The sequence below is a fragment of the Canis aureus genome, chromosome 8, assembly GCF_053574225.1.
Source record: "Canis aureus isolate CA01 chromosome 8, VMU_Caureus_v.1.0, whole genome shotgun sequence".
In the NCBI taxonomy this organism is placed as follows: Eukaryota; Metazoa; Chordata; class Mammalia; order Carnivora; family Canidae; genus Canis; species Canis aureus.
This window is the reverse complement of record NC_135618.1, coordinates 10,899,703-10,971,791: the sequence shown is the minus strand read 5'-3', so window position 1 is coordinate 10,971,791 and position 72,089 is coordinate 10,899,703. Positions and strand designations below refer to the sequence as shown.

The 72,089-nt window shown below is 35.5% G+C and overlaps 1 long non-coding RNA gene across 1 annotated transcript; it reads right to left on the bottom strand.

Moving 5' to 3' along the window:
- Positions 1 to 41,322: 41,322 nt before the first annotated feature.
- Positions 41,323 to 68,577, bottom strand: LOC144318014 (uncharacterized). The gene is made up of 4 exons (XR_013383877.1): positions 68,413 to 68,577; positions 64,663 to 64,763; positions 45,633 to 45,691; positions 41,323 to 41,994 (listed from the first exon to the last, which is right to left on the bottom strand). It is a non-coding gene; the product is annotated as an uncharacterized LOC144318014 (long non-coding RNA).
- Positions 68,578 to 72,089: the final 3,512 nt, after the last annotated feature.

The window sequence follows — 72,089 nt, the reverse complement described above, 5'->3', positions numbered from 1 at the left end:
TTTTTTTTTTTCCTGTTAGTTTTCATTCCCAAGCTATGCTCTTGACTTCTGTGGTAACTCTAATTTAAATAAAAGCTTCTAACCTAGGATTGAATTTAAAGTGGTAAAAGCAGTGTTTCAGTTAAGCCAAATAGGAACTTAGAAGTAAATGCCAACAAAATAGTATTGTATACCCTCTGGTAGGTATCTCTTAGAATTTTTAAAATGGTAAATGGCAGGATAGAGTCCACAGACTCCTGTATGCTGACTTCAAGTGTTATGATAGTACTGACAATATCATTATTCCTAAAGTAAATGAGAGAACTGAGCCCCCCGAAATTATCATCACCCATATACTGTAATTTGGGGCTTCAACAATAATCTTCTTTTTATTTTCATGATAGCAACATTGAATATTTATTACTTGATATTTTTCCTAATAAATGCCCCACCTCTGAGTGGGAAAAATGTCATCTTTCCTTTCCTTCTCTGTCTTTGAAAGCAAGAAATCAATTAAAATTTGTCATAAGACAATTGAAAGAAAGTTAGAAGTTTCTATTAAAATTTCGTGTTTCAAAGTAAGACTCTAACCTTCTTTACTCAGGCCTTTTAATTTTATGTCAGCTACTGCCTCTAATTGAACAGGAAAGAACAAAAAGATGAGCATATATTTATATACAGTTTATAGATGTGTATGATGAAGAGAGTAGACATAGGGTTAAAATTATTTTAAAATTACTCCAGGCACTCTTCAGGTAAGAATGGGGATGTCAGAAGTTACTGATATCAAATAAAGATATTATGAAAGATATAAAACAAAGATATTCTATTTTAAATACAAATATCCAAGGAAAATTAGAAAATCTGTATCTATATCTCTATATCTCTATATCTATCTATCTATCTATCTATCTATCTATCTATCTATCTATCCATCCATTCATCCATCCATCCAGGCAAGAGTAGATGAAAAAAAGCATAAAAGATAAAGAGGGGAAAGTTTTGATAGTAGAGGAATCCTTGGTGTAGACTTTAAAGCCATGACTTGTAATGCAATGGACAAGTCTTAATAGGAATGATCTAGTTATACCAAAAGCCAACAAAGACCTAAAGGATATCACTTACTGTTACTCAGTTATACTAAGTGGATTGGAACAATCACCTTGGTAAGGGGACATTTTACTCATTCAAAAATTGAAGGTTAGAAAGAATAACTCTCTTATTCATTCATTAGACAGTATTTGAGTGTTCCTCTGTGCCAGCATTGTTCTAGGTGCTAGAGATACAGCAGTAAACAAAACAGATGAAAATCTTGGCCCTTAAGGAAGAAGACCTGTATTAAATATGAGGCACATGGAAGGGTAGTATTGCTATGAAAGCACAGTGGTTGGATTATTTCTTGCTTCTTAATAAAAGGTGTCCTTAGTTATTAAATCTATTTTTCTAAAATCATTTATTATCATCTTTTGTCAACAAGTCAAGTTTGTTATTGTTTTTAGGGATTTCCTAAGCAATTGCAGGTGTATTTTTGGTCTACTTGTACTATCTAATATAATCAGTTCACATCCATAGTACATGACCTGAACCTTACAGATCAGAACAAATGACCATTCTGGAAGGAAAATAAAACCACTAAATAGTAAAGTTGCAATTATTCATAAACCAACAATCCTTATAATTTTCTCACATTTTAAGACAATGATTTTTGAAAAAGAATAATAAGCATCATCTGCAGATTTTTTTTTTTAAGGCATTGAGTCTTTTGTGAAATGTGATGTTTTGTGAACCTGCTTTGGATGTAGCTTTTGAAAAGGCCAAAGAGAAATTCTAAACTCCTTTTTGTGATATATTCTTGTTCCCATCAGTGACCTCTTCATTGAGGAGAGAGAGAGGAAGGAAGAAAGAAAATGAGGTTTTCTCTGATGACAAGTCAATTTAAGAGAACCCTCTGATCAATGACTGTGCTTGGCTAAGGCAAGAGGTTTCTGGTTTCTTTTAAAGGAAAAAAATGCCAACACATCATTGATAGCTTGTAGTCTTTGAAAGTGGGAATACATGTTCTCAATAAGGCACATGAAAGTTAAGCTTGATTTTGCATAAGGACTTCATTTGTAGAGTATAAAAATATCCTCAGTTAAGTTAATGGCCAGTAGAGAGGAAGTAAAGCTCAAAAGTTATATTTGAAAAAAATTCATTAGAAAAGACATAATAATGAACTTTGTCTTCCCAAATCAATGCTGACTTCAATTAATGGCTAAGGATTTTTAAAAATATGCATGAAGCTGTTTATTTCTTCAATGAACCAATAGGAGTATTGATGTTGAAATTATGCTAAATATTGAGACTTATAAACCTGTTGCCTCTCCCAAGTTTAGAAGTCACAACATGAAGGATTTGAATATCAATTGATTATAAGACAAAAAAGTATTATTTCATTCAGGAAACCAAATTGCCTGTTAGATTCAACATACGGGTGTGCAGGCACAAGTAGGGACTGTCATGTCTCTATCAGTGACAAATGCCTGTAGAACTGAAATTGTTTACCTTGAGAAATTTAACTAGTGATTTCCTATATCCCTTCTCTAGCTTATAATGAGCTCATACTTTTCTTTTTTCACAATGTTTTACAATCAGCTAAGTGAATAACAGTAATAATTTGCTTTAATATAGTACTTCTCATCAAAGTATTTTAAAGTGCTTTTGCAAAGAATTAAACTGCACAGGATCCAGTAATGCATATGCTGTGTTGTTACTCACATTGTAAAGTGAAGATATAAAGAGCTTAAGTGGCTCTTCCCAGATCTATGGAAAAAATCAGTCAAAGATTCATGAATTAATTGTAGGAATCCTGGCTCCGACTTCATTGATCCAAAGCTGGACCTCATATTTATTAGATAGACATATTTGTCTTTAAAGGCTAACCAGAAGCATGCATTTCTCACAGCTCTAATTTTCTCAGCTTAGTAATGAATAATAAAAAAGAATTGCCAGGGTAGGATGAGGTTGAAATGCTAGATTTGTAGGCAGTTTGACTGTTACTTTTAAATACAATATACTTGAAGAAAACAAGATCTTTGTGTCTGTATCCCCTTTCTCAATGTATTTGTTTGTTTATGATCTTTGTTCATAAAATAGTTTGCCTGTGAGTGAACAAAGGAGAGGTAATTCTTTTGCTTATCTAAAAACTTAAATTTAGATGTAAAAGTAATAATGAATTTCTTTGCTACAAAACAGGATTTTTAAGTCTTTTAATTTTAATTTCTTTTTGCCACTATTCTACTTAAGAATAAAAGTATGATGGGTATTAAAGAGGGCACTTGTGGGATGAGCACTGGGTGTTATATTTATATTATAAATATATTTATATTTAGTGAGGAATCACTAAATTCTACTCCTGAAACCGATACTACAGTATAGTGTAGATAAATAAATATATATATATGTTAACTAACTTGAATTTTATTAAATTAATTTTTAAAAACAATAAAACTAAGGATTTGTCTATGAACACTTCTCTTAGGAGCAAATAGTCGTTAAGGACTTCATATAAATATATATGGATCTCTTTTTAGAATTTATATATACATATATTCTTTTTAGAATTTATATATAAATAATTTATATAAAATCTTATATAAATAAATATATAAATATATAATTTATTTATAAATACATATTATATTATATTTAAATAATATATAAATATATATAAATACAAACCATTTTTCATTGGTTGTCTTATATCAAAATGGCTTCTTGGAATATTATTAACTCAGATAGTTTAGTTCCATATTAATCTTTACTTACAAGATGAACAGACCATCTTGTATAATATATTTTATTAAAGCTAAGAAACATTAAAAAAAAATACAAGACTGCATTTTCTGAGAGTAATCTGAATATCAGGCCTGAGTAATATCTCATGCTATGCTAAACATCTGTTCAGAACAGACCCTTATTGGTATAAATGTTGAAAACTCAGAAGCCATGATTCAGGAATCAGACTCCATGGTATTTACCCATAGGAGTTGAAAACGTATGTCCACATAGAAACCTACACACACGTGCATGATAACATTATCCATAATAGTCCCAAAGGGAAGCAATCCAGATGCCCTTCAGTAGGCGAATGAATAGGTAAACTATGGTACATCCAGAAAATGGCATATTATTCAATATTAAGAAGAAATCATCTACCAAGCTATAAAAAGACATGCAAGGAACTTAAATGCATATTACTAAGGGTAAGAAGTCAATCTCCAAAGACTAGATCCTATAGGATTCTAACTATATGATGCTATGGAAAAGACAAACTATGGAGAGCATATAACGATCAGTAGTTGCCAGCAGTGGGGTGGAGGAAGATGAATAGGAAGGGTACAGAGGATTTGCAGAGTAGCGAAAACACTCCACAGTATTTTACTGATGGCTATATGTCATTATGCATTTGTCCAAACTAATAGCATGTACAAGAGCAAATCCTTATATAAATTCTGGACTCTGGGTTTGATATGTGATATGTCAATGTAGCTCATTCTGGGTAACAAATACAGCATTCTGGTAAGTGAAGTTGACAATATCTGAGGCTGTGAATGTATTGGGGTAGGGAGTATATGTGAAATCTCTACCCTCCTTTCAATTTTGTTGTAAACCTAAAACTGCTCTAAAAGTCTTTTGAAAAACCACACACCTCCCTAAGGTGAGTCTAAGTATATTTCTTTGGGAATATTTTTCCTCCAATGATAAACCTTCTTCAGGACATTCATATTTCTAAAATAGGCCTGACAGGAGAAAAGTCTTCCTTCTAAACAAATTGTGTCAACAGCTCAATCATTTGGTAAATTGCTTTTATGTATTTCCAAGGAAGAGGGAATTTGGCAGAAATACCTGGATTCTACATATTTTTGAGGCCATTAGACTATGATAAACTTTCCTTCTACACCATTTCCTGATTTAAATGTTTCTTGGAGCACCTGGATGGCTTGGTTGGTTAAGCATCTGCCCCCAGGTCATGATTCCAGGTTCCTTGGGATGAGTCCTGTGTTGGACACCCTGCTCAGCAGGGAGCCTGCTTCTCCCTTTGCCTCTGCCCTTTCCCCTGCTTGTGTTCTCTCTCTTTCTCTCTCTCTCAAATAAAATCTTTAAGTGTTTCTTGTTTGCCTTATGTGAGCTTTGACAGGGGAGGGGGTGGAGTATAAAGATAAATAGGACCTAGTTCCTGCTCTCCAAAAATCTAAAGCTGGAGCATAAAGTTTACCTAAGATTCAAGGTGAAAATCCACATGCAATGAAATCGAGTGTCCATCATATGAAGAGTCAAGGATAAAATCATAAAGTGATGTCATCTAGAAAGACCCTATGGTTATATAATACAGTTTAAAAAATAAATGTGTAAATAAGGCACACCAGCAAAGACATGCAAGTAAAACTTACTAATTAAGATCTGTTTAAAAGTATTCATTCAGAAATACATTTCAGGTGACTATAATGTGTCAGACACTATTCTAAGACACTAGATGCAACAAGAGGCCTGCTCCTTAGGATGCATGTGGTTTGGAGGAGGTGGGGAGATGGATGTTATAAAAGTTCCTCTTCAATTTCAGTAAATAGGGAAACGAATGTCATGTATAGAGTATTGAGATGGTATATAACAACGATATCCAAGTTCGTGTGGAAAAATATGGAAAGATTCACAGAATGCCACATTTAGGCTGAGAAATATGAATAGGAGTTTAAAGGTCTTGAAAGGAGCCCTGTGTTTTGTAGGAGTTAAAGGAAGGCCAAAACCCAAGGGTGTCATCAAGCTAGAGGAAATAAAGAGGTGATGAGACCAAGGAGGGGAAATAAGGAGCCAGACCATGCATGTCTTACTAAACTGGCACACAGGTCTTTCTGCAAAGAATAGAAATAAGTGACAAGTTGTAAGCAGAAGAACAAGATGATTAAATTCCAGTTTTTAAAAAGATTGCTCTGGTTGCTCTTTGAGAATGGATTAGAAATGACTAAAGAAGGGATGTGGAAGGACAGTTAAGAGACTCTATCAGCAGTTCAGAAGAGAGGACAGTGGCTTGCATTAGATTCCCAGTGACACGGTCTCTGGGCCATCATTGATCTCTTCTGTTTTCAGTATTAGCTTCTGAAGCAAAGTAAAATACACTGTTTAATAGCAAATGCAGTTTCCTGAAGAGATCTAAATAGGAAGCTTCTGTATTATACAAATGTGTACTCAGTATGTATTGATTGTGGGTGGGTAGAGAGTCCTGCCTGTCTGGGGTTTTCATAATGGTCCAGGTAGTGCCTAAAGATCTCATGAATTGACTCCTAAGGAGTCAGCTAATGATCCTTTGCCCTAAAAAGGAAGATGATATTAACCCATCACCATGACCTGTGAACATTTTCAGTAAGATGAATCTTTTCAAAGCTTTTTAAATGAAGTAATGTGTTTATTTTGTATTTCTAATGTTGAGAATAAAGCTTTGACTTTACACCTAGAATGCGCTTATGTAGCTTAACTGAAAAAAAAAAAAAAAAACACATCTTTTTTTGTTTGTTTGTTTTTACACCTCGGAGCATGCAAATATCTATGTAATATGCTTCCAATTATTTTTTAATTATGGAAGATCACGATATCACTTCTAGAAAATTATTTAACAAAGGAAGAGACTATCTTTCAAAGAAAAATGCTATTTCTATGAGAAATTCTTGCATTTAAAACAAGTTTAATATTGTTACGAATATCTCACTCTTAGTTTATCAAGCAACATTACGATTGATTAGAGAATAGTTTAACTATGGCAACAATATGAATCAGCTTAACACTTCTCCTCCCCTTCATTCATCTTGGAATGAGATAATGAGGCAAGACTACTCTAGTAGAGATATCACTTTTAGCCAAATAATTCATCTGTGAATAGCCCCAGATTGCAAAAATTACAGCATCATTTAAGCATTATTTATGGTTAGTATGAGGTTAAAACTTTGGCAATATTTCACAGTGCATGGAGGAAAACTATTCATGGCAGCATATTTACGCATTTTATAGAAATGGTTCAGGATGATTCATCTTTATAAAGTTAATGGAACCTATTGAATAATATTACTAAATTAGTTTTTAGGTCAATGAATATTTTTTTTAAATTAGGCAAACACTATTAAGTGAAATAATTTCTAAAGCTATCTACTCCATCCCCCAGCTGCTAACAGTTTGTTCCTATGTAGCCCTAGTACCTATATTCCACTTTAAAATATAAACATATATAAATAAAGTTTCCAGTGCAATTTTTCCCGTTCCAGTTGTCATCCTATCTATGGAACATCTTCATGCAGATAATCTGCTATGCTTGATAGTAAGTAATTCATATAATCTAGCAAAAACAATGGAGATTTAAAAACAAAATGCTTAGTGAAATACAAAAGACACAGAATTTAGACACGTGAAACATTCATGTGAATTAAAAACAAATGCACAGACTCCTGTAAGGTTGAATTAAATTGCAGCACATACCAAAAACTTCTGAAAATGTCTTCTTTCATTCAGCTGTCTCCCTAGAGTCCTATTCATCACAGTATTGGTAACTGCCCTTGGTCATTCTTCCTCTCTCCACTGATTAAAACAAAAACAAAAACAGAACATGCTGACAAAACAACTATGATGATGTATCATCCACTGAAGAAATTAGACAAACAAGCCATAAACAAACAACAGGTAAATGCTTACTGCCACCTAAGATTTAGAATAACAACATCTTGAGAATCATTTGTTTGTAAGAAAAACTAATCAAATTAAAAAGAAAAATATTTGGGATCCCTGGGTGGCGCAGCGGTTTGGCGCCTGCCTTTGGCCCAGGGCGCGATCCTGGAGATCTGGGATCGAATCCCACGTCAGGCTCCCGGTGCATGGAGCCTGCTTCTCCCTCTGCCTGTGTCTCTGCCTCTCTCTCTCACTGTGTGCCTATCATGAATAAATAAAAATTTAAAAAAAAAAAAAAAGAAAAATATTTATTCCTACCTATTGGCAGCCTTGACATTCCGTATTAAGAGTTTAGTCTTTTTCTGAAGGCTATAGGTGGGGAATTGTGTAGAAGATCGTTGTTTCAGTTTCAATGTTTAAAACGTAGTGCTAATTTGTTTTGTAATCAAACAAATAAGGAATATCCACTGTAGATAAATTTGAAAATACAATTCAGAAAAAAATTGAAAAGAAAAATATAAAAAGAAAAACATAACTCTACGGTTAGCCATTGTCTGCCTTATTGCTCTGGGACCCTTGCGTAGGTTCAGTGCAGCACTGGAAAAATAGAACATGTACTGTGTATTGTCATACAGCAAGAATTTCCTCAGATGTCCCTTTCTGGATGCCTGAGTGCTGACACTGTCCCTAATCCTCAAGCCTGGCTAGCTGCTCCGACCATCACTTCAGTACAGGACAAAGGGAAGCTCAAGGGCCACGTCCATGCTCTGATGCTCTTGGTCTTGGAGATAACCTTTGAGCCACTTTTCTGCTAGTTTGGAAATGATGCACAGTGACAGCAACTTGAGGAGTCATCATCCCTGTGAGTTTTGATGATGGTCAAGTGAGCTCAAGCACTCAAAGTCCAACTCATAGCTTAGGCAAATTTGAAGAATTGTGCTCTGGATCCTAGTCATATTGGAGTTCTCCAGAGAAACTGAACTAATAATCTATGTGTGTATATACATATGTATGAAATATTTATATACTTACAAACATATGGACATAAATATGAGGAAATTTATTATAAGGGATGGGCTCATAGGATTATGGAGGTTGACAAGTCCCAAGATCTGCTGCTGGAGATGCAGGACCTGATAGTATACTTTCTGTCCCAATTTGAAGGCTGAGAACTGGAAGAACTAATGGTCCATTTCTGATTGTAAAGTCTACATTTGCAAAATTTCTCTGTGCAATTTCTCTGTACACTGTGTTTCAGTGTATTGATCTGTATATTCAAAATAATAATAACTAACTGACAAGAGTTTTGCAATGATTCAGTAGGTTGATGTGTGCAAATATTTAAAATTATGCCCGTTACAAAGTCTGTACAAAATAGCAGTAAATGTGTGTCTGTTTTTATTCACTTCTGGGAACCTAAATTTTAGTTGATTGTTTGTTCTGCCTTCCTAATTCTTCAGTGGATCTTTCCACTGAAGTAACATCTATTTTATGGACTGATGGGAATTCAGTCATTTAATATATATAAAGCACTTAGAACAGTGTCACTATGGAGGAAACACTGAGATAGAATTATTTTATCATTATGTTTTGAATTATATATACTTATATTTTTCATTAATAAAGGAGCTTGTTGTTATTCTATTTCCCCACTGGATTATAACCTCATTGATACCAAGGTATATCAATGACACAGCTATATATATATACTTGATATAAATAATCTTAGTAATCTTTCTGATGGATAATCTGCCAGTAAGATCTTACATCTGTATCTTTTATTTTTGTAAATAAATGTGTGATCTCTTATTATGGATGTATCTAAAAATAGAGTTATACTTTAAAAGATAACTAATGCGTCTGAGTACAAGAAGTGCACGAATTAGAATTCTTTTTAAATTTGTATATAGCAAGCATTTATGATATAAATTATAAATGTATGAAGATAGGTTATAAAATTAGGGCAAAAATTTGATGAGTGTGTTTGTCAGAAATGAAAAAATAAACAACCCAAGATTATGAAATCAGTGTGCCCTAAATGCTTTCGAGCGCTTATGCTGACTACTTTAATGAATGTGAACCCTAAGTAGCAATTACTGTGGGCATGCAAACCAGATTCTTTCTCATGTCATTTCTAATTTTTCTTTGCTGCCATAGAGATTAATTCTAGCTTGTTTTAAAGCTATGGCCTAAGTTCAACAGTAATTAATGTCCAAAGAGATATTAGAAATTTTGCAATTAGAGGAGTGTTTCTGTTTCTACTTCTCAAATACAAGACTGTTTTGTTTTAACTCAGAGGCATTAATGCCTCTGAGTTAAAAAAAATTGCTTTAGTGTACTCGCAAGTCAATATTTATGTAAATAACAAAAAAGGATATATTAGGATTTTCTTAAAAATGATTTTCTACAGCGTGAGTATGGCATAGTTTTAACTATGTTATACACACAATATGTGTCATAACATTTTAGTAGACTTTTTGTGATTAATAACAGGAAATATAGGAGTAAAGAAAATTCACCTCATTTCTCTTAAGGGTATATAGAAATACACATAGTTCTTAAAATAAAATATTACATATGTAAAATATAAAAATAAATTGGGCCATCTGGGTGGTTCAGTCAGTTGAGCATCTGGCTCTTGTTTTCAGGTCAGGTCATGATCTCAGAGTCCTGAGATTCAGCCCCATGTCAGGCTCTGCACTCAGTGCAGAGTCTGCTTGAGTTTCTCTCTCCCTCTGCCTCTGCCTTTCTCTACCCAATAAAAAAAAAAAAATCTTTAAAAAATATTTATTCATCAGCTACTCTGTGCAAGACACTTAATTCAGATCTTGTGTGTTCTAACATCGCTTTTAAGATGACGAACAGGTATTTTCAGAATATCAAATATATTTCTGTCACTGCTCTAGGTACTGGGATTATTGAAGATATAATCTCTATTCTCAAGTTGCTTTTTCTCAATTTACTAGGAGTGGGACAGGTTGACAATAAGTCCATATATACAGACAGCAGAATCAAATAAATGATTCAGGTACAATAAACAATATGAATAAGGTGAAATAGTTTTATGCACTTCAGAGGGACTGTGTGTCTGCAGAAGAATTCTTTATATTAGGTAGTCAAGGGGGCCCCATTGCCTCGGAGCTTTTTGAACATCTCCATGAGGAGTATTCTAAAAAAGCACAGGCACAAATGCTCTGGGACTGGAATGCCACAGGGTGTATTCCAGATACGAAAAGGGCAATGTGCCTGGGCTAGGAAGGAAGAAGAGTAGGGGGAAATGACATTGGGTAAAGACCAGATCATGTAGGGTCTTGAGTGCCTTGGCAAAGAGCCAGATTTTATTTTCTTGCAGTAGGAACCTACTGGTAGTAATTCGATTGCATTTAAAAAAGACTAGAAATACTATTTGGGTTGCTAGATGGGTGATAGGAGAGCAAGAATGGGAAGCAAGGGGATGGCATGTTATTTGGCAGCTGATGTAAATTGAGTAGAGATGATAATGAACTAGGCTAAGGTTGCAGTTACTAAGAGGTGGTTGGATTGAGAATATGTATTGACGGACCTTCCCAATGGATGAGATAGGAGAGAGTAAAGGGGATAACTCAAGTATGACTAATCGGTTTGTTGGTTTTCCCTGGAGAAACTGAGCTTATGTTGCTGCCATTTGTGAATATGGGGAAATAGAAAATGTAAATATCTAGGCAGGATGTAATGCATTGTTCTGTTCAGGGTGAGATGCCTATAGATACCACAGTAAAGATACCAAAAAGGAAATTAAATACGTGCATTAGGAGGTAAAGGAAAACGGCAAAACTGGAGAGATGAATTTATGAGTTCTTAACACATCAAAAAGAAAAATAGTCATGAGAGGAGTATATGAGAAAACCTAGCGAGAAAGTACAGCTAGACAGAGAAGAAAGCTAAAAATAAGACCTGAGGCATCCCCAATTTGGTAGACTGGAAGAGAAACCAGTGAAAAGTACCCTGAAGAAGAGGCTAGAGGAAATAAGAGGTAAGCCAGGAGGTTGAGTGATTAGACAAATCTAGAAACACTACTATGGGAGGTTGAGTGATTAGACAAATCTAGAAACACTACTTTGGGACAAATCTAGAAACACTACTTAGAAGCCAGGAGGTTGAGTGATTAGACAAATCTAGAAACACTAATGGGTGGTAAATCTTGACAAGTGGTATAAGAGGTTGACTGAGACTGGGTCTGGGATGACACAGTCTTTGCTGGCCCCAATTAGAACTTTGGGGAGGAAAAATCTTACTAGAAATGGTTAAGGAGGTATTGAAGGTTAGGATATGGAAACAGGCAGATCTGAGAAGTTTGGGTCTGAAAGAGAGAAGAGAAACAAGGAGACATCATTCATCTCATTCAAAAAGTAAAACATGAAAGTCCTTTGGCTGCAGCAGCTGTCAGAATATTTATCTTCAGGATCAGTTCAGGTAATCTAGATGAATAGGTAAATACCATTTTGTGCATGCACTATTCTTTTCTAGAATCCTTGAAACTACAAGCTTGGTGAAGGATGGTGGCCTTCCCAGATGAGTAAATCCTTTTTTTTCTGCCAGAGGAATTCAAATAGCTGCCTTTTTTTTTCCTTAGGACTTGTAGTCAAGCACAGAGTTCATACTATATAACAATAACTACACTATGTTTTGGAGATTCTAAAGTAAAAAAGAGACAGCCTCCGTCATTAACAAGCTGGTAGCCTAGTTACTCCTCATTAAATTCCGAGTTTGCCTTATTTTTTGGGGGGGTGGTTGTGAAGTTTAGTGTCATATCAGTTGTGTTGCTACCTTTTGGGGAAAAAAATATGTCATTTGTTCCAGATAGATAAAAATGAATTTACTGTCATAGTTACTTTGGAATTAAAAGTCCATCAAAAATAACTTTCACATTCAACTTTTCTGGAGGAAAGTATAAAGAACAAAAGCATCTGCACTGTGTATAAATTGGCAAGTATCCTTGTCTGGCACTTTCCAAATTGTTTTAGCAACGTTTGGCAAGAATCTATCACAAATTATGGATGATTATAATTTTGCAGTATGTGAAAGCAGATGGAGAAGACGAATTGACAGAGAGAATGTTTCTTCCTAGGAAACTGATTGGTAATAATAATTATCTTTGAAGAAGAGAAAAAGTAAGAATTACCCACTGACTTTTATATATATATACATATATATATATGTATGTATGTATGTATATATATATATATATTTGAGAACCTATCCTATTCAAAAAAGCCCTTAACTTATGCAAAATTTGAAACCGAGAGAAAGATCTACCAAAAATTACTCTATGCACACAGTGTCCAAATTGGAAAATATTCTATTATAATTAAATTAGAAATTAATTGAAGAAAGAGCTCATTATTGATAGTGGCTTATTTTTCTTAGAGGTAACATTTTTATGCTTCTAACAAATGAGATTATTATTTCAATCTTTCTTTTTTAGCTCATGAGTAATCCTATGGATAATCATGAGAACTTTATAAAATGGCCACGTTTTAGAGGAAGGAAACTGAAGATAAGCAAGTTGTTACTGAATAATTTGTAATGGTAATTTGTGGTTTATAAGAATCTATTTCTGAGGCGGGCTGAGCTTTCGAGTCAGAATATCTGGGTTCAAATCCTGGACCATTTAATTCTTGTGAATGGCTTAACCCTTTCACTACCTCACCGCCTCCACCATCAGGATCCAACCATTTCTCACTGCCACCTCCTCTACAGTCCTGGCCCATGATGTCATTGTGCTCACAGAAATTATTCAAATAACCACCTAATTAGTTTCCCTGGTTTGAATCTTGTTTTTTTTCTGACAGTTCTGAAAATGAAGGTCAGCGAGAATGTGTTAGATGTCAGAGCAGGATGCTCTTCTAATTCAGACTCTCCATGGCTTTAGGACCCATTGGCATTCTCTTCCCATCTCTTTCTTACCCCTCTCATCACAGCTTTTCCCCTTGCCTCCTATTTCTCCTCCACACATCTTGGTCTCTTTGCTATAAGCTCCTGTCTCTAGTACTTTCTATATGCTGCTTAATCTGTGGGACTATCTGCTCTCCCATCTATCACTTCATGATGTGTTCCCTCACTTCCTTGGGATCCTTCTTCAGGAAATCTTCCCTAAATGACTTATTTCACAGTGAGACCTTCCCTAGACACATCCCTATCATCCTTCCCTAATTATTTCTTCTTTCTTCTTTCTTCTTCTTCTTCTTCTTCTTCTTCTTCTTCTTCTTCTTCTTCTTCTTCCTCTTCTTCGTCTTCTTCTTCCTTCTTCTTTTTCCTACAGGACTAATTGTCATCTGTGTACTTTAGTTTTTTGTATTGTTTACTGTTTGTTGTGCCTCACTAGAATATAAGATCCACGACAAGAGATTTTCACCTCCATTGTTTAGTGACCTGATTGCAAAATAGGAACAACAAATACTTTTAAGTGAATTTAAAAATTGCAGTTATTATTATCATGGTTGGGAATTCACGTTCTGGTTGTTGCCTCAGACATTTACTGGAAGGAAATCACTTAATATTGGCTTATCTAAAATGGAGCTAAAAACTCTGACTTCACTAGGCTGGTATGGGGATTAAACAAGATAAAAATATCTACCTTACAGGCTGCTATCAGGGCTAAATAGAATATTTACATGAAAGTACCTAGCACACTGCTTGGCAGATAAAAGGTGATGAATTAATGTTAATAGAATTTGCATCTGAATGAAGAGATAATGGTATGCAAATCAAGGCATCATTTTTTGGGGCCTGATTTTGTATTTAGGAAAAGAAAATTATATGGATTATTTTTATGGGAAATTTTGTAGAGCACAGAATCTTACCCAATTATGTATTTGTTCCTAAACTCCTTGTTCATACATACTTAGATGGTTCTATTTTTCACTCATACAATATATAACTTCGAGTATCATAACTGTCTTGCCAGGGTCTCATGCCTGTAGAACATCAGGAGCACTCCTGTGGTTGGAGTTGGATTATTTGTACATTGCTCTGAAGGACATAGAGACCATGCTCCATGGGAACTGTGGCATATCTCAGGAAGAGGGTATTAGAAGGAGCTCACAGGTTGTGGGCTTGCATCAGGTGATTATAAGAAATCAGGTGATTTCTTATAAGAAATCAGGTGATTATAATCTCAGGTGATTATAAGAGTTTAAGAAAGTAGTACTCAGGGTTGGGTGTCTTTTGGAAGCAGAGTCAATTCTTTGACTGAGCATCTTAGTTTTCCTCTAGAGAATGGGAGGAAAGAAGTGGAACTTAAATTATAATTGGAAAAATAGCAGCAATCATGTTAGTCAAGGGTGGTTCATGTTTGGTCACTGTTGTGTGTATGGTTTGCACAAGCAACCTTTTTGTTGTTTGTGCTCAGCCATGACTCCTAAGTGGCCTTGTCTTTGTCTTGCTTCATCATGATCACATAGTGACCTTGTCTGGTGTTGGTGACATGTGAGATTATTTATGATGGACAGGAGAATACTATGACCTCCCACTGAGTACTGAGGTTAGTATCTAGCAACCTCAATGTTTAGCTCCCAAATGGGCTACTTGTCTCTTTCTCAGGCTTTGTACACATATGCATGCATATTGGAACTTACTTTTGATTATTTCAATTCCATTTTTTTTCTTTTTCTTTTTCTTTTTCTTTTTCTTTTTCTTTTTCTCTTTCTTGTTTTTCTTTCTTTCTTTCTTTCTTGCTTTCTTGCTTTCTTGCTTTCTTTCTTTTCTAAGTGCTAAGCCACCAAAATTTAGGTGACACATTCTTAAGAAATAATTCTTGGGAAAAATTGTCAGTATAATTTTATATCCAAATTAATCCTAAATGATTTTGTAATAGCTTTAGTAGAAATTAATACTCAGCCTTTCTTAGGTTAAATAGTTATAAATATCCAAATATAGCTTAACTAAGTAATATTTTGGAACAAGTGAGTTTTGCCAGACATATTTGTAATATATGCATCATTTCCTAAGAATACATTATCACAAAGATACTTTTATTAAATTAAAAATTGCATTTGTAATAAAAGTAAACAGAAATAAAAATTGCAATATAAAAACATTCTTGTAATTTAATCACAAGGAAACATCCAATTTCCTCAAGTACCCTTTAAATATTATTGTAGCTTGCATAAATTCACACCACTTAGTTTTTTTTGTTTGTTTGTTTTTGTTTTTTGGTTCTGTGATAGGAGATTTGCATTTAAAAGTTAATTTATTATTTATGAATATCCCATTTATTAAAAAAAAACTTATGCCACTTCATTTAAATGTTAGTCACCTGTTGATGCCTAAGATAGTAGCTATTACTCTTTCTGTTCTTAAATCCTGTTGGATTAGGTCATTATCAGCATAAGTGGCTCTTACATTATATATATATATACACACACACATAGATAAATAGATGAAAAGATTATAGGTAACTTTATAGACTTACAGACTTTTAGCTTTGAATGATCATCTAGTCAAATCCTTTTTTGTGTAAGGAAAATGAGACCTGTGGACAGATGTTAAATTCCATACTAAGATATGCAGAGCAGCAATAAAGAATAGGAATTTCTTGACTTCAGAGTCAAGCCTTTTCCACTCTGACACTTGTCTTTATCTCTTTGGGTTAAGTCGAAAATCTCCTGTGGATTTATCTTTCTTATATGGCAATTCACATAAAGTCAACATTTATTATTTGAGGCACCCAGGAAGAACAGTGAATACAATTGTCAGGCTCCTTTTATTTCAACACATTTTGTTAGTCTGAAAAAAAAAAAAAAAAAGCCTCCCTTGGTCACAAAATGCTCGAATAAAGGCAGACAGAGATGACTTTCTATTGCATGATATGGAGCAAGAGTTTAAAAAATGATCAACTCTTCTTTTGACAAGTCCCAAACAGTCTATGGTTTTTTGGTAAATTATTATTTCTTAACTCAAATTGACACATAAATGAAGAATTTTAGAGCCTCGCCCATTTTTTTATCGAAAATCTTGGTTATTTTAAGTTAAAACACTCTAAATGAGTACGTTTCAGTGTATTGCTTACTCTTGGAAAAGCATGTGTATGCTTAACAATTAAGGAAATTTTATGCTCTGAAATACAATTCCACAGCATGTTTCATTATTTTATAAGGTGGAATTTGGGGGAATAATTAAAAGTGAGAGTAGAAATTAGAGTAGAAAACATTATCTTTAAAGTTGTATTTTATGCTATAAATTACTTCTTAACAAGAATTCTTCTAACAAATCAGAAAGCAAACATAACAAAATTCTGATGGATTTCACCATAATTTTAAGTTTTGCCATCTCTTTTCCTTTTAACATTTTTTTTACAAGAGCTTTTAGACTCATAAATTTAGTTAGTGATCTCACGTGTTCTCCCCAAATCCCTTTTTTAAAATCCCACAAACTAGTCCATGTGCATGTGTGATACACTTTGCTAAATGAAACACTCAATTATAGGACTGTGTTTGCTGTATGCCAATTTAGTCAATGTTTTGCATTGGTGAGGCCATCCTTACTTAACGCCTCATAAAAAGAAAAGCCAGCCTCTTCCAAAAGAACTAATTTATTGTACACCAAGGATCTGTGCTTTAAAAAGTTCTCCTACTGTATGCAAGGTAGGTCTAACGCTTGTAGAGTACCTAAATACTGCAGATTCCACATACCTTGGAAATAAAGATGCAAATCACAAAAGAATAAATTCCAGGTTTGTAACAAACACCCTGAAGAAAACTTGAACAAATCATAACTGTCAGTGAAGATAGATGATCAAGGTTTGTGTCATGCAAAAGAATACAAATCATTGTGCTGTTGCAAGCATTTCTTTCCCTCTCTTCCCCTCTCTTTCTCTTCCTCTCTCTTTCTGTCTCTCTCTTTCTCTCTCTGGTTGCAGGCACATCATCAACCTTAATGATAAAAGCCTTCCACAAAAATAATTCTTAAGCCTCAGGAACAAACAGCTCTTTGGCACCCTGAGAGAATATTCCACAAACATCATCAATCTCCTTCGGATCATGATTTACAACCTTTCCTTTTGGCCGACTTGAGCCATTTGTGAGCATGCCCCAGCAGCGTCACACTGGGATTTTCCTCCACTTTGCCCTCTAAACACAGAGCAACGTAACTGCCAGCTTGGAAGCACGTGCTTGACAGGGGAACCAAATACACACTACAGACCTTGGGCTGTAAAACCACTTACCCAAGCAGCTACCTATCAGTGCCTGGACTTCCCAGAAAAGTGGAGAAAGGGGATAGATTTTTCTCTGCAGGTTCTGGAGCCAAAGTGGGGTTCAAATGCTAATTGTCAGTGGCATTGAGAAAGCCAAGTAATGTAACTTCAGGGGATGGAATTTGGGTTCTTCAAAAGAAAAAAAAAATCGAAGTGAAATAATTTGCACGAGTTTATGTTTCTCTGAACAAAACTTGTATCTTCAGAATAGTTAACAGTTGTCTGATAAATGCCATCTTTCTGGATGTTTTCCTTGAAACTCAGGCTAGGAGTCTGTACCACAGCTGAATTCATTTAGTATGTGCCTAAACCCACTCTTGCTCTGTGTGCTCACTAAAACAGATGCACATACATTATTAATTGTTGACTAACTTGCAATCATCATCAAGGGCAGAAAAACTACCCCCATCAGGAAAGCACACAAACATTATGATTACTTGAAAACATAGGCAGATCTTTAAGCTGTCTATATTGAGTGAAATAGTAGCTACTGACATATCTGGCAATATTTATAGAAGAAGCTTTGCAAAGCAATATGTTTACCATAACCAACTGGTACAAACCAGAAGAGTTTGTGAAGCTGGATACTTGAGAGAGAGAAGTCAGGATTCTTACTCTTCCTCTCTACCTGTGTGCGCCCCCCCTCCCCCATAATGTGTGTTGTGCTCGCTTTCAGATGCACATATACTAAAATTGGAACCAATTTGTGTGTGTGTGTGTGTGTGTGTGTATGTGTGAGAGAGAGACAGAGACAGAGAAACAGAAAGAATATAATAGTGACAATAAATTTAGTTTTAATTGTAAGGCTTAGATTTTTTTATTTTTTTATTTTTTGGTAATACTTGGATTGCATTATAGAAAGTGATGGTTCACAAACCTAATCATTCAGGTGGGCTGCTGAAGAGCAATCAGATGCTAAGAGAACTTATATATTAGGAAAATCAAATTCATGTTATTACACAAAGTGACTCATATTTTTGTTTTCCTCTTGCCTCGGCTTTTTATCTATTCTGTGGTATAGGCTGAGATGCTTTCAGCTTTTCAGTATCAAGTTGCTGAATCAGAAGCAGCCATAGGTTTAGAAGATGCACTCTTTCCGATGCTGTGAATGAGATTTATAAATTGAAAACTTTTGGAAGATGATATTTAAATAGTTTTATGCTCCTTTAAAAATAGCCATATACTTGGACAGAGTAATTTCACCTTTCTGAATTTATCCCAAGGACATAATCTGAAATTCATGTAAAGGTTTTTATAGAGAGACTCACTGTGTTATAACTAAACATTTGAGATAAATACTCAATGATAAGAACAGCTAGCTAAATTATGGCATATACATATGCTGAGATGATGTGAAGCCATTGAATGATATACTTAGCATTCAGTTATATATTATATAATGAGAGATGCACATTATAATGCTAAGTAATAAAAAGCTGCCCAACACTTTTAATACAATGTGATATATATTTAAAGATTTTATTTATTTATACATGAAGAAAGACAGAGATATAGGCAGAGGGAGAAGCAGGCTCCCCAAAGGGCGTCCGATGCAGGACTCGATCCCAGGATGCCGAGACCATGACCTGAGCCGAAGGCAGATGCTCAACCGCTAAGCCACCCAGGCGTCCCTACAATATGATCTTTATTAGAAAAATGTCTATGTAGAAAAAATATGGAAAGAAAGCATTGAAATGGTGTTAATGATTTTTCTCAAGGTGAGATTAGAGATGATCCTAAGCTATATACTTATTTTTTACTCTTCTGTACGTTTCATTTACAAAACTACTAAGGCACCTCTAGAATGGGTTGATGGAGGAGAAAATTTAGCCAAACTATTTTATTTTCCTGGGCTCAGAACGAAACTACATTTCCCCGATGCATCAAGTGGGGGCTATGTTTTTGGTTCTCACCAATGGCAGGTAGACAGAAGTGATGTATCACTTCTAGTCTAAGGCTGTCAAATGTGGGTGTGCCTTTTTTAAGTGCATGCTCTTTCATCTTCTAGACCTGAAGTGAAAAATTCCAATATAGCAATTCAGCCTAGATTCCTTAGTCACCACTTAGATAAGAGCTAAAAAAAAAAAAAAAAAAAAAAAAAAAGTGGGCCAAGTCCTCCTCATCAACATTTTTATGATCATTGACATTTTCAGGTTATTTGCTACTTGAGCATAGCTTAGCCATTATCAGCTACCTTACTGTACTACAAGTCACTTGCTAGTTTTCTTGAAGATAAAAGTCACAGATATGTGAGCAGTGCAGAATAGGAGCATGTAAGCTATCGCTGCTTTTATGTGCCCTGGTTATTTTATATAGGTCTGCTTAACGCTCTTAAAAAAAAAAGTTATGATTTGGAGATTTTTAGCCTGGTAATTCAACTATTATGTTGGGAGTGGTGAGTTTCCAGATTTTATATTAATGGCAAAAACACATGGAGAAATATGACAAATAGGTGCATGTTACTGCTGGAAGGTGCTTTCTTCAATTCAGAAAATTGTTTCACACTTACATGCTATTTAACAGACTGTTCTTCAGCCTGTAATTTCTCCATCTCTACAGGACAAATGCCTTCTTTACAACCAAACTCAAATACTGTGCCTCAATAAAGCCTTGTTCAATCCATTCCTCGATGTGTATGGACATGATTCTGCATAAGCGCTAGGTACAGAAATAACAACTGAAAAGTAGTTATGGCCCCATCTTAGCAAAGGGATAACGTAGTAAGTGTGATCGTTGAATTTGATATTGTCTCCAAATATGTTTTATTTACAGTATCCTGTGTTTATCCTACTGTCACAAGTGACAGAAATGTATTTCCCATGACCTGTTTGTTGCTCCTATCCAACTTAGCCATCATAAAGATCCTTTACCTTGAGATACTTTTGATTCTGCAATTTTAATTCCAATTTTTTTTTCTTTCAGTAACTGAACTTCTAAAAGAAGCCAACCTTACTTTTCACCTTTTCTAATGGTTTGAAGTTAACTTTAATGTCACATCTTTAAAAGTTTCTAAATACAACTTCTCTAATTCATTTTTTTTAATGAGGTAAATATGCTCGTGTATAAATCTTGGCCTACTTGTGTGATTTATGAACTACTATGCAGTCATTAAGAAGAATGCAGTAAATCTAGTTATACTACCTATAAAGCTTTTCATTATATGTTTGAGAGTCAAAAAATAATAAGTGGCAATATTCTGTGCAGGTTATGGACTTTGGCTTCCATTTAGGATATAGAAAGCCTCAGGAGTAGATTGTTCTCACCCTAATGACACAAAAAACTAGATAATCTATAAAATCGTAACTTTTATTTATCTTACTCATAATGCTGAGTTCACAGGGCAGTCAGGCAAACTGAATTCCAAGGAAACTGAATACATGGACTCTTACTTTGGCAGAACGTTGAGAGGAAGAGGCAACCACAGTAAAACTGGGCAGGAAGAAAATATTATAATGTTAACATATATCTTTAAAGGCCAAGTGAAGGTTAGTGTAAAAACTTGGAATCTCCGAGAGCTTCAGACACAAGAAAGGTCTGTTTTCACTCAAAGCTCTTTTTCATGGGCCTCCATCCAGTATTATGATAAAGACTGTAGAAACCAGGGGGAGTTGAGGAAGTGCCCCCTGGTGGCAGACAGGCGCAAATCCCTTCTCACTTTCCAGAACATTCCTTCGATGAGACAAAACTGTTTGCCTCCCAGAGGGAGGGGAAGGGTACTCTCCTGTCCTCACCACAACCATTCTGTCAAGTATCTTAGCTCAAGCTGCGGCAACAAAATACCATTGACTAAGTGGCTGGACACCAGACATTTATTTCTGGCAATTGTATAGGTTGGGAGATCTGAGATCATAGTGCCTGCAAGGTCAGAGTTCTGGTGAAGGCCTGTCCTGACTTTCCAGTGACTGTTTTCTTTTCTCTTTCCTCATGTGGTGCAGAGAAGAATATTGGATATCTCTTCCTCTTCCTCATAAGGACACTAATACCATCATAGGGGTTCCACTCATATGACCTCATCTAAATACAGTTACCTTCCAAAGGTTCTTCTTCCTAATACCATCACAGTGGGGGCTGGGCTTCAACCTATGGACTGGGGGCAGGGAGAGCACAAACATTCAGTCCATAACACCAAGTAACAAAGGCAATAGTCTACTGTGAAAGAGCAGGAAACCTTTTTGCTGCTGGCCCTAGGTAAAAGGGATACTGCTCTGCCAGGATGAGTGGAAGCAAAGCCATCAGTTCCTAAGGAAGGGGCAGGACACCCACTTGGGTTCAGGATCTTAAGCTGATATAAAGCAGATGTCTGCTGCTACTAAGGGACGGGCAAGAAATTCTCTACCACCCAAGACCATCCACAGATCCAAGGCAAAGTTTGGCTGCTAAGTTTGAAAGAGAAACAGAGTCCTGAGATAGTCCCACACTTGAACTCCAGGTTCCCAGAACCTACCTATGACTGTGATGGGACCAAGCTCACCAAGAACCTGCCACCCATCCCTCACTCTAAGCCTCACATGGAGGATCACACAATAGTGCTCTACTGCAGAAATGTGACCCCATGGAGAGGGATCCCGCTCCACAGTGCAATATTCAGGGCCTTCTGAAATAGCAGAGCAGAGACACACAAAACTCCCCAGCACATTAAGTCCCACACCAAGCACAAGGGAGCAACAGCCCATCAATACATGAATAGATAGACTGCTTACCTTGCCTTCACCTCCTCCCGCACACACCCACATGCCTGACAGAAGAAGGTTGCCCATCTCCAGGCATAAATGCAACTTACCTTAGTCTCTACTATTCTCCTACAAAATGTCCAGCATTAAGAAAATGAGACACACAACATACGAGAAAACAACACATTGTTAGGAGGTTAATCGGTCCAGGATCAAGACTAAGACGATCCAAATATTGGCTTAGGAATTTTAAAATAACTATAATCAATACTTAAGGGATCTAACACTTGTAAGATGCAACATAATACCACTATAATTTAAATAAAGTCTTAAATACCTGGATGTATAAAGGATGGTTAATCGGTTAAAACATGTTCTTTTAAATTTGTCATCCAATTTCCTCTTAGGGAGACAACTGTATTTTGGAAATTATTTCAGTAATGTCATTGAGAATGGTTGAGATTTTAATGTCTTGAGTTAGCAGAAGAAAGGCATCAAAAGAGATGAAGTGTTCTGAATTTGAAGCAGTCAGGTATTTAGGCATAGGAGGTACCTAAAAGCAAGAGAAACAAAGGATTGTCCAGAGACATGGCTGGTCTAAAGAATGAGTGATGAGTATTTAAATGTAAGTAGAAATAGTTCCATGATAATATGACACCTCCCGCATTATCCTTTCTCAAACTTCTCATAAAGTTGACTCCATACACAATGGCTTTCTATGGTGTTTAGGATGATGTAAGGGGAGAAATAAAGAACTAATAGAAGGAGGCATATTTGAGGGAACAAAACTGAGTAGAATCAGAAAGAAATCTTTAGCAATAACCAAGGGAATTCACAGAGTTCTGGAACATAGCCTTGTACAGTCGACTGCACCTTTTTGTTATTAAGGGCGGGGAGATCCGCACCTAATATTTAAGTTACATGGCTATGCCTAGAGAAAGGACAAATATTCATCCATGAGCAATATATATTTGCGTTGTGTTATTTTTAAATACATGCTGAAATAATTTTTACCCAATCCCATAATTATTAGTCGTTTGCCCTCATAAATAGAAACAAAACTTTACCATGAAGCCACACTGTGAAAGTGGACCCTGCTCAGGAAGGCTTTCAGCAAAACTGAGAAAAGAAAGTGAAAGAATGTGGAGAATAATGGAGAGGGACTCCATGCCTCCATTTCCTGTTTTCAGGGCTGAGGAGAAAACTTTAGGATGGATTTCACTGGAAAACAAAACAAAACAACAACCCTATCATGTTTTACTACAGAATATTTTGCTATAGAAAGAGTACTTTTTAATGGCTGCTTTTTACCATAAGCTCTCTTTTTGTGAAAGGAATCAAGGGTCCTTTTAGGCTTTTTTTTTTTTTTTTTTAAGATTTTATGTATTTATTTGAGACAGAGAGAGAGAGCACATGTGCACCTGTGCAGGCGCAAGTGGGAGGAGCAGAGGCAGAGGGAGAGGACTAGGGAGAAGCAGACTCCCTGCTGAGCCCAACCTCCGGTCTACCGCAAGACCCAGAGATCTTGACCTGGGCAGACTGAGCCACTTGGGCTCCCCAAGAATCAAGGGTCTTAAGTATGATATTTATTTGCAGTAAATTTACTCTTGGTTGAATGAGTATGAAGCTTTCACTTTTTATTTGCATATTCCTATTTTATTATTACAAAAAACTTGTATTACTTTTGTATTATGAAATCATAGAATATAGTAGATATCTAACTATAAATGGAAGTTTTTAAAGTCTTATTACAAATTAGGGTTTTTTTTTTAATCTTAGTTTTTTTAAAAATCTTCTCCCAGAGAATTCCTATCAACACTTGATTTTCCTTCCTCAGTGTAGACTGTAAAATAATTATCATTATATCATAGAAGTAAGTTTTACTCTTCTAGTTTTCATATGCCTATTATAAGTTTTTCTGCAGGTTATATGTTCTTCAGAGACATGATGTTTAATAACTTTAAAATATATTTTGATTAGCAAATATGCTATAATATATATATATATATATATATATATATATATATATATATACTATTATAAATTCATTAGTGTTTTTCTCCTTTTTCTCCGTAACAAACAATTTATTTTTAATGAAAGTACTTTGGTTACATGTAACAAAAACCAAATTGACTTCGCTTACACAAAATTTAAAAAGAGAAAAAAAATAGGTAGGTGCCTCTTACTATTGAAAAGATGAGATGTTTTCAGTTAGGTTTGAGACTGGGACAGGAACCTTTCTTCATAGGAAAAGGTTTTTATGTTCTCTCCTTCACTCAGGTATTGACAGAAAATCTCCCAGCTCTCAACCACTGTGTTCTTCAGTTCAAACTGCAGTGGAAAAAAAAAAAAAAATCTGATCCACTTGATTTGTGTCAGTTGTCTGCTAACTCTAATCAGCAATATGCAAACACGGCAACTAGTAAGAGACCCCCTCCCCCTTTCTAACCTGGACAAATGGTTCACAGAAAAGGGCTGTGCAGATATCCCAATAACTGTCTCTGAGAGTGTGATGAACATTTTTGGGCATCGAACTTTTTCAGGATTTAGGATTATTTTCTTTAAATAAATTTCCAGATATAGATTTTCTCAGTTATAGGGTGTAAATCTTGGAAAAAATTCCTTTAAAGATTGATATCTTTATTTCCCTTTGTATTGCTTGTTATAAACAATCTCCTTTGCTGACTTCATCTAAACCAATGCCTTCAAAAACTACTTACAGGTAAATAATTTCCCAACCAATACTTGGAGATCCAATCCTACTCCTGAGCTCCAGAATCATATATCCAAGCTGCTTGTTTATAATCTCCCACAGAAAATGTCACTAGCACTTCCAAACCACCAGACTTAAAATTAAACTCATTTTTCAGCCCAAACCTACTTTTCCTGTTACCTGAATTAAAATAATACTTAATTTAAATTGTCAATGATCCTCCCAAAATTTAAAGTAAATTCCTTCTCCCTACCTAGAGTGTCTTCATGATCAGCCTCCAGTGTGGTTTTATCACTGCAATATATGTCATCCTTCCTGCCAGTACTAGCTGCATACATGTGTGTCTTCTGGGCTGCAGCTATGAGAGCACAAGCTCTCGTGTCTCTTCTGTTCTCTCTAAAGCCATTCTTCACCTTCCTGGCTGAACAACTTCAAACTCAGCTAAAGTGTTACTTTCTCAAATTTTTTCCCTAACTCATTAATTAATTGACCCAGTATCAGCTCTGGTAGCGCATTGTATATAATTTTATCACAGTCTTTGTTGAGTGAACAATAATTTTTGGTTCATGTGGGTTTATTCCCACATAAGAGATTTCCATTTGGATAGGTCTGTATCTATCTCATTACATTTTCAATCCTTACTGCCTAGGAAGAGCTGATATACAGAAGTCACTCACTGCATGTTGTCTGATATTTGGATTCATATTCTTTTCTTTTTTAAGATTTTTTTTTTTTATTTATTCATGAGAGACACAGAGAGAGGCAGAGACATAGGTAGGGGGAGAAGCAGGCTTCATGCATGGAGCCCGATGTGGGACTGGATTCTGGGACTTCAAGATCATGCTCTGAGCTGAAGGCAGACACTCAGCCATTTGAGCCACCCAGATGCCCCTGGATTCATATTCTAAATTTCTTCCAGAAAGTGCTGTCTTCTAGTTATATTGTTCCCTACTGTCCCCTTTGAAAAGTGCCATGACTACTCAGAGAAATAAATTCTGCTAATAGGGATCAGAGTTTGCATGAGAAACTAAGCAATGCATATAATCTAGCAATGTTTAGCCAGTACAAAAATATCATCTTGACTTAGAGAGTTTGAAGAAGAGAGAAAGAGAGAAACAGGTTATGACAGATACGTGTTAGGAATCATCTCCGAAGCATATGGCCCACCGATATACACCTGAAGGGTCTCATAACTAAGGTTTTATTAGACGGCAATAAATGACCTTTTCCCAACAATAGGTCCTGGAAACCTTGCTTCCAAAATTCCTTAGAGACTTATGATACCCCTAACCCTTCCCAACTTGAAGGTATGTAATGGGCCACTCCTCATGACCCCAGTGCAGCTCTTTCGGCCCACGGGTACTGTCCCCATGCTTTAATAAAATCGCCTTTTTGCACCAAAGATGTCTTAAGATTTTTTTCATGGCTGTTGACTTTGAACTCTAATGTCTTTCCTACATCACATGGCAAACCCATTACGACTCTTCTTACTCCTGAGAGTTTTTTCTGAATCCATGATTAATAAACTTCTATCACTTTACTCACTCGCCTTTGTCCATGAGATTCATTCTTTACTCCATGAGACAAGAACCTAGCTCTTCCACTTCATTTCAAATATATTCAAAAGATTGAAAATAATGCCAAAGTGAAGACATTATTTTCAAGTATTTGGAAAATAAGTATAAATATAGTTGTTTTCTCCTTTGAGAATTTAAGGTGTGTTGGGGGGGTGGAGCTCTACCTGTACACCTTGGCTAAACTCCCTCTGGTATTACTATATTTATGGTAAAGAGATTGGTCAACAGTCTCAGATTTTAACAATTTCTGGAGCAAATGAGTGTGGATTCTAACATAAGCCTCACCGTTTTTCTTATGCTTGCATAATAATTTGAAGTCTGGGTAGTTGACAGTAAAAATAGACTCTGGCCAACCTGAACAATAAATAAATAGGTTGAAAGGATACAAGGGATTCAGAAAAATTATAGGAGGTAAAGGTCCACATTTGAGATCTAAATGGACTCTGGAAGACTAATAAGATCTCTAACTCTAAAAAGCTAATAAGGCCATTAAGGAACCCTAGGAGGCTAAGAAGCAGAATGAGTAGATATGGAGTACCTGCTTTATGTTAGGTCTGACGGGGTATTCAAGGGGAAGAGGATGTAAACTTTACCCACAATGATTTTCTAGCCCATGAAAAATCTTAGATGGTACATCAATGAGGACAGGCAGGCTCCTCTTCCACCTAAATCTAAATTTAGGAAAATAATTTCCTGTCAGTGGTCAGCTAGGAAAATCCATACACAATAAATGTAGAGTGAAGGAAATTAATTGCTTTTAAATTAATAATTGAAGACCCTATAAGACTTATCATTTCTATATTGCTGTTTATTAAATAATTGCATATACAACCAGAGAGAGAAGAGAGAGGGTGTGCATGTGAGTTTTGTGGTAGGTCAGAGTAATGAGAAATAAGTTAGTAATTCCACTTTTAAGTGGGAGAAGTCAAGGGAGGCTTCACGTTTGAGGTTGACACTTGTAACTTGAAGAAAGAATTGGATTTTGCTACAAGGTGGGGATGAGAAATAGTATTCAAGGCAGAGATAACAATGTGTACAGATGCATGTAGATACACAAGTTCCAAGCACACTAAAGAGTGTTAGGTAATGCATTGTGTTTCTGTTGAGTAGATGGCATCAGGGAGTAGTCCTAGCTCGGGACAGAAAAATGGTAGGGTCACCTAGGAAAGCTGTAAATGCAAAGGAATTGGATTTGATCATGTAGTTCATGAGTTGTTGTGGAAAGCTTTCAAGGAAAAGAGTTACATTATCAAATTTTCCTTTTTTCTTAAAGACTTTATTCATGAGAGATGCAGAGAGAGAGGGAGGGACATAGACAGAAGGAGAAGCAGGCTCCTTGCAGGGAGGCCAACTGGGGACTTGATCCCAGGATCACATCCTGAGCCAAAGGCAGACTCTCAACCACTGCTGAGCCACCCAGGCATTCCCATGATCAAATTTTTAATTCAGACAGGTTCCTCTGCTATTAGTGAAGCAATCAGGGACAAGGAGTCAATAATGGGAGAAAACTGAAATGAAGATAACTGGAAGGATTATTTTGGAAAAACAACTAAAAATAGTTTCAAATATTGTAATGTAAAAAGTATCAGAAGGCAGACATATAAAACATATAAGCAAAGAGTGTCAATCACCCGTTTTCAATATTTATGAGTCTGCCTGTAAATATTTTCAGATAGATTTATTTTTTAAGTCCTGTCCTTTATTAAACCGTTTAAAAAATTTGAAGCAACCATCTATATAAAACTTTCTTGAATCATGTTATGCTTCATTAAAGCCAGCTTGGAGTGTATTCAGAGCACAATAATACTTAATTTCTCTTTAGAAATTAAACCAATTCTTCTTCTGCATTGGAGTAATAATTCTAGGTATTATTAATACCATAACAAGCCCAGGGCCAGTCAGTACCCTAGTTTAACAGACTACCTAGGGTCAAATTTTGATAAACATAATATTTTAAGGTAATAAAGAACTATAAACATTTCATTTCCTTCAGCAAATATAAGCTCCCCTAATTAATATGTTACACTATAATCCTGCAATATCCATTATATTCCAGGAACTGCTATTGTGGTTCAGATGCTGCCTGATTTATTAAAAATGTCAACTGTAGGCATTTGATGCAACACAAACCTGATGTCTAAATGTTGAATTTGTCTATCAGGTGCAAGATTGTTTCCACATTTGATTCTAAAGATGTTAATGCTTTCAAAATTCCAGAATAAACTTTACTAACTTGCTCAAAATGTACTACTACAATATTCAGTAAGCAGTTTGTTGTCATGAAGCCAGTGTGATGGGTTAACCTATAAAAATTGAGGAAAATCACAGTCTGCTTTTCTCCCTCTTTCAACCAGTACTGGGCATGTATTTTATTTGAAAACTATAGTTTTCAGTATTCTTTGATATCACATCATCCTCTTCATTTATATTGAAATGATTCATTGGTTTGCCTTTTCTTCCCCCTTTTCTTTCTCACAACTACTAAAAGTAAGTGTTTCCTCACTTCCTGAGAAAGTGGATATAAGTAGCCACGAGGGCATTTACCAAGATTGCTCGTGGTACAGTTTCCTTAGTGAGATTGTGGCTAATGGTGTGTCGAAATGTAGCATGAGGCGATAGATAATTCCATCCTCCTGCAGTACAGTAGGAAAGGTAAATATTTTCTTATGATAAACACATCCAAACAGGAAATCTGTATTTACTATCTATTCTGAGTCTACAATTTTTTAGTTTTGTCTACAAATCTTTAGTTAAGAGTCTACAAAAGCATAATTCCTATTCCTGTGGAGGTTATAAGATGGATGAGCAGGAAATATGCACACACACACATAGTTAAAACATATTTACAGTGCATCTTAGATTAAGTGGACCTATCATAAACACGACAAGAATTTGAAGAGACCAAACTTTGCAAACAATGAGGAATAAATTATACAAAAAATAGCATCTGAATACCCAGAAAAATAATTTCAAAGATCTCCTATCAAACTCAGTATCACTATACTATGCAAGAGGTAGCTGAATGACAATAACAGGATATCTTGAAGATCTAGGGAAATGTAATTTCAGCCTAGTATTTAACTGTTTTTCATAATATACTATTGAAAAACTTGGGGAGAGAGGGGTGTAATCAGATCTAGGAACTAGCTAAACAAAGTATCTATAAGATACTAATAATGAATTAAAATCAGTGTAGAAAATTTCTGGTGATTTACCATGGGTATTATTTGACTCATCTGGGTCACTATTTTTCATTAACGTAGTTGATGAATATTCAGAGGGCATTCTCACCAAGTCTGTAATTGATACAGATATCAAACAGATGTTATACTAGGATCTAAAAACAAATCATAGCAGTCTCGTTATTTTTTTTTACAAGCCCCAACTTTTTGTTATTACGTTCAACTCACAAATTACATATTGGATTAGACATAATAAACACGCTAAATTTTTAAACTAAGCATTTGCTCTCTATTTCTCTATTCATCTTGTTGTGGTCAAGTCATACATGGTCCATGGACCAACATTGTTTTAGGGAATTATGTTGCTATCTCTACTTTTTAAAAAAGATTTTCTTAACTTATTCATGAGAGATAGAGAGAGAGAGAGGCAGAGACCTAGGCAGAAGGCGAAGCAGGCTCCATGCAGGGAGTCCAATGTGGGACTTGATCCTGGGACTCTGGGATCATGCCCTGAGCCAAAGGCAGACGCTCAACCACTGAGCCACCCAGGCGTCCCTATCTTTACTTTCCATAAGTAATATAGCACCCTGTAGGTCTTAGTAGACTATTAGTTGTTAGATTTTGATTGTTGTGTGTAGTACCGAGTCCTTTTTTATAATTATTATTTTTTTAGCCTGCATTTTATAAGGTGAAATTTACCAAGAGTGAATCACATATTCTGCAAAGGGATCCTAAAACAAAACCAATTTTACAAATACAGGATGAAAGCTCTATCATAGGAGCTTCAGTAAAAACATGTGAAGGATTAGCTTATAATGAGGTCAGTGTAAGCCATTGTGAGTTAAAAGGAATCAATAATGAAACGGAAGTTAGGTTTCTTCAGATTATTTTCACTGTAGTATTATATTTGGTTTTGTGTACTTTATTTTTTAATTAATTTATTATTATTATTTTAAGATTTATTTATTTGAGAGAGAGAGAAAGAAGGAGAACAAGCAAGCAGGGGGAGAGGCTGAAAGAGAGAGAATCCTGAAGCAGACTCCCTGCTGAGTGCTCCATTCCAGGACCCTGAGGTCATGACCTGAGCTGAAATCAAGAGTAGGCCCCTTAACTTACTGAGCCATCCAGGTGCCCCCATGGTTCTGTGTCCTTTAAAAAGAAAGAAAGAAAGATCCATAGAGGGGAAAGAAAAACTGAACTCTCACAGAACTGAGTAGGGTTTGAGAGTTTTTAGCATAAAATGCATGGGTGGCTCTGAGGGGGAAATGAAGCCAGAGACTAGAAGCTAGAGCAGAGTAGAAAAGTCAGAGGGAGCCAACAATGTGTTTAAAATAAAAGAAAAACATGAACAGTTTTAAATTATCCCAGAACAATTACTCTGGCAGCAGTAGGCAGCAGACTCTCGAGCAGCGAGACCCTCCTTCAGTCTGAGAGAGATGTAGAGGAAGTAACACTGGGGACTGGCATGAGGAGCCAGATCAGAGAATAAGAAAACGTCAAAATCCACAGGACTTGGGGACTAACTAGATTTCAGGTGAGAATTTTACTTAATTGTTCCTTCCTCCAGGGAAGAAAAACAGGAAAAGATGTCAATGGGCAACTCCCGGAGGAGGAAATACAAATGGCTATTAATTAAATTTATTTAATATACTTAACTTTACATTTAATAGTAGGATGTGCAAAGTAAAACAAGGTACCGCCAGTTTTGTCAGCTGTGTGAGTTCAGCCAAGTACCGGGTCCTGGTCAAATCCCAACCTTTGAATGAGTGTAAAGGGAGGACTTGGGAAATGTCTGTGCTGACCGGTAAACATGACCCCTTCAGTTACTTAGGAAAGGGTCACACCAATCCTGGCTCTCTTTGCTTCTTCCATTTTAAATTGCTCCCCAGGACTTGTTCCTTACATGCTAAGCTTGAGAGGAACCATGGTACCAAGGCTGGAGAGCTTGCCTCATCTAGAGATCATCTGGCCTGACAGTACCGTGCTATTGAAGAGAAATAAATTCTGGATCATTAGAAGCATCTGGGGGAAATTTCAAGCTTATCTTCTAATGGACTTCAGATGGACAATTTGGTACCTGGGAACATGATGTGTTACTTTTGGGGACAGACAACTTCAGTTGACAGAGAATCCCCAGTCTCAGACTGAAGAAACCTTTCAGATGCTGACTCTTTGACCCCATTTCCTACAAATGATAAGAACCCAAGCCGGGCGGGTGTAGGGAGATGAGCATTCATGCACACTGATGAAGCAAGTCAAGATTCAAACCACCTTTCTAGGAAGAATTGTGACAATGTATGGGCCTTAAGAACAATGTTCGTTCTCTTCGTGTCAAGAATTCCTCTTCTGACAATCTATCCTATGGCAATAGGAATGCAATGATCTGTTCAGAGAGATTCAATGGAGTTTTATTTGAAGTCACAACTAAATATATAATTACAGCTAAATATAAGAAATAGTTTAAAGGACCAGCAATCGAGGTATGGTTACTACGCTTACAATAAAGGAATGGTCACAAGAGAATACCATGCAGCTAAAATGTCATGTGTACAAAAAGCAAATTGCCAAACAGAATATATATAACCATGCATCGATTTTTTAAGACTGGAATATAATACATTAAAATAGTGATGTTTATTCCATGGCTATAGGAATAGTGCTGTTCTTAAATTTTTCAGTTTTTTAAAAATGTTTCATAACAATGATAATTTATGGTTTATAAAAATCAAGGAAAACATATTTTAAAAACCCAGATAGATCAAGCTTTATTATTTTAGACTGTGACTCTTTTTAATAAAATAAGTTTATCCTTTCCAATTTAAAATCTTATTTTTGAGTAAAGAATGTACTCAAACAGAAGGGTTTGATAAGTTTAGCCCTGCGTTTGTTATTTGTCAATATTGCAGAATCTGCCCACGGTATAATAAGGCTTCTCTGTAGGAGTTACACTGGTGGTTAGTGAGGAAGAGAAAAATCGCTGGGGAAAAATCCACCCGATTTGTATCACTTGCTGATTTCCATGTTATCAATGCTCCCACCATGACTGACCTCAAACTACCAACATTTTTGTGTCCATCTTTCAGATGATCTGATATTTAACAGTTGGCCCTCCCCTGGCAGCCCAAACCAGTTCCAACTTTTCACTGACAGATTCTCCATCAAGTTTGTTGAGCTAAAAGAGTTAGGTTTCAGTTACCTTCTTTCTAATGTTAAAAGCTTCGTTCCTGGTGGGGTTAGCTTTCTTCACGTTATCATTACTACTTTATGCTATTTTTAAAATTTGTCTTTGATTATATGCCCTTTCTTTCAATCTCTTGGACAGATATTTTTTTCTTCATCCATATGAGTTGAGTTATCTGAAGAGACTAATTCTATTTTTCCATAGGCTTATTTAGGGATGAACTATTGAAATACAATTTTAATAACCTTCTTTCCTCCTTTTAAGTCATTGGTTGTGAGATTATCCTTAAGCATTTTATAACTTAAACTCTATCAAAATTTAATATATATGTGGCCTCTTCCAATGTTGATATTATTTTCACTAAAAAATACTAATTTATATTTGGGGCTATGTCAGACTCCCCTCTGAGTGAGGTTACTTCTCTGTCATCAAACATTTCTTGCTTTTTGATCAGTTGTACATTAAAGGAATGTTCCACTTGTCCTTTTAATTGTTCACCTCCCTTTTGAATGTTTTCTACTGTATAAACTTACCTTTCCTGATCATCTGATGCCTATTAATTTCTTCATGATTATTTAAAAGACAGTGGTTCATTAAGCATGCTTATCACTGCTTGGTGCTCATGGATTCAAGTATTGCAAATCTGCTTATTATAAATGATTTTCAAATTTTCCCCTACTGCTTGGTAAGGAAAAGAGCGATCGCATTTTTTACATTCTTCATTATCTCTTAGCTGTTTACATTTCTTTTCTTCATTTATTTTTTTCTGTTGAAGTCTGATAAAAGGAAGAAATTCAATAACTCAATTGTGCTACAACATCATGAATTTTATTCCTCTATTTATTATTAGAGAATCTATTTTCCCTTTCCTAATTGTCTTTCACTTTATATATTTGTAAAAACCATTTAATTTTAATTAACTTCTTTAGCTATAATTATCTCATTTATTTATTTTTGCTTGTCATCTTTTCTCAGAGATTAACTGAAAAATTACTTTTTTCTGTTCATTTCAAAACATAATCTTCTTACTATTAGTTCTTTTTTTTATTTTTTTATTTTTTTTTACTATTAGTTCTTAAAGGAAGTCCCTCTAGCTATATTAAAACTGGCATCTTTTAAAGGTGATTCTTTTAAAGAATAGCCAAGAATAATCAGTCCATGACATCTGTGCCACAATGTACATGTGAAGTGTTTTTTATTGTCTTTATAAAGGGAACAGAAGATGAAGGAAGAGTGGAGTTTGCTTAAAAATTTAGGCTCTTCGCTTCTTGTCATAGGAACAAATGCCTTGAGTACCATTCCTTACAAGAATACATGACACTTCAGAAGATTGCCAATGGCTTATTAAAATCACATTTTAGGGGCACCTGGGTGGCTCAGTGGTTGAGCATCTGCCTTTGGCTCAAGCCATGATCTCGAGGTCCTGGGATAGAGTCCTGCATCAGGCTCTGCTTAGGGAGCCTGCATCTCTGCCTGTGTCTCTGCCTCTGTGTGTCTCTCATGAATAAATAAAATCTTTTAGAAAATTAATAAAATCACACTTTCCTCAAATTAATAAAAATCATCTCTATATCTAATGGATAAAAGTGGTATTTCCCTTGGAGAAGTCTTCCATATCATTGGAAAGTAATTCTCCAGAAGTATCTCTTATTCCTTCACACTTTGCAAGGAAGGGAACTAATTGCCCTCTTAGGTGATAGACATAGTACCTTACTCTGGAGCAAATGAAGGGAAGGCATTTCTGTCCAGTATACATCATTGAGTTCTCTACACTTAATGTTCTTCTCCTGTAATTAAATCCACTGTAGGTGGAGGTACCATCTATCTCTCCTTGTATCTCCCTGTGAGAACTGGAGCTCAGATAACCAACCCCAAAATGCTGTCAATCTTATTACTGCTATTGTTGTGAATAATGAAAGAATTTTTGTCTCTGACATAGGAATCTTGTGTCTTTCACCAGCATCTATGAAACTAGGGCACATTAATTTTTTAATGTGACAGTAGGGTAAAATATCAGACCTTTTAACTTCCTTCTCACTCATGATAAACCATCACTGGCTTTGCAGTTAGTTTGTTGGATCAAAATTCCAAACTTCCTAAGGTCTGATGAATACATCTTGATCACTTTGTCCCTGTTCCATGAATACCCAGATTTTTTATCTTAGCCGTGAAGAGTGAAGAAAAGAAGAGACATTAAAAACTAATTGTGGAGCAAGGTGATGGGGTAAATGCTGGATTGATAACCACAAAAATAAATGATTTAAGGGGAAATTAAAGTCTCAGTTCTGTTATTCTAGGAAATAAAAGCAGTACAGAGACACTGATGGTAATTCATAAATCAGAAATGCAGTGACTCCTATGACCTAAGGTACAGAGGTGTATGTAAGGCTAAGAAGCATTACTGCACTTCCATGGGTGGGAGGGATAATGTGGTCAGAACTGAAGCGATATGGAGATTCTACACGAATTTAAAAAAATGCTACCCATCTATGTGTATGCCGTCCACTAGTTTAGAGAGCTGAGGATGCCTCTGGGCAGGAATATAGATTTGGTAGCTTTGTGAGTAGAACTTGGTGATTTCAGAACTTTGGCAATTCTTTCTCCCTTCTCCCCCACCCCAGAATAATTTAGGGAAGATCACACAAACCCCACAATCTCTAGCAGCAGCCTTGTAGTCTTGAGTTTTATGTGTGTATGCGACTTATAAGAATAGTTTCTTTTAAATATATGCTATGGACCAGGTACTGTGTTAACTACTTTAAATGAACCATCTAATCTTATCCTCAGAACTACTGTATGAAATAAATATTTAAACTTCATTTTGCAAATGAAGAAAATGAGTTTTAGAATGACCATACAGAGTGTAAGTAGCAAAGGCAGGACTCAGACTCCGGTTCAAGACCAAAATGACACACTTCCCCATAACACTTTCGCCTTCATTATTGTCATTGTCCAGGAAGAAAGGAAAAGGTGGTGTTCAGGTTGCAGCTTTTTCATGACTTTTATTACCCTTCTCCTTTCTCCTCATCTCGTCCTTCCTTCTGTTGATTTATACTCATGGAGTAGTTTTTTTTTCTTGTTATCAATGTAATGATGTTAAAAACTAAACACCAGTGTTAATCCCTTTCTATTGTGCTATTTGCTTTCTTATGCCTTTATTCTGCTAGAAAGAAAAACTTGGCTGTTTCTGAAATTTAACAGGATTACAATTTTTCATACTTTCATTTGATTTGCTTTAACCACCTAGTATTTAGAAAATAACAAAATTCTCCCATGTATATAATTGAATATTCTTAATTGTGTAGTGTATATTGCTGATCTTTTTCTGTTGAAAGCATCCCTGACTTTCTATAATCAAACCAAGTTGACTCAATTAATTCTTTTGATTTTCTATTCTCAGGTCTAGAGCAACATATCTTTTTGAATTCTCTGCTTCCCAGAATTCAGCAAAAGCTCATTAATTTTTTGGTCTCTTGAATAAGAACTTAATAATAACATGGAAATTAAATAGGCTCAAATGATCTATATTTTAAAGTTAGGGCATGTGTCATGGGTGCAACTTGGTTCCCCTAAATCCACTGAGTTTTTCTTTATCTTCTCTTTTTTTCATCCACTTGTTTCTATGAAAGAGAATAAGGACATCTTTTGAGAGAGTTTGCCCAAAGTAGCTCCTTCTACAGTTAAGGAGAATTTAATTTCTGAGGAACAAACCAAGCCTTAAAAGATAGTAGAGCTGAAATTCTACTTTGGGGATCTCAAGGAACACATCCTTTTATGTTTGTCAATAGTCTTCCTGTATTTGGTGATTTGTGTGCGTGTGTGTATGTGTGTGTGTGTGTGTGTGTGTGTGTGTTTTAATAAGAATCATCTTTTCTCTTGGCATTAAGTTTTGCCAGCTCCAAAAGCAAAACAATGCATCTAAGTTATTAGAACATAATGATTAATGGAGTTACTTTTACTTCAAAATGCATTTGAATTTTTTTCAAATAATAAGCTCCTTACTAAAATTTTGTATCTCTAGTGATTGATTCATATTCCAAATAATACCTTTTTTATTCTTCTAATTATTTTTTGTATCATTATTATTAATAGACTGTGGGAAAATTCAGGAATGAAATGCCAAGGGTAAATTTTTAATCAAACAACAGAAGTCAAACAATAATATCTATTGCTGTCATAGCATTAAATTTAATGATGAAATGAGCCATGGTTTTTATTATTTGCATTTAGATTCTTGTTATTCTTGACTGCCTACGTTTTATCTACAATCACTGCTTTCCATACTGTTTCATCAATATCTGAGCATTGTCTCACTCAATGCTACTTGGTATGATATGTAAACAATAGGTAATTATATGAATACTTTAAAAATATGAAGTTCTAATTGATACCAGTACAATTATGAAGTCCTCACTCAAGATATTTACTCCTGTATCAAATTCCATTGGCTAGATATCTTAGTAGGATTACTCTGTTTTGTGAGAAAGATATGTAGAAAATAAACCTCAAGATTTTCATGCATAAAGGATGCCAAAATTTGATTCACATTTACTAATTTTATGAGGCATAATAATCTGTAATGGTACAGGACACCAAAAATATGCAATATTGTCATGGAGTTAAAGAATCTTCCAGTTGCGACAGCAACTGACTTAACGAGCCGATTCTAGCAATAATTGAGTTTCTGTGCTTTTCTTTTAATTTCACTACCTGATGATACCTGAGAGCAGTAGACTTTATTTCAGAATCCCATTAGGTACCATTATGAGATCCTATTTCCTGGGGTTTTAAAATCTAATTGTCAGTCAATGTGTTACAGTAAGCCTAGCTTCCTTTGATTCTCATGGCTCTACGCGGTGGGAAAAAAACAAAAGAAGTATGTTCCATCATCCTGTCAAGGAGGTTTCTTAACAAATTACCTTTCCCCTCAAAAGAAAACACAGAGAGACTTTTTTGTTGCTTTAACAATTCTCATAGTTCATATCTTCCTTTCTAAGCTATTAAAGGGAACAAAAACTGAAAACCCATAGAGCACAGACATCCTGACAACTGATGTCCTTAAGATTTATGGAGAAATTTAAGTATTTAATAACTGCATAAGAGTACGCTGTGTTTCTTAAGTATATTTCAGATCTGATCATAAGCCTCTGCCTTGTATAAGAAAAAAAAAAAGGATCTAACATATATTTCATTTGACCTGCAAGAACATTTGACTTAGTTTGAGAATTATTTCCTTTTCCATTAGCTATTTTGTGATGAAAGATGTCCTCTACATCAAATTTATTTTTTTCCATAAGACTTCATAACTATTTTTCAGTTCTAACCAATTGCTGGAATTTTTCATATTTTTTTTAAGTCTCACATTTTCAGCACACCCAAATTAATTTTGGATGTCCTTCAGGCTCACCTTTGCTACAACTCTAGAACGAACCACCCAAAGCTAGAGAGAGATTAAGTTACATATTGAATTAAGCTGGGTTTTTGTAAACTCTAGGTAGATGTACTTAGACTAGAATGACTTCACATCAAAATCATTTTGACAAAAATAAAAATTTATCTGTGGGCTGGTTCAGTTCATAGATTTCTTACTATCTTTTTCATTTTATATATAGGAATACTCCTCCAGTTCTTTTAAATAAAGACTTAGCAAAGCTCCCAGAAAGAACAAACTGCTGCTTAACCATTATGACAGCATGGTTGCTTCTATGTCACATTTCCTGCTAAAGTAAGGAAGAAGAAACAAAGGCATGCCCATCTTCTTTCAAATTTGTAAAGATCTTGCTCCTTTGCTTTTACTTTGAATTGTGGGAGCAAATGTATAAGTGGCCTCAAATTGATATGTCAAAACACCCTGAAGTGGCCGTCCTCCTGGTCTAGGACAATGTGGCATGTCTATTTCTGCTTGCCATGTATGCAGCATCCTTTTTTCTGTGATTTTTTTTTTTTTTTTGCTTTCACTAAATGCATTAGGTTACATAACTATGAGCTCAGCGCTCAATTCCCCTCAGACAGTCTGTCATAGACTATCCTGATCTACAGTTACATCCTTCCCCTCTAGCAACAGTATAGCAAGAGCAGCACATAAAAGCAAGATATGATGTGCATTCTGGTCAAGAGCTAGCCATAACAGAGGACCTTCGCCCCCTCCCTTGCTGCATTTCCCATTTATCCATACAGACTTCTAAGACCATGAAACAGCTTAGACCAAGGGAGTTTTTTCTTCCTAATGAAAATTGAAATAAATGCAATGTTGTTGCTGTTTTTTTTTTTTTAATGAAAAATGAATAAAAGTTACATGATCAGTAGAGCAGCATATTGGAGAGGGGATCTCTGGAGTGAAAGCACCACCAGAAAAACTCTTAAAATAGCTCTGCAACCTTTCAATAATTCTTAGAAATGGGAGATGAGATTTAGTCATTGAAAAAATGTTGATTCATATCAATAATACATTTTCGAACAATCATTTCTGTCAAGCACTGTGTTTAATATTATGCATTTTTTATTAACTACTCACAGTAGCCTAATAAAAAGGATATGACCTTCTCCACTTTATGAATTAAAAAATGACATTGCCAGGGATTTTCAAGGTCACCTGGTTAGTAAATACCAATAGTGGCCTTTTATCTCAAGTCTTCCATGACTCCCAAACTCTGTGCTAGCTCCATACGGGAGTGCATGGAAACCATTATCTTAAGTCAATGAAATGCATAAGTAAAATAAATTCTAGGGGAAGAAAATCAGAAATTTTGGTTTTATTATATGGCTTCTTTAGATTTTACTACATCATTGTTTACAGTACTTTTCATTGACTTGTTTGACTCCAAGGGCATTGATGAGTGCTTAACCACAAGCATTTCATTTTGTATACTTTGCCAAACTGACTCCACTTTGGACTGATGCCTTTGAAATATAACTAAAGTATAAATAGAATCAAAATATGTCATGACTTCCTAGTATAAGAACAAAGATTTAGAACACCAGCATATCATGTTATAAGGAAAAAAACCAGACACAAATATCAGATCAGACACTTTCCTTTAAAAGACAGGGGGCAAATTGATGTTTAAGCCATCACTTTTCTTTAGTTATTAGGCCAAAAATAAGAAGTCATGATAAGATGGTACATTTTCATTAACACTTGTTGATTTATGCCTACAAATTTAATTTTATTTTGATAGCAGATAGTACACACATAACTTTAAGGGGTCGTTTTGTCATTCAGCAGTTATATATTAATAGATTGGCCAGAAAACTCATTGTTTGAGCTGAGATCCTTTAAAAATGAATAGGGCAGGGGCAGCCCTCGTGGCTCAGTGGTTTAGCACCGCCTTCAGCCCAGGGCCTGATTCTGGAGACCCGGGATCAAGTCCCACGTCAGGCTCCCTGCATGGAGCCTGCTTCTCCCTCTGCCTGTGTCTCTGCCTCTCTCTCTCTGTGTCTCTCATGAATAAATAAATAAATCTTAAAAAAAAAAAGAATGAATAGGCAATTGATAGTATTCTGGAGCAAACAAACAACAAAAACATAAATGGGAATGTACCAGGAAAATTGTGGCATACAGTTACTCTGTTATGAAATGCCTACTTTGTGCTTCAGATTGTATTAGGTACTATGGAAGGAAGTAATGGAATGAGAAGATGACCTCAAAAGTTGACAATGTAGAGGAACCAGTAAACATAAAGGACTTTCTAAATGTGCTATTGTAATTTTAATGAAGGAGGGTTCTTTGTGGCGAGGCTTCATGCAGAAGAAATAAATTTTGCTGAGCGTAGGAATCTGAATTAATATGAGAAGAAAAGCTAAAATCTAAATAGCATTTGTGGGTGACTTTCAATCTCATTTTTACCTCCACTACCCCTAATAATTCTTCTAGTAAACAAACCGGTAATGAACAGATTAAAGAAAAGGGTGCACGTTATTGGAGAAGTCTGGGTTATTATCCATGGTTGAAAATGCCTTGGACTTTAATCAGATAAAATACTGATGTCTTTCAACATTATATCATGATAACTCTGAGTACAAACAAAAAGAAACATGTTGATAAATTTATTTAATTTACCCTAGAGGGATTGTATGAAAAATCTATCACCACAATATGCCACTAACAAATTACCCCACAACTCAGTTCTTGGAAAAAGAACATATTCTCAGTTGGCACAAGTCTGTAGGTTGACAGTGGTTCAGCTGATCTAGAAGAGGCTTCGCAGGGTAGCTCTGCTTCAGGCTGTGTATTGGTTGTACTTGCATCTAGGCAAGTTCAGGGTTCAGGGTTTTATTTTATTTTTTTCCATTTTTGATTGTTCTGGAACCCAAGTAATGATGCAGCAGCTGCCTCAGGCAAAGTTAAATATTATAATACAAGCATGAACAAAACACACATGCACATTTAAAGCTTTTATATGCATCATATCCACTAAAATTGCACTGGCAAAAGCCAGTTATCATAGTCGAATCCAGTATCACTAGGGTGAGGAAATGTCTTCTACCTTCCAAGGAGTGTAGATGTAGTTTTCAACAGTAATTTAAGCTGTCACAGAAATCATCCACAAAGAAATTCTTTCTGCCCAAGTTGTCTTTAAATGGAGTTTCCATAATGCCATTTCTGATTCTGCTGTTCTTTAGAATCATCCTACCTACCTCGTGCTCACATCAAGGTAAGAAGGGTATCCACCGGCCACATCTTTAATTTGTAAAGTTTTTGGAATAGGAGAGAACATTATGTGAAATTAAGCATGCTATGTTCGTCATATTGGAGGTTCAAATTAAGATCTGCGGAAATAAATTTCTAGTTAACAAATATTTATTCATTCACGATTTTTTCTTTAAACATCTACTTTATGCTAGGCCCCGTGACAAGTACAAGCTGTAAGAGCAAAAAAGTAAACCTTTTCATGGAGCAGCCCACAGTCTCCATCAGGAGACAACATGTGAACAAACACAACACTGTGATACAAGTTTACCTTAACTATGGTGCTACTGAGAATGTCATGCCTGAGTGCAGATCTCTGAATGGCTAACAGGAGAACCTGATGCTTTCTGGAACCAAAGTGGCTAGGTACGAGTGACTTTGGGTAGAAGTTGGCATGAGGCAGGCTCCTAGACAATATCTAACGACCCTGCTTCTTTCCTGCCTGCTTTTGGGGTATGGGGTTGGAAACTTAAAAGAATTTTTAAATTATTTAATAATGCAGTTCAATCTGGAGAGTCACTTTCCAAGTATGTTTTTACTGTTCTTGTTTAATGATTATTTGTTTAAATAGTTATTTAGGACAGAGGTGATAGATTTCACCTTGACATTTTTACATAAAAGGGTTGAATAATTTAGGACGGTGGTTGCCACAGTTGAGTGTGCTTAGAAATCACCCAGGTAACTTATTAAAGGAAAGCTCCAGGCTTATGTGCCAAATAGTTCACATTCCACATGTTATGGGATGAGGCCCAGGAGATAGTATTATTAACATTCAGCCTTACTGTAGTCAATCCCCAGGTAATTCTGAGGTAAAAAGAACTTGTTTAGAATGTGAATACATTACTTCATTCCAAATCATCAATGTTAACACTGGCAATGGACTTTGCAAAATTCTGGCTTATGATTATCCAACTTAATGCTTAGAATCAGACACTCGGTTTTGTTAATGGAGATTTAGTTTCATGGGGCCAGGAGTGCCCATTAAAGGTTAAATGAAAGAAGAAAAAAAAATGACTGAGTTTTCCCAAAGCAAGTTTTCTCCTTTACTGAACAACACATGTGTGACTTCTGCAATTCAAATATATTTGAAAGTGATTAAAAGAAACCTAATGAAAATACATAAGCACAAGGTAAGGAATTTGACAATATATTTAAAACGTAAAATGTAAAAAAAAAAAAAAAAGTAAAGGTGGGTTCGTGGGTGGGTCAGTCTGTTAAGCATCTGCCTTTGGGTCAGGTGGTGATCCCAGGGTGTTGGGATCAAGCCCCATGTTGGGCTCTGTGCTCAGTGAGGGGCCTGTTTCTCCCTTTCTCTCTGCCACTCCCCCTAGCTCATGCTGTCTCTCTTACTCAGCTGTCTCTGTCTCTCTCTCAAATAAATAAAATCTTTAAAAAAAAAAGTGAAAGCAAGTAATACAAATTTTAATAAAAGATAAAATAAGAATGAGAGATGGTAAAGCAACTAAAACCAACACTAAACATCATAAGCCTTAAATTGGTAAAATTTTAGGAAGATAATTAGATAAAAGTTATGTGTGAATCTAAGAAGAAAGACAAGAGAACTATATTACCAAGAAAAGACAAACTGAACAAAGAATTTTTAGATACAGTGAAACAGGTAAAACAATCAAAGAAGTAAAAAAAAAAAAAAAAAAAAAAAAGCAAAAAACATGAAAAAAAAACCCCACAACAACCCCAAAATAGAACTACTAAGAGATTATAAAGACATAACAGTAAAAGGAACTACAATAATAAAGGGGAATGTTTTAAAAAATTAAATGCAAAAGAGAAAAATGCTAACTGCTGAAAATGTCAAAGCTAATGGAGGTACTGACACGTGGTACAAGACCTAACCTTTCTAGAAGCAGCAACAGGGCTTTGCGTACCATCTGAAACTCAGTTTTTGAGATCGTGTGTGCAGTCTGTAGAAACATGTCATCAGGTTCAGGAGGTCAGCTAGCACAATTCTTGGCTTTTTGTCTTTTCTCTCACACTGCTGACAACTAGTCGACTAAATTTTCTGCGTGAGGAGGACAAAACTAAACATTTTGGGGCCACGGTTTTCAACTCCCTCAGACAGTGCCGCACATGCCCTTGCCCAGCAACCAGCGTGCTTACTGGACAAAATCAGTTTTGATTTGTGTGCAGACTCCTCCCAACCCTACTTTTGTTGAGAAAAATGGGAGAATAGTACTTTCCTCAGCTAAATCGACAACTTCTACTCTACTTACTGATACATAGGATTTGTTTTCATCTGGAAAAAGAAGTACCTTTTCAATTATCAGGAAATAGTCCTACTAATGCTTTGGGCAAAATTCCTAAATATTAATTGAAAGTGCCATATTTATTAAAAGCCCATGTGTATATCAAATCTGGCAAGAATATGAGGATAGAGATTGCCTTGCACCTTTGTCACCTAGAGTTATTTAGCTATTTAGGCATTACTGCTAGAAAATATTAGAGGTTTCATTTCTCCTTTGCTTCCCTTCATTTATTGATTGCCTTGACAAATACAGAGCACCAGCAATATGTCAGGAGATACACTAGGTGCTGGGATCAGTGGTAAATAAGATGAACCTGATTGTTTTGACGAAGCTTATACCTTGACAGTTGATTCAGAGAAGAATAAAAAAATAGTCAAAATATCACACAAAGATATGTGTTATGGGGAGATTTTATTGTGTTAAAATGCTAGTGGGTAGCTACTATACTGGAAGTTTTAGGGTAGACTTCTCTGAAGATATGATTTCGAAGCTAAGCTATGAATCTCAAAAGTATCCTATCCATTAATAGATAATAATCTTTTAAAAAGAATAAAAGCATTGCAGGAAAAGTCCTAGAAAAGTCCTAAAGAAAGGGTATGTTGTGAGTTTAGCATGTTCTGGAAACCAGAGGGTAGCCAATGTATCAGGAGCAGAGTGGAAAAGGAGAGAGTAGCATGTGATGACATTGGCAAAGTGTAGAGAGGAGGCCAGATCTGAAATAGATTCTTGAATGTGGTGAGAAGGTTGTGTTTTATTCTAGGCACAAGAGGAAGTCATAGGAACATTTTAAACAGGGGATTGACACGACCTGATTTATATTTTTAAAAGGTTTCTCATGCTGTTGTGTGTAATGGGTCGAATAAGGGAAGAACAGCAACAGTTCAGACTGAAGTTCAGCCAAAGAGATCATGTGGGGTGGAAATCAATGAGGGACAGGGAGAAGCAGAAGGATCTGCATATGGTTCAGGTGGCAAAGTCCGTAGAGTTTGCTGATGTAGAAAAAGAGGAAGTTAAAGTATGATTTGAGGCCACCAGATGGAGGATTGCTGTTCTTGATTAGGGAGGACTGGAGAAGAGAGAACTCATGGAGAGAGCATGGTGGACTATAAAGGAAACCTGTCTTTTAAATTATGTCTATTATATTGATACAGGTATACCCAGGTAATAATTGAAGGTTCTGGGAATGGAGAAATTACATCTTGATTTCAAGATTTGGGACTCCTGGTTTGCTGGGTCTTTAAAAGCTGTTCATTTCTTTGCAGTCATCTTTACCAAGAGGCCAGAACTATATGCCTACCCTATAATGACCTAACTTCCCTAGTTATCATTAAATTTGCTCATCCCTCTGACCATCAAGTACCCATCCAACTGTTACCTATGACTTGTGACTCAGGAAGATTAGTTCTTTTATTATTTAATGAGTATTCTCTGTCTTGCCTCTTTACTCCCATTACCTGTGTGTCCCTTGTCTGGGTTCCTTGAAAGCTTCTGGCCTTGGTGATGTGTCCCCTTTCTGGAATCTAAACCCAACAGTAAATTTCTATCACTCTTTCTCCATTCTAAAACTTATTATTTTGTTATTATTGGTCTCTTAGGATTCTTACGAGATTTAGATATTTAAATGATCCTTCAATATATGCAGATAATTATATTCAATATTGTTGCTGTCAAAACAGATTTCACTGTCCATTTTTTTTCCAAATAGGGCAATTAAAACATAAACAATGTTATTAAGAGCTTCACTTAGAAGGAAGTAATCATATATTTTATTTACCTTGACGCAAGATTACTTTGGTTAGCTCACCTCAGCAAAAGAGAATTTAATGAAAAAATATTTAGAATTCTTAAAAGAATTAGCAGCAACAGGTCTTAGGGAAGAAGATGTAATAAAGTAGGAAGCTCAGCAACTATCCTGAAGCAAATCAGGCCTCTCCAAAGACTACTGCTGTTATGCCATAATAAATATTTCAAGGGTATTTGCTTGTCCTATTTCATCTATATCAGCTTCCAAAATTCTGGAAGAGAGTACATCTTGGCTGAGTTCCTTTGAAGATCAGACAGAGAGATCTGACTCCTTTGGTCACTTTCAACAGTTTAGGCAAAGGGCTAGTAAAGTCATTGTTACTAAGAAAGAGTGTTATCGAAGAGGGACAGATACTAGATACCCAAAATGTAAGTACTATTGCAACTCTTTAGAGATAAATGCCTTCTCCCCTAATAAGTGAATAGTCTTTTGGAAATTTGCATATATATTTAAATGTATACATATTTACTGTCATATATATGAGTATATATTTATATATATATATGTTTTATATATAGTATATACATTACATTTACATATCTTATATTTAAATCCTAGACTTTGAAGTTTGAAAGACAGGGGTTTGAGTCTCAGGTCTTATACTTACTACTAATAAACATTATTGTGCTATTGCAAGATTTTAATGAAATTGCACCAGTAAAATACTAATACAGTGTTTGGGAAATGCTCAATAAACAGATATTGATTATCAGTGTTATCATTAATATAAATATGAACACAAGCTATTTATCTCTTCCACTTAAGGAAAATGAAATATATAAAATTTCTGTTAGATCATATAATAGTTTAGCTCCAACATTAACAACAAAAAAAAATCTCATGACCATTATGAATCTATTATCCTCCCAGTATACATTTGTTCAAATGTGTACAATTCATTTTTTAATAAATACGTTATTTTTTTAAGGAACCAAACATCTGAAATACAATTCAAAATATGGCTCCTAGTGCAGTAGTTCATTTCACTATAGTAACTCCTTCTCCTATAATACACTGTCAGGATTATAAAATACTGTTCTCACAATCTCCAAAGCTAATCAATGTTCAGAAAGATGCACCACCATTATTAATCAACAAAAGTTTCTGTCAATCTCAGCCCTCAAATGTTAAATTGTATTCTCCCCAGCAAGCCACAAAGCCCTTTTTGATATTAAAATATCTTTAATCTCATCATGGTCTATTGCACAGTCCATTCCTTTAAGCTATTAATCTCATTATATAACCTCCCTGGCCAAGCCACTCACTTTAAAAGGACTTCCCTTTTGCCATCATTGTAAAGACCAAAGGAAAAGAAGATAGCTCTTTCCAAGCCTCAAAAGGGAAGGAAGTGATCTATTCTTTATTACACTTTATTATGTCCTTTTGAAAATCTTATCATGTATTAGCAGTAATATTCATGACACTGGAGTACACTTACAATAGTCAGCCCTCATGGTTATCAAAAAGCTTCACTTTAGCATTTAATCAACTCTAAAAGCCATTCATTGCTTTGGATATTCCCAGTGCAACGAACATTATCCATAAGCAATTTTTTTTTTCATAGAGAAGCAAGATGGCATAGAGGATGGAATACAGCTCTAGTAGGGACTTATCCGATTTTTAAAAGGGCATTTTAATTTCCATAATACCTTCTCCAAGGAGTTTGCTGAGTGGTCGTTTAATCTACCAAGTTTAGAAAAAACTTGAAAGCATTGTCTCGCTTTCTGCAGTGAGGGCTCCTTTCAGGAAATGAGCAGGTGTCCTGGGGTAGCTACAAGAGAAGCAGCATGCCAGGGATGCTTCCTCCTGGTACGTAGGTGTTAGGACGTGGAAAGTTCTGCCAAATACAAACTACTTCTTTCTGTGGTGATAGTACCACTGTTCTTTCTACAGATAGCTTCAGATAGCTTCTTAGAAGCATGCTCATTAAATCTAGGTTAAGAGATTTGAATTTCTGAAAGAGGATGAGCCCTTGAACTTCTACTCCCATCCCTCTTATGTTGAAAAATATTATTTTTGAGGGCCCGGAGGAGCAATTAAGCTATTACCATCATCTCATTATTATTACTATATTATTATTAGCCTGATATAAATAAGTAGGTGCTCAATCAATGTTTCTGATAACATTAAACCTGTTTGTCGGTCTGGATCTGACAGCACTGAGGAAAAGGATCCTCTGCTCTCTAGACAATTCAACCAAAACCCAGAGATGTGTGTTTTTTTTTATTTTTGTATACTTATCATACGTGATACCTAGGATGCAGTTGACACTTGATGAAATCTTTCTTAACTCTTTTATTTCCTGGTTTTCTAGATTTGTGAGCACTCATTACCTACTTTACTAATTCCTTTTAGTCATCCTCAATTTTGTTTTATGGAAGTTCACCAACCTCACAGCCTCAAAAACAACAGAAAAGGGGAAAACTGTTCTTCCTCTACATACTTCAAATACCTCTTTTATGCCTGAGCTCCAGTCTGACATCCTAACATTATTTTGAACTTTATGCTGGGAATTCTTGCAAGAACACCCCATTATCACTTCACACGCAACATTAAGCATGCACATACACAGCCATTTTTTCTTTCAGGTATGTTTGCATGCTTATCGCTTTGGCATCATAAGATCCTTGAGAGAAGGGACAATGTCTCTTCATTTATATCATTACAGTTCCTCATATTTTAACATTATAGATGTTTTAAAGATACAGTATAGGGGCACCTGGGTGGCTTAGTTGGCTAGGCGGCCGACTCTTATTTCATCTCAGGTCATGATCTCAGGGCCATGGGATTGAGCCCCTTGTTGGGCTCCATGCTAAGCAGGGAGTCTGCTTGGGGATTCCATCTCTCCCCCTCTCCCTTTGCCTCTTCCCACCTCACATGCATACACACACTCTCTCTTTTTCTCTCCCTCTAAAATAAGTAAACAAATCTTTAGGGATGCCCGGGTGACTCAGCTGTTGAGCATCTGCCTTTGATTCAGGGTATGATCCCTGTCCCTGGATCAAGTGCTGCATCAGGCTCCCTATGAGGAGTCTGCTTCTCCTTTGGCCTATATCTCTGCCTCTCTCATGAATAAATAAATAAAATATTAAATAAAAAAAAAAGAAATCTAGACTCATGATGAGCAAAGTCGCTCAGTATGAAATAAACTCCTGCTTTGTGTTCTTTTTAAAATTTCTTTTATAATAATCTATATCAGCATCTTCTACGAACTAATACAGATAAATATATATGTAGCTGCCAAAGAGCTAAACTTCTTTACAATGTGCTTGATTATCTTATTCAGTATCGCAACAGAGTGACAGTACGGTCACTCCGGCAGTTTTTTATTACACTTATGAGAGCTGAAGAAATTGAGGCTCAGAACAATTAAGCTACTTGCCCATGATGGCACAGCTAATAAGCAGCAGGGTCAAGGGTCAAAGCCAGGTCTGGCTAACTCTAGAAATTTACAGCCTGGCAAATTCTCAGGGAGACAGACAGCAAGGCTTCAGAGGGACGAGACCCAGTAGTGTGTTATGGTAAATGCATAGAATCAGACCTGAAGAGAACACATCAAATGGAATAAAAATATTCATGGAATATGGACAATGTGTTCATCAGAACTGGTAACCGATGAGAAAGAGGGGCTTCCTTGATATGTTGACATTGGATGTGTCCAAGTGCCTGCCTTCACTGGACGATAGTCACATTAAAAATAGCCAGGGCTGAATTTCTCCAGCACTAAGGGATGTGAATTCAGAGTAAAAATTGACACTTAGGGAAAATAAAGGCATGTGTTATTTTTACATATATGGTTACAACTGGAAGGATGAAGTTTTATATTTTCCCCTTTATTACAGCTTTAAATCATAAAAGTTAATTTTTAGATAGTCTAAACTTGCAGCAGTATTGCAAAATTGATTTGCCATTTGTGTTTCAGTTTGCGAATTCAAAGCTGTAATTTAAGAGATTAAAAATGTTCTTCTAAAAAAAAAAATGTTCTTCTCCTTGTCTTAGCATTTTGCTTGTCTGGAATGGGACTGACAAGGAAAAATCAGGAGCTGTGCTCTCTAAAGGTAGACATGCAAGCATTAACCTCGTTTAAATTTCTGAGTGATTTGATGGTTGAATTTCCCAACAGTAAAGTTGCACCTAAAATTGATCACCTTCGGTGTCATCAACAGATGTCCCTAAAACCGTTAGCAACTAATGGATTGTTTAAAGGACCTTAATAGCTCATTTGTCTAGTCAAAACCCCATCAACTCAACCTTTGAAAACCGTACTTTGCTGTCATTAGAAAATTGAGTCCATTGTCCTTTAATTTTGAAATGACATGTATTTCAAATCAATTAAAGGCAGAAAGACCAATTATCTGGCGAATCTGTGACAACCAGAGTGTTTTGAATAGCTGATGAAAAAGATAGCTACAGTACAGCAGGCGGTGTACTGATGAGTCAGGTAGAAGAACCAGAAAAAAAAAGAGAGATGTATGTAATCTTAATATAAATATGTTAGTTCCCAAAGGGCTATTAAGTAAGATGTGTGTCTTCTTCCAACGGCTCCCAGTGGTTCTAAATAATGAAACCTTATATTTAAAGGCTTCTATCTTTTCTAGACCTCTTTGAAGGGTTTGGAAATATTCATGGCTTAAAAGTTCTCCATTGTATCTTACTCTTAAATACTTTTATCTCTCTTTTCTCATCTTTCAATCGCCATGGCTATAATCTACAATTTGTTGTGTAATTGAAACATAACAAATTTCATTTATAAAAACTGTTCTTAGAGAAAATAAATGAGGTGTTTCCCCCTCGTGTTTCTATATTATCTGTAATGATAACATCTGATCCCAATTATGGTCAGATAAATGCACACAGCCATGCAGATTTGCAGCATGCAATTTTTCAAAAGGGTATAGTCATGCGATGTTAATGTACTTTTAATTGTCAGAGCATTGCTGAAAACAAAGCCAGAATTTGCAAGTTACAAATAATGGCTTTGCTATCACTCATGAAGACAGTTACATAAATTAAGAAATATGTGGTGAGGAAGCATATTTGGGCATATATGATACTCCAATGCCATAATATAGTCTTTATTTTCACTTTTTAATAAACATTCCATTATTTTTATCCATATGGACTGCATTTAACACAGTCTATTGGGGCAAAAAAACATGAACTTTTTACTTAGAGATTAATTGCCTTGCATATCATAGAGGTAAGTGAAGAATGATTTAGATTTGTCAATATAGCCAAGTTATTGAACTTTTCAAAAAAATATTTTATTTATTTATTTGAGAGAGAGAGAGTGAGAGAGAGCGTGCACAAGCAGTTGAAGCAGCAGACAGAAGCAGAGGGAGCAGGGGCTCAATCCCAGAACCCTGGGATCATGACCTGAGCCAAAGACACGTTTAACTGACTGAGCCACCTAGGTGCCCCCAAGTCATTGAATTTTTAATTTAATTGGGCTGTGACTTAGAGGGGACCAATTTAAATGGCAGTCTGTAAGGGACTGCCTTACTGAATATAGGATTTTTCCCCATTTTTAAAAATTAATTTTTAAAAAATTTTAGATGTGAAAGTACAATTTTGGAACAGCGAGAGTAATCTTTTTAGTGTAGAGTTATGCAAGTTTGGCAAATGCATATGCTTGTGTAACATCACTAAATAAGATAAAAGAGAACACTTTTATTACAGCACAAATTTTCTTCAAGTCTCTTTGTAGTTAACCCCTAGTCTTACCCTCAGTCCCTAGCAGCACGGATCTGTGATCTGTCAGTTTAGCTTTTTCCAGCTGGCATTATCAATGGAATTATTCAGTATATAGTGTCTGGAGTCTGACTTCTTTAGCAACGCATAGTGTATTTTATTTTTTTTTTAATTTATTAAATTCAAGGAATTAACATACAATATATTATTGGTTTCAGAGGTGGAGGTCAGTGATTCATCAGTCTTGTATAACACCCAGTGCTCATCACATCACATGCCCTCCTTAATGTCCATCATCCGGTTACCCCATCCCCCCACGACCCTCAATTTGTTTTCTAGGATTAAGAATCTCTTATGGTTTGTCTCCCTCTCTGATTTTGTCTTGTTTTATTTTTCCCTCCCTTCCCCTATGATCCTCTGTTTTATTTTATTAAATTCCACAAATGAATGAGCTGATGTGATAATTATCTTTCTCTGATTGACTCGTCTCACTTACCATAATGTCCTCTAGTTCTTTAGAACCGTCTCTGTTGTGGGTACCAGTAGTTCATTCTTCTTTATTACTGAGTAGCATTCCATGTTACGGGTGCTTGTTCAACCACTCCTCAGTGCAGGGACGCTTAGGTTGTTTCCAGGCAGGGGCAGGTATGAATCAAGCTGGTCTAAATATTCAAATAGAAGTTTTTATGGGAGCATAGATGTTCATTTTCCTAGGGCCTCTACCCTAGAAGAAAGATTGTTGGGTCAGATGGTAAATATATGTTTAATTTTATGAGACTGCCAAGTTGTTTCCAAAGTGGCTGCCCAATCTGTCATTTCATACAAGCAATATGCAAGAGTTCCAGGTGCTCTGACTCCTTGCCATTTCTTGGTATGGTCAGGGGGGTCAGCTGTGGTATCTAGTAGTAGTTTCAATTTACCTTTCTCTAATGGCTAATGATGTTGGACATCTTTTCATGTGCTGATTGTCATTCTTTTGTAGAGTGTGGTTAAATCTTTCTTTTTCATCTTTGTTCTGTTTTAGTTGTTAGTTTTCTTACTGAATTTTAGACTCTTTTAATTTTTATTTATTTATGATAGTCACAGAGAGAGAGAGAGAGGCAGAGACATAGGCAGAGGGAGAAGCAGGCTCCATCACCTGGAGCCCGACGTGGGATTCGATCCCGGGTCTCCAGGATCACGCCCCGGGCCAAAGGCAGGCGCCAAACCGCTGCACCACCCAGGGATCCCTTTTAGACTCTTTTTGACTCTTTATATACACAATTATATCTATATTTTGTATATATACACACATTTATAAAATGCATGTTTATGTATATATGAGCATGTATATATATATATATATATATATATATATATATATATATATACTCTAGACATATACGCTATATATTTTGTATTTTGAAGATATTTCTCTTGATCCATCACTCTCCTCTCTTCTCAACAGTGTCTCTCAAAAAGCAAATGTCCTTCATTTTGATGAAGTCCAACTTATTACTTTCTTTTTCTTTTATGAGTCATCCCTTTAGTTTTGTATCCAATGAATTTCACCTAAGCCAGGCTCATAATGATTTTCTCTTATGTTTTCTTCTAGATGTTTTATAGTTTTAGGATTTGCATTTAGGTCTGTGATTGATTCTGAATGAATTTTTTTGTGTGGTATGAGATAAGAGTAACAATTCACTCTCTTACCTATGGACACACACTTGTCACATCATCATTTATTGAGAAGATTGTACCTTCTCTGTTGAATTGCCATTGTACCTTTGTAAAAAATCAGTTGCCCATATATGCGTGGGTTTATTATGGATCCTCAGCTCTGTTCCATGACCTATATGTCCATCATTTCTCCAATAACATACTACTTTTATTTCTACAGCTTTATAGGAAGGCCTAAATTCATGCAGCATGAGTTCTTAAACTGTGATCTTCTTTTTCGTTACTCTAGATTCTTTACATTTTCATATACATTTTAGAATCACCTTATCGATTTCTACACACAAAAAAAACTTTGAATTTGGATTGCAATTTTGTTGAGTCTTTAGAACAGTTTACAAAGAATTGACAATAATACCGAGTCTTCCAATCCATAAGCATAGTAAAACTTTGCATTATTTTAGATCTTTTCTTTTACTTTAGTATTTTGTAGTTTCCAGCAGAAAGATCTTACATATATTTTATTAGATATAGGTACAAGTATTTCTTATATTTTGCTTCTACTATAAATGATACTTTAGAATTTTTAATTCCTTATTGTTTCTTTTATATTGAAATATTTATTTTTATATATTGACCTTGTATACTGTAACCTTGCTAAACTTACTATTTTACTACATTTTTGTTATTATAGATTCCTTAGGGTTTTCTACTTAGACTATCCTGTTTTCCCATTTATATACATCTTATTTCTTGTTGCTGCTTTCTTGAACTTAATGTATCCTCTGATATAATGTTGAATAAGAATTGTACACTGAAACTTCTTGATTTATTTCTGATCTTACGTCATTCAGCAATAAGTATGATGTCAGCTGTAGGTATTTTATAAATCACCTTCATTAACTTGGAGATATTTCCTTTCTTTCTGGCTAAGACTTTTTATCATGAATGGATGCTGAAATTTGTCAAATGCTTTTTTTTCTACAAATATTGAAATGATTATGTAATTTACTTCTTTTGTCTGTCAATATGGTAAATTATATGGATTACTTTACTACATTAAATGAATCTTGCATTCCTGGAGTAAACTAAATTTAGTCATGATGTAGTATTCTTTTTCTGTATTGTTTAATTCAATTTTCTAGTATTTTGTTGAGAATTTCTCTTCCTAAATTTCTGAGATGTAGGCCTTTAGTTTCTTTTTTTGTTTGTTCATTTGCTTTTAATATCTTTGTCTTTAATAGCTTTAGTTTTTGTATCAGGGTAATGCTGGCCTGTTTAGTGACTTAAAAAGTATTAAATTAAATTTTCTTTAATATTCTAGAAGAATTGGTGTGAAACTGGAATCATTTCATCCTGAAATATTTGGTAGAATTCACCTGCAAAGCTATCTGCACCTGGGGTTTTCTTTTTTGTAGTGTTCTTAATAATAAACACAATTTCTTTAAAACATATAGAAATATTCAGGCTATCTGTATCTTCTAAAGTGAGCTTTACCAAATTTTGCCTTTCAAGGAATTAGCCTATTTCATCTAAAATATAAATTTTATGAGTATATAATTACTGCGGAATTTCATTATATTTTTTCATGTTTGTTGTCTGTACTGAAGTGACATTCTCTCTTTCCTTTCTAAAGTTGGTTTTGTGTCCCTTTCCTTTCTCTATTTCATCTTTCTCTCTCTCTCTCTCCCTCCCTCCCTCGCTCCCTCCCTCTCACACACACACACACCAATACACACACATATACTCTGTATATTTTTGGTCAGTATGGCTAGAAGCTTATCAATTTTATTATCTCCACCAAAAATCAACTTTTCATTTTGTTAATTTTATTGATTATTTTCCTGCTCTTCATTTTACTAATTTTTGGTTGCTTTCTCTTTCTGCTTGCTTTGGGTTTAACTTGCTCTCCTTTTTCTAATTCTATAAGCTTAGATAATTCTCTTGCAATCTACCTTCTTTTTGAATATAAGCAGATAATACCATAAATTTCCTTCTTAATACTGCTTGAGCAGCAGCCCTCAATTTTTCATATATGTTTAGTTATTCAAATAAAAATATTCTCTGATTTCATTTTTATTTTTCTCTCCAACTGTGGGTTATTTAGAAATGTATTATTTAATTTCCAAGAATATGGAGACTTTGCAGATATCTTTTTCATATTGATACCTAGTTTATTTTGTTATGGGCTAAGAACATATATGGTATAATTCTTTTATATTTGTTAAAGTTTGTTGTATGGTTCCGAATATGACACTATCTCTTTAAAAGTTACACGCATGATTGGAAGAAAGTGTATGTTTTGCAGTTTGGTGGAATGTTTCATAAATCACAATTAGGTCAAATTATTTATATTGCTTTCAGGTCCATTTAATCCATAGCGATTTTCACCCACAGTTTTGTCATTCGCTGAAATAGGTATGATAAATTCTTCAACTATAATTGTGGATTTGCCTGTCTCTCCTTTTAGCTCTATCAATTTTCCTTCATCTGATTTGAGGTTCATTTGTTAGGTACATAGCTGTTTAGGATTGTTATCAAGTCCTATGAACTGACTCCTTTGTCATTATCCAGTTTCCCTGTGTATCATTTGCAATAGTTCTTGTTTTAAAGTCCATGTTTTCTGATATCAATATAGCCACTCCAGTTTAATTTTGGAAAGAATATACTTTTCCTCTCCTTTTCGTTAACCTATCAATGTCTTTCTATTTTACACATTTTGTGCTGTTTTGTTTTTTTTAGACAGTTTGTAGGTAGGCCTTGCTTTGTTATTCAGCTGGGCAATCTGTCTTTTAAAATAAATGTGTGTTTAGGCCATTTACATTTACTGATGCTGATATGATTGGATTGAAGTGTATATCTTAAAAAAAAGTCTGTATCTTGTATATTTCTAATTTCTCCATATATTTTTTGCTGCATTTTTAGTCTTGCCATTCACTGAGTATCTTTGGATGGAGTATCTTTTACAAATCCATTTTATTTCCACTCCTGACTCATTACGTGTACCTATTGTTAAAAAATTTGGGGTTTGTCTTAGACTTCTACTTTTTTTTTATTGTTTTTGTTTGTTTAGGAATCTCTATACCCACTGTTGGGCTTGAACTCATAACTCTGAGATCAAGAGTAGCATGTTCTTCTCATGGAGCTAGCCAGGCACTCCACCATGTGCCTCTTTAATCACAATTTACCTTCAGATAATAGATACTTCATGTGTAGGAAGCATATCATACAGCAGTTTCTCCCCACCATCCATTGTGCGATTTTATCATACATTTTACGTTTTTTAATAAAGATTTTATTTATTTGAGAGAGAAAGAGAGTGCACAGGAGCAGGGAAGGGGCAGCGGGAAGACGGAGAAGCAGACTCTCTGCTGAGCAGGGTGCCCAACAAAGGGGTCAATCCCAGGACACTGAGATCATGACCTAAATGGAATGTAGACTCTTAACTGACTGAGCCATCCAAGCGCCTCATATGTTTTACTTTTATGTTTGCTATTAACACGTGGTACATTGATACTATTTTTGTTTTAAGCAGTCAGTTATCTGTTAGAACAATTACATGAAAAATTACATATCTATTCTATTTTCAATATTCTTAATTTCTTTGTAGAGGTACAAGTTTTGGCCTGGTATTTTTTGTGGCTGAAAAACTTTCTTTAAGATGTATTGTGTCTAGGTCTTTAAAAACTGTTTCTGGGAAAAAAAAAATATTTCTCCTTAATTTTTGAAAGTGTCTTCATGAGTATAGAATTCTGGGTTGACTTTTTTTTAAAAAAGCATATCAAGATGCCACTTTATTTTATTTTTACTGGCAAGAATTCTGATGGAAATTTTGCCTTTGTTTCCTCTATGTATAATTTGTTATGTTTTCTGATTGCCTTCAAGATTTTCTCTTGTCTTAGATTTTTAGCTATTCCAATAACGTATGTGGTTTGTTTTAAAGTCATCCTGCTTATTGTTCTCTGAGCTTCTTGAAACTGTGTTCTTCTTTTAAACTTCTTATAACATTATCATCTTTGAATATTTCTTCTGTCCCATTTTTTCACTCTCCTCTTTGTGCATGTATGTTAGATTTATATTTTCCCATAGTCCTTGGCTAATGTGTGCTTTCTTCTTCTTTTTCTTCTTTCTTCTTCTTTCCTCCTCCTCCTCCTCTTCCTCCTCCTCCTCCTCCTTCTTCATCTTCATCTTCTTCCTATTATTTGGCATAATACTTTAGGTAATTAGTTAGGTAATTTCTATTGATGTATCTATCTTCAGTTTATGGATTATTTCCTAATCTGTATCATCTATGATGAGACCACTGTGAAACATTCCTTGCCTCTGTTACTGTGTATTTCATCTCTGGCATTTCTATTTTTTTTAATAGTCTACCATATAATCTTGCTTGTTGTTTACTATTTTCACTTCGCTCTTCAACTTATTAACTATATTTAAAATTCCAGGTCTGATAGTTCTAACATCATTGTCATGTCTGAATTTGGTTTTATTGATGGCTTTGTCTCTTGGGCATGTCTTATTCATCCTGCTTTATTTTATATCTTATAACTTGGGGATGAAATCCAGTATCTTATGTAGAATTGTAAAAAAATATGTAACTAGGGGCACCTGGATGGCTCAGTTGGTTAAACATCTGCCTCTGGCTCAGATCATGATCCCACAGTCCTGGGATTGAGCCCTGTGTCAGACTCCCTGCTCAGCAGTAGTCTGCTTCTCCCTCTCCCTCTGCCTCTCTCTCCTCTCATGGTCTGTCTGTCTGTCTGTCTCTCTCTCAAATAAATAAATAAATAAATAAATAAATAAATAAATAAATAAAATCTTTTAAAAATAGGTAAATAATAATTATGCTTGGAAATGTACACATCCTTTTTTTCTTTCTTTCTTTTTTTTTTTTTTTGGTGTCAGAGGTTGAATCAGTCTAGTCAGGAGTTGAGCTAGGTTTGATCTGTTGTTGCTATTGCTTCCCTGAGTGCACCACAGGCTACAAATGCCCCTTAGTTATCTTTGTGTTTATGTTAGGAACTGGTCTCCCAGAGAGTTTTCTTAGTGTTTCCCACACTTAGCTTAGGTCTTCACATTGCACTAATTTTCAGAGAAGGTAACTCTCTTTTGATTTTTTTTTTAAACCAGGATTAGACTGTCATTACTCTTTACATAACACTTGCTAAGCTGTTGGACATGTGTACTGGAGAGAATCTCTGCTGCTCTGGTCCAACTTCAATCTCAGGGAAGTGCAATGCCTCAGGTTTTCAGGAATGAAGACTTCTCAGTGATATTACCCTTCTTCCAGCAGTAGGGATATCATGATCTGGGCTCATGATGTATTTCTGCCCATACTTCAGGAGTAAGGGATTTGTTTTTTGTTTTTATGATATAAATTACATTAAATTTTATTTTTTATTCCTCTTCCCTTAGCTGTAGTGGGAGTTTGTATATATGCTGAGAGTGATGGTGTTCATTATGGTTCCCTTAGAAACTTTAGGCTTTTGTTCTGTGGGAGATGTTAGAGATAAGAGAAAAGGATCCCAGTAGGAATTTCTACCTTTCCCACAGCAGCTAGTTTTCTTCTCTCCCAGGCTTGCATTGTAAACAAAGTTTTCTCTATTCTCTTGTCTTCTAACCTGTCTTTTTTTGTGAGCATATAGAAAAGTCTGGGAAAGAACCTTCAAGGGGTGTGAATTCCTCTTGTGTCTGTTGCATCCTGGGTTTCTATACTTTCTTGTGAACTATCATACTCAGACTTTAGCCATTTATTTAAAATCTCAACTGAATTATTATTACTGGTGTGTCTGGCATTTGACATCTGCTACAGGTGAGCAAGTGCTCCTATCCATTTTCTCCTTAGAGATTCCTATCTTTCAAATTGAGTTATTTGATTGTCATGTGGCCTCAAGTGTCTGGTGGATTCTTTAAAAGACATAAACTTTGAAATTAACTAGCTTTTTGGGGTTAGTATTATGGTAGAAATGATACTTTTTACAGCTTTCCACAACCCAGCCAAAGCCAGTAGTGACAATTGACTGTAATTATGAGTAAAATCTAAGTCAGAAATATGAAGTAACAAATATGTTAAGATAATCAGAATTGTGTCATTTTATTTAGTTATTTTATTTTGGATTATTTTGTGTGTGTACATTTGTTTCTGAGTGTACATATGAATAAGTACATGAATATATATGTGTAAAATGTAGAAAACATTTTGACTTATGAAGTCAGAAAATAATGATATCCTTTTATTATAAAAGAGAGGTAACCCAATGATTATCTTTCACCTGACATGGCAAAGTTCCAGTTTACACACCAGGACAATAACTTCCTTAAAATACAAAAACAGGAGGTTTCAGTATGTGAAACAGTGAACATTTGTAGTCAATGGGAACATGAGTTTCTGAGAATTTTAAATGAAAATCATGATGAAAATCCTAATCTCATTATTCATAATGCACCATTTATTGATATGTTTAAACGGCTTCTGTGTTCTGATTATTGTGCCCCCCCCCCACTTTTTTCAAGAGGAGGTCTACTGGTTTGTTCTGAGAAATTCAATATTAAATTTCCAGTAGAGAATATACATAGCATTTTCCAAGATGGGACTTTGTTTTAAATATATAACAATATTTTTAAAGATTGCAAAACTGGAAAAATTAATGCACTTCCATCATAATAATGAAAGATTATATGTTCTGATTATGCTGAAAAGACTGATGACAGAAATGATTTGGGGCACACGTGTTGGACCTGTTTTCCTGACATGGGTGGTTCTAATAAAAAATATTTAAATCTGAACCTTCTGGTTTTTATTCCAGAAATGGAAATATCGGAATTAAATAGCTTGTACTCCCTCCCTCTGTTATAAAATACAAGATGTATATAATGGGGCACAGCTTGGATTGGAATTTTGTCTATTAATAAAAACACAACTTCATTATTTAAAGATAAAATATATACAATAGGAAAAAAGTGCTATGTTATACAATGAAAATATGAACACTGATGAAAAAAATAAAACCTCTTTCTCTCTACTCTTTTAAAAACTTTTTATTGAAGTATAATCAACAACCAGAAAGGATCACATATCATAAGTGTACAGCTTGATGAATTTTCATGGCTAAATAGCCTAGTCTAATCAACTTCGAGGTAAAATCCAAAAATGAACAAACATATACCCTAGATCATTACCAACACTACAGCAGCTTCTTCTTCCTTCCAGCCTCTACCTCTGTGAGAGTAACTGCTACCCTGAGTCTAACAGCATAAATTAGTGTTGTATGAATGGAATCGTGGTGTGGAGTGGAATACTCCTTCTGACTTTTGCTCAACATTATGTGTTTGTGCAATTGCTGGGCCATATGGTAGCTCTGTTTTTAACTTTTTGAGGAACCTCCATACTGCTTTCCAGAGTAGCTGCACCAGTTTGCATTCCCACCAACAGAGTAAGAGGCTTCCTCTTTCTCCACTTCCTTACCAACAACTGTTGTTCCCTGAGTTGTTAATTTTAGCCATTCTGACAGGTGTGCAGTGGTATCTCATTTTTGTTTTTTTTGTTTTTTTTGTTTTTTTTTTTTTGTTTTTTTTTTTTTGGTATCTCATTTTTGGTTTTGATTTGTATTTCTCTGATGATGAGTGATGTTGGAATTTTTCATGGATCTGTTAACCATTTGTATGTCTTATTTGGAGAAATGTCTGTTCATGTTTTCACCAAAAAAAAAAAAAAAAAAAATTACTAGAACCGATAGAGTAATTCAGCAAAATCACAGGATATAAAATCAATGCACAGAAGTCTGTTCCATTTCTATATACCAATAATGAAGTGGCAGAAAAGAAATTATGGAATTGATCCCATTTACAATTGCAGCAAAAGCCTTTAGATACCTAGGAATAAACCTAACCAAAGAGGTAAAAGATCTGTGCTTTGAAAACTGTAAGACACTTTTGAAAGAACCTGAGGCAGACACAAAGAAATGGAAAAACATTCCATGCTGATGGGTTGGAAGAACAAATATTGTTAAAATGGCTATTATTACCCAAAGCAAGCTACACATTCAATGCAATCCCTATCAAAATAACACCAGCATTTTTTGGCAGAGCTGGAACAAACATATCATCTTTAATTTCTTTTATGCTGTTTGGAGTTTTTAGTCTAGAGCAATTTTGTTCACATCTTTTGTTAGATTTATTTAAACATTTGATACAGTTTGTTGCTAAGGCTATTAATATCTTTAAATTTCAACTTTACCTGTGTTGCTAATATACAGAAATACCATTTATTTGTGTGTTGTCTCTATATGCAGCCTCCTTGCTAAAGTTATTTATTAATTCTAAAAATCTGTAGTCTTCTGAATTTTCAATATAAACAATTATCTTGTCTTCATAAGATGCCAGTTCCATTTCTTTTATGTAAAAATTAATGTTGTTTCTTTGTTCATTTTTTCCCTTGCTTTATTGTATTGGCTGGTTACAGAGTGAATAAAATGTTGAATAAAAGTGAGATAGTTGCATTTCTGTCTCATTCCCAATTCTAGAGATAGAGTTTACAGTAATTGAGTATAATGATTGCATTTATATTTTCTGTAACTTCCCTTTCTTTTGCTCAATATTTTTCTTCAATCAGGTTACATTTAAATGTTCAATGGATCCATTAGTTCAAAGGTAAAAAGAGGAAATTTCTTTCCTCTTCTAGTAGGTCAGGAAAAAATGGACAAAGGGATATAATGGATTATTTCATTAGTTCTTATCCTGTGTGGAGAATAGGAATGTTTAAAGAAAACAGGAAGGCAGAGAAAGGATTCAAAGAGGAGAAGAATTCTGAATAATCATTGACATTCTTTCGTAGCTGCAGTATTGAGTGTAAAAAGAGATAGCACAGAAGAGTTGATTCTGTGACTTCCCTATATCTAAAATACTTCATTTTTAAAATACCATCTATAATTGTTAAAAAATTATACTCAAGAAATTTAATATACTGTAAAGAGATGCCATATTTTAAATATCTGTGTCTGTTATGATGTGAGATCATTCTCTAGATCCCATAAGATTTTAATGATTTTTATTTATTTATTTATTTGAGAGAGAGAGGGAGAGAAGCAGAAAGAGAGGGAAAGAATCTCAAGCAGACTCCCCACTGAATGAAGAGTCTAATGCAGGGATTGATCCTATGATCCTGAGATCATGATCTGAGCCAAAATCAAGAGTCTATTGATCAACCAACTAAGCCACCCAGGCCCCCTTAGATCCCATAATTTATTTACAATATTATTTTGATATATATCACCATTGAAACTTTAAGGCATGTTTTAATATCTGGAGTTTTGTTTATCTTCTCAAGGCTTAATTAAACCAAACTTTGAATGCCATATATTCCTTAGAAAGGTACAAAATTCTTTGGTTATTATGGTATGATCCATGGACTATATTATGGTCCCACCCAAAGATGCATATTTATTCTTTAATATAAAATATTTATTGGAATATATTAGGTCTGAAAAACTGCAATGACATACAAATGCAAAGATAAAGCACATCAGGTGACTATCTGGAGCTTATTTTGTGGTATAGACATCATAAGGTGATTTTATTAGATTATCAAGGCATTGTCACAAAGGATTCAAGAAATGTTTTGCTAAAATTTATTTTAACAAGTGGTTTTCTGGGGACAAAATCTCAAATTTTTAGCACCCACCAATTACCATAATGTAAACTAAAAGATGCCATTGGTTTAACAAATTGCTCACAAAATTCCTGAAAATTTAGAAATTGGTTCTTTTGAGTCATATAAATTGGCTTCATTACATCACTTGATTTAAAAAATAACAAAAAGCTACAAGGGAAGAAAAAGCACTAACTCAGGGTAAGGCCTAAGCATAGTCCCAGGATTTTGTCCCTGGATCATATTATAATTTTTATTTTAGAAATGTCATGTGCCCTAGTAGAAAGTGGGATGGCAGGTCTTTAAAGAAAAAGTCACATTCAATTATAAGTAGTTAACATACCCTTACCCGAACTGGATATTTTTTCATGGGTTAGTTGGTATTGAAGATATTTGGGATATAAAGTTTTAGACTAGAGTTGTTTTTTTTTCCATTATGTTGAATTTTATTGATTAATACAACTCCTCTGGGCAGAATTAAGATACTAATTTTAGGCTTCTGACCTATAACAACTTTAAAATATAACCTGGCCAAAGATTTTCCTAAAACAGGTTCATAGTAAGAAATATTTGCTAGCCTAAGAAAGAAGTGTTGAAACAAACGAACAAAAACTTCCATTTAGTAATTGCCTGCTCTGGATGTAGTATGTACAGAACAATATGACAGGCTTTACCAGTAATATAGGAAATCAGATATGTTTCTTTTCATGTTGCTCTTAGTTATGTAATTGCCATAGAACATACTGCCAATTAATAGAAAAATAGAGTAATAAGGGAGATCATAACAGGGGAACCTAACATAGTCAAGAGGTGGGGTATGGAATCAGTTATCTAGTTAATACATTTTATTCTTTTTTTTTTTTTTTTTCTAATCTACACTGTGGGACTAATATACTCTCAGCAAAATGAAAACAGTGATTAGAAAAAAGAGTATTGTTCTTCTGGTCATAAAATCTAGAGTCCAGTCTTTTAAGGGATGGAAAAATGATGCCCCCCCAAAAAAAATACCCAAATAAATATATACATTCAAAATGTATAAAACATTATTAAACAATGTGAAGGGTGTTTTAGTTGGATATAACACGGGACCTTACCTATTCTGTGGGTCAGAAAAGACTTTTTATGAAAGGTCTTTTGAGCTGATATCAGAAGGATGTATAAGAATTAACTGAATAAAGAATGGGGAAGGGAACATCCCCAGCATAGATAACAGCACTTAAAGGCCATGAAGGCAAAAAGGAACATGATGTTATTTCAGAAGGTCATTATGGTAGTAGCAAAAGAAGCAAGGGAGAAAGAAGCTAGAAATGAGGCTGGAAAGGTGGACAAGCGGTTTTTGTTTTGTTTTATTTTTTTTGTAATACATGGCAATAAACTTGAACTTTACCCTAAGAGCTATGAGTAGTTTTTTAAGGATTTGGCAGTGGAAACAAAAAGGAAAAATATTAAACTATGTTCTGGGTTCCCAATACAATCTACTGATAACGTTAGGAAAATAGTTTTTTATATTAGTCAGCAGTTGAATCTGCTCCACTGGAATTTGCTATTTAATGCAGATTTTATAGATTGACCTTAAAGAGAATCAGTGTACCTTACTTTCCCGTTTAGAAATGGTTTACACTACTATTTGTGGTAAAAAAAAAAAAAAAAAAAAAAAAAAAACAGATAACAAAAATGATCTATTTACCTGAAGTGTGATTATGTCTTCAAGGCCAGTTCGTAAGGCCATCTACCACTCTTGATTTTGTCCCTTTTGTTGGTTTTTCCCCTCTCTCCAAGAGCTGATGGCTAAGTAAAACAAGAATTAAGGCTGCAGATTTAATCATAGAAGTTTTAAGAGTTAAAATGACAGGTGTCAGAGGATTTTGGATTTAGAGAACTTCTTTGGCCCCATTAGGTGCTTCCTTTAAGTAGATGCAATCTGCCAGATGGATGATACATATGCTAGTGTGAGGTGGGAGAAAAGAATCTGTGTCCAGAGCTGATATCTACTGTTATCCACACTGGTATTGTTTGAACTCTCGAACTCTAAATCTTATAAAGTAGTCATTCATTCAATATTTATTTATTGAGTTCCTACTGTGTGCCAGATGCTTAGGATATGTCAGTGAATAAATCAGACAAACATGTTAGTCCTAACTGAGTTCAAATATTAAGAGAGGGAGATGTATAATAAACAAGCCTCCTAGTAAATACAAATATATCGAAGAATGAGAAATAAAAAACACTTTATATTATGTTGGAAGATGGTAATTGTTGTAGAATAAAAAGAAAAAGAACAGAGTAAGGTGAATTGAAGTGTTAGGAAGGAGGGGTATAGAGTATGAAATAAAGTACTTGGGATAAACTTTTTGAAAATATGAGATCTCATCCGGGACTTGAGTGAGGTAGGGAATGAGCAAAAACATTGTCTGGAGAAATACTATACCAGGAAGGGGGAGCAACTAAGACAAGTATCCTAAGGTGGAAGCATACTTGGCATCTTCTAGGGCCATGTAAGCTGTTGTAATGAATTTTGACTTTACTGTCAGTAAAAGGAGGATCCAATGAAGGGAAGTTTTTTGTTGCTGTTGGTTTGATTTTTCTTTGTTTTTGTTTTAATATAACATTCTGGCTGTACTATTGATAAGACTTCAGAAATGTAAGGATAAAGATAGGGAAAACATTACAGTAACCAAAGTAAGAGATGATAGTAATAGATGGTAGTCCAGACCAAATGTTATAATACTTGGTGAAGAAATAGAATCTGGATATATTTGGAAAGGAGAGCTGAAAATATTTGTGTATCAGATGTGACACAAAGAGATGTCAAACTGTCATGTCGTTTTTCCCTGAACAACTGGAAAGTGGCCCTTATCTCAAATGAGGAAGGCTGTTATTAGCGGAACAGATTTTGAGAAAAGATTATCAGGACATGAAACATCCCAGTAGAGGTATGAAGGCAGTTAGATACATAAGTTTGGGATTTAGAAGAAAGTTCTGAACTGGTGATATTATTTTGGAAGTCATTCACATAAATATTATTTAAAGCCATTACACTAAATACAGTCACTAAAGGAGCGAGTATAGATAGAAGAGGACAAAAGTCTTAACTTGTGGCAATCAGTATTGAGAGTGTGGGGAGAAAATGAGAAAGCAGTAAAGGATATTGAGAAGTGACCGTGGAGGAAGCTAGAAAACCAACAGTGTGCAGTATCCCGCTATCAAAGTTAAAGTAAATTATTTAAGAGAAAGTGAATAACCAACTATGTCAACTATTGCCAATGGGACAATTAAAATGACTGAAACATAACCATTGGATAGCAATTTGGGTCATTATTGCCTTAAGAAGAGCAGCTTCAGGGGGAAAGCCAGACTTCAGTCGGTTTTACGGATAACAGTAGGAGAGTTTCTAGAAACAGTACTAGAATCATATGGTGTTTTCATATAACAAGAAAATAATAACTGCAGTAGTAACTAGAAGGAGAAGGGAGAGCAATAAAGTATATTTTATGACAGGAAAATAATAGTATGTTAATATGTTGAAAGCACATTATAATAAAAAAGGAAACATTGATGATGTGGAAGAAATGGAGGAGAATATGGCTGGAGACAGATGAGGGGGTAAGTGAATGGCATGTAGTGTAGGAGTTATAGAAAGACTGGCTTAGGTGGAAACACGGAAATTGATCCACAGGTAACAGAAATGGAGGCATGTGGTGTAGGTACAAATGCTGTAAAGGGTGTTCTTAGGGTGTTGGCAATCTGTGAACATCCTCTTCTGATTGCTTCAGTTTTCTCTGTAAAATCATAGGTCATCAGCTGGAAGAGGAAAAGGGAAAGAAGTGTGTGGAGGACAAGGAGACAAGGTTATAAAAATAATCATCAAGAATAGTGAGAAAAGGTATGGACTTTGTTCTTATGCTTGGTCTCAGCCAATGAGAGTCACCAGTAAATAGATCAACGGAAGGATAGAGGAGTCAGAAATTCCAGTCCCCCCGCCCCCCACCCTGCACCAGCTTCCTGCTGCCTGACTGAAGTTTGGCAGGGATCATGTTCCCATTGGGAAGCCTTTCCGATAGTACAGGTCTGTCTGGAATTCAGTAATTACTCCTTTATCTTACCACTTCCAGCCTAAAGTTGGTGGTAATTTGCCACTGCCTGCTACTCCTGGAGTGTTTCATAATCCCCTCTTGGTTTACTTAAAGAAAAAAAAATTGTTTCCTCCATTAAGTTTTTACACCCTACTCCAGTAGGGTGTGTCATCTGTTTTCTGACTAAAAAAAGGAATTGGCCCCAGGAGTAGCTCCAGGAAGGGAGCCTTAAAATTAAGATTCTGAGATTTGATTGTTTACATATTATAGAAGCAGGTGGATATCCTTCTTACAGGGTGGGGAGGATAATGGGCAAGTGCTTGCATCTCAATTCCAAAAATGGATCATGAGCAAAAAAGCATTGAGGAAGTACCAGTGGAGGGTGATGTGTGGTGATCAAGTGTCTGTGTCACTTAGTGGCAATGGTGACAATACGTGTTACAAAGATTATAATGTGGGAAAAGCTCCTCTGAAGGTCCTAGAGAGCCAACAAAGAGAAAATGAAAAGCTGAGGGTCTTGGATGCTAAACATAGCGTTCAGATGGAAATTTCTGAAAAGCTGGGAAATTCCCAAACCTAGCTAAAACTGTCTTGTTAATGGAGGCAGCTCCTGTCTCCATAAGCTGGAGCAGTTGCCTCACAATGGAATACCAGTTATCTCAGGTTTAACTCCCAGTCCTCTTTTTTTTTTCTTTTTTTCTTTTCTTTTTTTCTTTTTCTTTCTTTCTTTCTTTTTTTTTTTTTTTTAACTCTCAGTCCTCTTAATGGCCTGCAGGTATAGGAAGAATCAGGTGACAGCATTGTTTAAATGGAGAAGTACAAGTACTAATATGAAAAGAAGTAGTTTATTCACTGAAAGAGTTGTAGGATCTTGCCAATTTGTATCCTGAGGAGTCTGAAGAGCATGAGTGGGATATGTGCTAAGGTTGTTAGGCCAAATAGCATGAAATATAAGATGAGTATGGGTTGGTTGAATTTATTGAAAAGACTGTACTTAGCATTCATGATTTGTGTTTGGTTTAAACACTAGGGGTAAACATTAATAGTATTATGCTAGGATGCTGAATTGAAGGTGGGACTATAATCAATGAGCTTGAGATGTTGGAATTTGCAGGGCACACTGAACAAATTCTTTAAGCCTTTGGACACAAAGGCTCAAAGAATGCATGTGGAGTCTGCTTAACCCATTGCTAGCTTCAACTCTAGGGGAGCCTAGAGTTGAAAAGCAGGGACATGTTTTTCTCCACAGCTTAGGCACTCTGTAGTGACCGCAGTTGGTGGTGGGAGGTCATGTTATGGAATCGCGATCTCCAGGGTCCAGAAGAGTAGTGGAGTTCTGATATTCTGCAGTAACACAGACTTACCTGATAGTAGGAAGATAGGGACAGGGCAGCCCTGGTGACTCAGCGGTTTTAGTGCCACCTTCAGACCAGGGCATGATCCTGGAGGTCAGGAATCGATTCCCATGTGGGGCTCTCTGCATGGAGGCTGCTCCTCCCTCTGCCTGTGTCTCTGCTTCTCTCTCTGTGTGTCTATCATGAATAAATAAATAAAATCTTAAAAAAAAAAAAAAGATAGGGACAGAGTACTGTCCAAGCCAAAGTCTATAGCTAATTGATCATAGGATCTCTAGAGATAAAATAGGTGGGGAGGCTCTTAAGGTACTTTTGTAAGTGGGAAAATTCTAGATCAAGTAAACAGAAATCAGTTTCAAATTGCTGTAGGAGACTTATGGTCTCACAGAGTCTAGATCTAAGCCATTTCACAGAATTCAAGATGTGTGTTTATGGAGAAAGCCAAGTCTCTTGGAGAAAATATTCTTCAATGCAACCACAAGTAAATTTTCTCCACAGTTTCTCCTAGAGAGACTTACAGCAATTTTTAAACATGTGTATAAGGAAAGAATAGAACTCAACCCTTGAGTTTTGTGGACACTGGCTCTAGATCCATGCTAACCCATGGTGACTTAACACACTAGACAGATTTAGAACCTAGAGAGATTATAAGACAGACTTTTAGTGTAAGTCAAACTCATGCTTATTGTTTTCCTAGTCCCAGAATAAATAGTGAAAAATGCTATATTTAATACATAACAAAATAAAACACATTAGCTCCTTGACTGCTGAACTATGTACTGTATTGGTAGAAATTGCCTAGCAGAAGCCACTGGAACCTCCCCATGATAGACTAAAAACAATAATGCACGACTAGGAATTTTTCAGAGATTAGCACCACTATTTTTAAAAGTAGAAAAAAGCAAGAGTAACAGTTCCTGTCATATCCCCACTTACCTCTCCTGTTTGGCCAGTGCAAAAGCCAGACAGATGAGCCTTAAAGCATGACTGGATTTTGCAAATTTAAGGAGGAGTCTTGCCCAAAAGAGCTGCAGCTCCAATGCTGTGTGCAGTCACTGGCCCTACCATGCAACTTAGATATAGATTTTTTTTCTAATTTCTACCAGTAAATTTAATCATGAGTCATTCGCCTTTACTTGAAAAGAAGAGCAATACACTTCCATTGTCTTATCTGAAGATTATGTCTGATCATTTGCTCTCTGTCATCATAAACCAGAGGTACCTTGATTTTCTGGCTGTCCTACATCCCATCATATTATATTCATGATATTTTTCTAACTGAATATACCAGTCAGGAAGTAAGAACTTTATTGCAAGAGGATGGAACTTGAACTGCAAAACCCTCTGCCAAATCAGGTTTCAATTATATCTCAATAAAACTGGGGAAAAAGTTAAAAATGAAAAACAAGGCACCAATTGACACTCTCAAAAAAAAAAAAAAAAGCTTCTGCAAAGAGAGAGAGAAATTGCTGGGCCATTTAGAATTCATAAAGAACCTGGTGCTTGATGAAACTCTGGATGTTGGGGATAATGCACATCACCTCTAGATGTTCAGCTCCAACTCTTCTGCTACTTAATTCAGAAAGTATTTTAAATTGGGATAAAATAAAGGTTCTGTACCGCCTCAAGGCTATAGTATAAGTAGTCCTGCACTTAGACCTCCCACCCAGCAAATCCCACATTATAAAAAAATGTCTATGCCAGATAGAAATATTGGGCAGAGCTTCTGGCAAACTTCAGTGGAAGATTCTGTTATGGAAGCAATCATTCTCCATTAGAAAAGTAGATTTTAGATTTCTACTTGGCCCTGTTAGTCTCTAAAAACTTGACCATGGGATACCATGCAACTATGTGACTTGAATTTCCCATTATTAAACAGATGCTACTTAATCCATAAAGTGGATGTGTACCACAGCATCCCATGCTGTTTCAAGCATGTCTGAAACTGTAAGTGCGTAACCACCTGGCTCAGACCCCCATGATACGTGTTTCTGTCAGGGTCATGTGTGCCTTCAGCTAGAAGGTAGCCATCTACAAAGGAGGAAAAGAGCTCTCACTGGAACCTGAATGTGCTGGCACCCTGATCTCAGATTTCCAGCCTTCATAACTGAGAAAATCAATTTCTGTTAAGATACTCAATTTATGGTATTTTGTTACAGTATCACACGTAAATTAAGGCAAGGTTTCTTTGCTTCTATCCCATAATCTTATGCTATGTTCACTTCGAAGTTTTAGTGCTTTGAAGTTTTGTTTAATTAAAGTGGAAGCTGAAACTTCCCCCTTACCATTTTGAATGCTGTGGTCTACTGAACAACAGGCAGAGAAAAAGTTCATTCTACTCTTAGGGTAGTTGAAAATGGGGTTGCTTCTAGACACCATAAGCCAAGAGAGCACAGAACCCAAAGAATTCACTGGGGTGCTTCTTAGTACATTTTTTAAAAATAATCAGATCAATGAGAAAAAGAAGCAAAAACAAGTCAGGATGACAAAAATCCTTGTATTCTTCATGAATCAAGAGTTGAGTCATCTCATCAGGCAAAGAGCTCTTGAAATTGAGGTGTTGGCAAAGAGCAAATGGGAAGGAGTATGGAATTTGAGGGGGACAAAAGCAGGAGTGATACCTACTTAGGCTTGCTTAATGGCCAGCTACTGAGACAGGGACTGGAATGATTAAATTGTTATGATTTCTTTTCATCTTTCTGCTTGGATCTTAAAAAAGAAAGAATAAAAATATTTGTTGGGGATCCCTGGGTGGCTCAGCAGTTTAGTGCCTGCCTTCCACCTAGGGCGTGATCCTGGAGTACCAGGATCCAAGTCCTGCATCGGGCTCCTTGCATGGAGCCTGCTTCTCCCTCTGTCTCTGTCTCTGCCTCTCTCTCTCTCTCTCTGTGTCTCTCATGAATAATAAAATAAAATCTTTAATAAAAAATTAAATAATATATTTGTTAATGTTTTAGGTTTCAGGTATTAGCCCAACTAAATTGATAGCGTGGCATGCCAGCCTGATAAGACAGCTGAGAGGATTTTGTGCATTCCTTATTTGCAAGACATGAGGAAGAGAGAGCGTGGTAGAGACTGAGGAGCAAAAAGTAGACTCCTTCATTTATCTTCAGTTTTAACCTCCATATCCATTTTGCACCTCCTCCTCCCTTACTGCTCAACCTGGAAGGCTCACCTCTGTGGACTGGGCTTCTATGAGCTTTGCCTACTGATTGGAATTGGCCAACTAGCCTCAGAAGAATATCAGAAGGAGGGAGAAAATTGATGTCAGAAACTTCATGTTTTGAGCTCTATCACCTCCTATTTCCACTTTTGTAAGTGCCTAGCACCCTTTCACGCCATGCCATATAATCTCTATGCCTCTTCGCGTAATGTCCTCTGAAATTCCCTTCCTCCACCCGACCTTTGCAAAATAGTATTATTCAGAATAGATTCAGGTTTAGCCTTTTCTATATAACCTTCCCTGATTCTTCAGGTGACTCTTGTTCCTCTTCCTTGTATTCTTGTTTTATTTTTGTGTGTATCACGATAACTATCCTAAATATATTATATCATAACCACCAGTCTTAAAAGCTTTCTCTTCCCTGAGACTGCTGACCATATTTTATTCATGTTTATATTATAAGATATAAAAAATAATACCTGCCAGTTGGTGGGTTTTAACAATATGTGTGAAATCAAAGTGG